Source organism: Nicotiana attenuata, unplaced genomic scaffold (genome assembly GCF_001879085.1).
Source record: "Nicotiana attenuata strain UT unplaced genomic scaffold, NIATTr2, whole genome shotgun sequence".
NCBI lineage: Eukaryota > Viridiplantae > Streptophyta > Magnoliopsida > Solanales > Solanaceae > Nicotiana > Nicotiana attenuata.
In genome coordinates this window covers 206,709-275,719 of record NW_017671311.1, presented here as the reverse complement: position 1 = coordinate 275,719, position 69,011 = coordinate 206,709, and the positions used below count along the sequence as shown (strand labels likewise).

At 37.0% G+C, this 69,011-nt stretch overlaps 5 protein-coding genes across 9 annotated transcripts in view; 1 reads left to right on the top strand and 4 right to left on the bottom strand.

The window, feature by feature from the left end:
• Positions 1-8,379: 8,379 nt before the first annotated feature.
• On the bottom strand, positions 8,380-9,780 carry LOC109207461 (zinc finger protein ZAT5-like). Its single transcript, XM_019370387.1, has one exon. It carries the CDS (start codon positions 9,647-9,649, stop codon positions 8,558-8,560), a length of 1,092 nt encoding a protein of 363 aa, XP_019225932.1. The 5' UTR covers positions 9,650-9,780; the 3' UTR covers positions 8,380-8,557.
• A 36,752-nt stretch (positions 9,781-46,532) lies between these two features.
• LOC109207466 (ABC transporter F family member 4-like) lies at positions 46,533-53,976 on the bottom strand. 4 transcript variants are annotated; one of them, XM_019370393.1, is made up of 11 exons: positions 53,497-53,976; positions 51,493-51,526; positions 50,414-50,493; positions 50,195-50,254; positions 49,916-50,029; positions 49,740-49,820; positions 49,529-49,609; positions 47,564-48,269; positions 47,116-47,213; positions 47,005-47,035; positions 46,533-46,922 (listed from the first exon to the last, which is right to left on the bottom strand). In XM_019370393.1, the coding sequence occupies exons 1-11, from the start codon at positions 53,878-53,880 to the stop codon at positions 46,747-46,749; spliced, it is 1,845 nt and encodes a 614-aa protein (XP_019225938.1). In that variant the 5' UTR covers positions 53,881-53,976; the 3' UTR covers positions 46,533-46,746. The 4 variants fall into 4 exon arrangements, with proteins under 4 accessions (XP_019225938.1, XP_019225940.1, XP_019225939.1 ...); XM_019370395.1 differs by having other exon boundaries at positions 47,564-48,266; XM_019370394.1 differs by having other exon boundaries at positions 49,916-50,026.
• Positions 53,977-59,386: 5,410 nt separating this feature from the next.
• Positions 59,387-59,984, top strand: LOC109207459 (iron-sulfur cluster assembly protein 1-like). The gene is made up of 2 exons (XM_019370384.1): positions 59,387-59,559; positions 59,777-59,984. The coding sequence occupies exons 1-2, from the start codon at positions 59,387-59,389 to the stop codon at positions 59,982-59,984; spliced, it is 381 nt and encodes a 126-aa protein (XP_019225929.1).
• Positions 59,985-60,278: 294 nt separating this feature from the next.
• Positions 60,279-63,323, bottom strand: LOC109207464 (11-beta-hydroxysteroid dehydrogenase 1B-like). The gene is made up of 6 exons (XM_019370392.1): positions 62,976-63,323; positions 62,259-62,451; positions 62,077-62,162; positions 61,540-61,671; positions 61,285-61,449; positions 60,279-60,763 (listed from the first exon to the last, which is right to left on the bottom strand). Exons 1-6 carry the CDS (start codon positions 63,162-63,164, stop codon positions 60,473-60,475), a joined length of 1,056 nt encoding a protein of 351 aa, XP_019225937.1. The 5' UTR covers positions 63,165-63,323; the 3' UTR covers positions 60,279-60,472.
• A 2,014-nt stretch (positions 63,324-65,337) lies between these two features.
• The window catches only part of LOC109207463 (HVA22-like protein e), a 5,866-nt gene continuing 2,192 nt past the window's right edge, over positions 65,338-69,011 (bottom strand). Inside the window, exons 2-6 of one of the 2 annotated variants that reach the window (XM_019370390.1) lie at positions 66,470-66,524; positions 66,350-66,376; positions 66,104-66,226; positions 65,846-66,005; positions 65,338-65,558 (exon numbers count right to left, since the gene is read on the bottom strand). In XM_019370390.1, the coding sequence (XP_019225935.1) occupies positions 65,538-65,558; positions 65,846-66,005; positions 66,104-66,226; positions 66,350-66,376; positions 66,470-66,516 (378 nt within the window). In that variant the 5' untranslated portion in view covers positions 66,517-66,524 and the 3' untranslated portion in view covers positions 65,338-65,537. The remainder of the gene's footprint in view (positions 65,559-65,845; positions 66,006-66,103; positions 66,227-66,349; positions 66,377-66,469; positions 66,525-69,011) is intronic. The other variant, XM_019370391.1, reaches the window with a different exon arrangement.

Below are 69,011 nucleotides of genomic sequence, written 5' to 3'. Positions count from 1 at the left end.
AAAATCCTTATTCTAAAAGGAATAAACTAAATCCTATTTTAAGAAGGAAAGGGTCTTGGCTTCTTGAAATCAATCTTGGGCCTTTTGAACTTGAAGACACGTCCACACACCTATTCGTGGGCATATAAGAACTTGTTTTTGGCGAGCTAAATAACAAAAAGCTAATATAGCTTCNTTGCTATAGATTAGGATATCGTCAAAGTAGACAACAACAAACTTCCCAATGAATGGTCTAAACACATGAGTCATAAGCCTCATGAATGTGCTAGGAGCATTTGACAAACCAAAAGGCATTACCAACCATTCATATAAGCCTTTGACTAGTCTTGAAGGCAGTCTTCCATTCATCACCTTCTCTCATACGAATCTGGTGGTACCCACTCTTCAAATCAATCTTTGAAAAGATCGTAGAGCCATGTAATTGGTCAAATAGATCATCAAAACTTATTGGGAAGCGATATTTGATAGTGATCTTGTTGATTGCTCGACTGTCAACACACATCCTCCAAGTGCCATTTTTCTTAGGAACAAGCAAAGCAGGTACGGCACAGGGACTAAGGATCTCCCTTATTAAACCCCTCTCCAATAATTCTTCGACTTGCCTTTGGAGTTCAGCTTGTTGTGTAGGATTCATCCTATAAGCGGCCTTGTTTGGCAATATGCTCCAGGTATAAGGTCAATTTGATGTTGAATATCGCGCATGGGTGGAAGTTCTAATGGAACATCTTCAGAGATCACATCATCAAACTTAGCAAGTAACTTCTTGGCTCGTGTATCTAACTCATGCTCCTTATCTTGTGAGTCTTCCATGGCTATTGCTATGTACAATGGCTCTCCTTTATTGATGTGCCCAATAATTTGTGATCTGGTCATTAGCGTATCAGACACGGTCTTTGCCTTCTTTGAAAGTTCTTTAGGGTGAAATAGCGTCAAAACGATCTTACGTCCATCAATTATGAATGAATAGGTGTTACGGTATCCATCATGAAGAGCACGCTTATCATATTGCCATGGTCTTCCAAGTAGTAAATGGCAAGCATCCATCTTTACCACATCACACCAAATTTGGTCTTTATAGATCTTACCAATAGAAAAAGGGACCAAGCATCTTTTAGTGACTTTCATACCTCCACCATATTGCAGCCACCCGACTTTGTAAGGTTTGGGGTGTATCTCAGTCTCCAAACCCAATTTAGTCACCATCTCTTCCGAAACAGCATTAGTGCAACTTCACCATCGATAATCACTGAACATACCTTGCCATGTGATGTACACCTCGTGTGGAAAAGGGCCTCTCATTGCAATGATTCTTCATCTTCATGTTCAGCATGTAAGATCCTTTGAATAACAAGCATATCACCTTCATCAGGTTCTACATAGGCATCCTCATCTTCCTCATTAACTTCCTCAATTGGTTGGTTTTCTTCATGATTGGAATCATCTTCTTCGTTAACCAACATAACAGCCTTTCGGTTGGGACAATCTGCTTGCACATGCCCAAAACCTTGGCACTTAAAACATCTTCCCCTAGTCATATCCCCCTGAGGTTTCTTCTCATCACCCTTTGAAGATGAATTAGAAGAATTACGTCTATAATAGGCTTTGGGATTTCCACCACTACCGCTACTAGTACTCCCCTGGTTGGGGTAATTCTTCTTGGAGTATAATTTCTTTGGCTCCTTTTGTTGTTGTTCGATGTTGATGGCAAGCTTTTGTACATCATTGAATGTCCAATAAGGTTGTAGGCGAATAACATCGGTGATGGCACGCCTTAGGCCACCAATATATCTTGCTATAGTCTGTTCCTCAGGTTCTCGGGTATCACACTTAATCATGAGGTATTCAAACTCTCGAGTATAGTCTTCCACGGTCTGGTCTCCTTGGCGAAAGTAATGAAATTTAAGATAATTCTCTTGTTTGTACGTATCAGGAAGAAAACGTCTTCGAAGTTCTCTCTTCATCTTCTCCCAAGTTCGAATCTTACCACGACCTTCTCTTTCTCTTTCTCGCTTCAAACTTTCCCACCAAAGTGAAGCACATCCCTTAAACTTGATAGAAGCGATCTTAACCTTTTTTTCCTCAGAATAATCCTTGAACTCAAAGATTCGTTCTATGGTCAATAACCACTCCATAAACGCATCCCCTTGTGCTTTTCCATCAAAATCAGGAACATCAACCTTCACATCATCCCTTTTCTCCCAAGTATGGTTCTTCCTTCTCCTTGGGCGATCAGAGTCATCGTCTCGTTGTGTCCTAGCAGGATCCTATCTTTCACTAGAGTCATCTCCATCAGCCACATGAAATTGGTTAATATCAGAGTCCCCTTCATCTTCTTCCTTGGGCCTTCTACGCCGTTCTTGCCTTTCGTAGTGTTGGAGTTGCCTCTGTAGCTGTTCTATTGTCCTTCTCATCTCTTCCATCTCCATGTCACAATCAGCTGCTCTTCCTTCACCTTCTTGAACCCAATGACCTTGTCTTGCTTGCATATTAGGTTCACCACCTGCTGCTCTGATACCAAATTGATGTGATTCTTTGAGTTAACAAAGAATCAATCGACCAGGATCAAGATCTTGAAACGAAAACGTCGTTTGTGGGCCGGTTTCAAGAAATAATGTATCTCAAGCTTTAAGACTCGGAATCTGATGATTCAAAAACGAGATAAAAGGTGACGATCTGAACTATAAGAAAGACTATTTACTCGTTCAAAACAAGTAAATATTGATGATGTAACGGTTCAAGGAAAGTTATGATCCTATGATAACAAATAAAAAATGAATTTAGATCAAGAAATGTGTTCTTGAATGATCAAGAACTATAAGATTCCTAAAGTCACCACTTGGAATCAATTAACGTGATAAAGAAATACCACACGCAATTGAAAACAAGATAAAGACTATCACCACTTTGCTTGGAACCAAAAACAAGGATAAAGAAGACAAAATAGAGAAAAACACTCTATTGCAAGTTAGGGTAAAGCTCAAAAACGTGAATTGCATTCTACAAGGCAAGAGAACCCTTTATATAGGCCTAGAGTCTATTCTTTGATGACTACAATTCTTATTCTAATAAGGAAATAAAATAACTAGACAAGGAAAGTAAAATCCCTATTCTATAAGGAAAAGAAACTAGAATCCTACTAAAAGGAAAATCCTTATTCTAAAAGGAATAAACTAAATCCTATTTTAAGAAGGAAAGGGTCTTGGCTTCTTGAAATCAATCTTGGGCCTTTTGAACTTGAAGACACGTCCACACACCTATTCGTGGGCATATAAGAACTTGTTTTTGGCGAGCTAAATAACAAAAAGCTAATATAGCTTCTTGATTTGCATCAGGGGCCCAGTTTACTGCTCATTTTTGGCAATCCTTTCAAGAAGGATTGGGTACAAGTGTCAATTAGAGTACCGTTTTCATCCACAAACTGACGGACAGGCTGAGAGGACTATTCAAACGCTTGAAGATATGTTGTGAGCTTGTGTCCTTGATTTTGGTGGGAATTGGGATGTATACTTACCTTTGATTGAGTTTTCCTACAATAATAGCTATCATACTAGTATCCAGATGGCTCCCTATGAGGCTTTGTATGGACGATGTTGTAGATCACCCATTGGATGGTTTGAGCCGACTGAGGTAGGACTACTTGGCCCCGATCTTGTATATGATGCCTTAGAGAAGGTGACTTTGATTCAACAACGGCTTAAGACCGCTCAGAGCTGACAAAAAAGCTATACCGATGTACATCGACGTAAGTTGGAGTTTAAAGAGGACGATCAAGGGTTCTTAAAGGTATCGCCAATAAAGGGCGTTATGAGATTTGGAAAGAAGGGCAAGCTAAGTCCTAGATTTATTGGTGCATATCGAATCTTGAAAAGGATTGGTGAAGTAGCCTACAAGCTGGAGTTACCTGCATCGCATCGATGACTTTGATTCATCCTGTTTTTCATGTATCGATGCTACGGGGGTATGTTCCCTATCCCGCTCACATCATCTCACCGGAGGTAGTAGAAATAAATGACGGTTTAACTTATGACGAAGAACCGGCTGAGATTCTTGATCGGCATGTCCGTAGGTTGAGGACTAAGGACATAGCTTCACTTAAAGTGTTATGGCGTAATCATGACGTCGAGGAGGCTACTTGGGAGGCCGAGGAAGACATGAAAATCCGATATCCACACTTATTCACGACTTCAGGTATCATTATGTTGAAATTTTGAGTTTAGGGTTTATCATAATTTATTTCTATGGGACAGGTGATTGATTGATTTATCTATTGTACATGGTTGTTAGACTTGTCTTATGGTAATAAATTTTATTAGTGTAATGTCAGGAGAGGCTATGTAATGGTGGTTGGAGATATATGAAGCCATGAAGGCATTTATTGATGTAGTTATGACGAGTAGAGCCATGTAGGGTCTTGTATATTGTACTCTTGTGGATCGCTGTCAGGTTAAAATTTTTGGATAGGCCCATAAATAAAGGAAACTCTGTCGAAATTCTTAGAAATTTAGAGTGTTAGTCAAATTTCGAATCCTTAAAAGTTGAGGAGTAAGGAAAGACATGGAGATTACACTTTTGGGCTTTAATACGACCAAGGATTTACATTCGAGGATGAATTTTTTTTATAAGTAGGAGTGAATGTAAAGCCCCGCAAATTTTTACAATTAATCGGACTAATGTTGAGCTTGGAAATTTTAATCCTTGAAGGATGAATCATGGATTAACCTGCAAACAAAGATGTTAGATTGCAAATGAGTCAAAAAGGGAAGTTAACGTTAATTCCCAAAGCAAAGAATCAAAGTGAAAAGGAAAAGGAGAGGAAGGAAATTTGGTATCAAACGGATTACATTGGCATTGGCAGATCATTGCATCAAGAGGTAGCTACAGGTGATGCTCACCAAGGTTGGTACGACGCATCCCCATAGCGTCCAATTTTTTCTAGCTGCCACAATGTTGGCAGTGAACTCCAGTCATAGCGCCAACCGTGGCATCCGCACAAAATGAAGGAACTGGGACGCACGCTATGAAGCATGCGACGCGTCCCATGCGGCATCCGAGTTCTGAATCCTTGTAAAGGCAATTACGGGAGGAGATTGGTCTTTTATTTTGGGCATTGTCTTTGAAGGCTTAGGAAGAGAAAGGAGTCTCATGCCATTAATGCATCTTCAAGTTAAGAACTAAATGCCTTTCATTTGTAGATTTGGTTCCTTTATTATATCTCTTAACCCTCCAACATCATGGGATTCATAGATTTCTGAAGCAAATCTCAAGAACACTTCAAGAAACTCAAACCTTGAAAATTCTATGGTTTGACAAAGAGGTAATCCCTTCAATCCAAACTTAAGTATTGTACTCCATGGACGTAGTAGAGTGTATTTATGAAGGTAGATTGTATTTAAACATATATTCATGAAACCCTAGAAGAGTTGGTTGGTAGGGATGATTAATAATGTTGGGTCTTGTTTGAACGATGTTATTTTGAGCTTCTAGTGGAACGACTAGATCCCATACTATGTTTAATAAAGGATTTGGAGTTAAAATTCAAAGGTAGACCTTCAAATGATGAAATATGGAGTTTTGCTAATCTTATGAAATTGGATTAAAGTGTTAAACACTCAGTTGGCTTAGTTGGTATTGTTGTGACGCATTATTGAATCATGTGAGTTCGTATACGTAGATTGGATTCGTTGGCATTATTGGAACATTTGGGGTAAGGTTGGAAGTATTTTGAGGTACGTTGAAACTTATTACCCTCGGATCTTTTCTCCAAACTCATATCGAAACACGATTAAATTGAGTTTTTCAAATTTGAGTCCTAGCTTGTGGGGACGAGCGAGTTGGGATTGTACCATTTCTTGCATCATAAAAGATTTAAATGCTATGAATATTGTTTTCTTGAAATGTTAGTCTAATTTTAAACCTAAATAAATGATGAGTAGCACTTGTAGTATTTTTGGAATGGAAATATATGAGTTGTGAAATATCGGGGATTTAACTATTATCAAATAGTTGATTTGGCTATGAATATCGTTATTGATAAATGTAAAGGTTTTGGGAGTTACTTAAGTTCATCGAGATTGACTTTGAATACTTTTCCTCATTAGGTCATGAAACTACACGTGCCGGTGTAGGCGTAGAACCTACCTTATGGTTGGGAACTACGTCAGAGTACTTCCCATTAGGGGGTACTATTGTGCTACTTATTTAGTACGGCTGAGTCAATTCGTGTGACACAACGATGAGACGACCTGAGCAAATAGGGTATATGATACTTGCCGCTCGGTACATAACCTAGTTGACCTTCTTTCATGTCGGTGATGGAATAGTGCTCCTGGTAAATAAAAAATCTAACATGATTTGCAAAGATTAATGCTAAAGGAAGACTTTGAAATATGTTTTACCATATTAATTTATTTTATTTTCTAAATTGTTAATTGATATGAAGACTTCTTTCTTATATCAATTGTTATTGCATATCTTATATCTTCTTAAGTCTTGTCCTATTTTCTTTTGGGGAACACTTCATGATTCGTACTAGGCATGTGGAGCTTAGGCCTTTCGGCCACATTTCTATTTCTGTTTTCAGGGACTGGACCTGAGCAGCTTGGACCGCGTGGATAGGGCAGCTCTACATTTTCTGTTGACACTTTTGGTGAGACTCCACCCTCACACCCGTGGAGGACCTTATTATATTATTATTTTTTTGAGCCACCGGGTTATGCCTTGGTTGGCTACTTCATTCCGTGTCATAGAGATTCCATAGAAAATAGTAGTATTCATTTTTGGGTTGTACCTATGGTTACTCATATGACATGCATGAATGAAACTTTCTTTTATCTTTATGAAGTTTTCTTTCGAAGGAAAATATTTGCTTAAAAATATTTTTCACGTTTTGGTTTATATCTTAAAATAATTGTATTTGAAGAGGCTTTCGCATCCTCCTATATGCATATAGATGAATATGAATCTATGGGATGGTTCACTCGGGTCGGGTGGAATACCGAGTGTCGATCACGTAGTTTTAGGGCGTGATAGGGAAAAATTATTGGAATTCTATGAAAGATCGTCAAACTCTTTCTCGCTATACCCAGCCGATTCTCAAGGACCAATGGTATAGCATTACATTTTAACAGACAGATGAAAGCTAGGTCTCTACTCATTCTTCATGAGGAAGAAAGGCCTTGTTGTCATCTAGATCGACGTAAAGCCTTCACCTTTACTAGGGATCTCAGATTTACTTTACTTTCACCGTTAAACAAGTCTTAGATTCGATTCCTTGGAATAGAAAACATATTGGCAGGGAGCACTTTATCTCTTTAGTGAGCATATTCATTGCAACGATGGATTAGTTGAACCAGTAAATTTCAAATATAAGATAATTTAACGAAAAAAATGGGAGGCATCCCATTGAAATAGGGAAAGCGGAGCCATCATACTAAAACGTGAAAATAATATGGGCTAGCCAGTTTTCGGACTGGTAATTGAAAAATAGTAAGCTTTTGCAAAGTCATTGAAAAATAGCTACTATTTTGCTGAAAGACGGAAAGTTCCAATATTATGGAGCTCCTGCGCGCGTATAAACTTATAGCATATTATGTTGGAACTCCAGCACACAGAAAGTTTAAGCATAATATACAGGATTATGGAGTTCCGTGTATAAACTTCCAGCATATTATGTTGGAACTCCAACACATTATGAAATTCCAGCACATTATTCTGGAATCTCATATGTAAAAAATTCGAACTCCAGCATATTATGCGGGAATTTTCCCAACTTTCAAGGGTATTTTTATTTAGATTTTATCTTTACATGAAAAAATGGCTAATTTTCGATTACTTTCGGAACAGTGACTATTTTTCAATTACATCTTATAGATCTGGCTATATCTGATTTTTATCCTACTAAAAGTTATGTACTCTTTCTTGCTCAGTATAACTACCGAACCATTGGGCTTTTTAACTTCAGTCAATCAGCCTTAATTATGAGGGTTTTTCGTATGACACTCTTAAATCTCTTGCTTAAGATCATTCAGAAAGTTTAGGACTCCGAGGACGACTTCCATACAATTCTTGCAAGAGTCATAGAAGTGTCAATACAATGACATATATAAACAAATCTTAATACAACCACCGAAGCACAGCTCATAATGGCAAAACATGCAAATAATATATTAAATCATTAATCAATTCTCACATATTAATTTCTTACATGTTTATAGTTGTTCCAACCCGTTATTAGCTAAAAGACTATTCATTTGTAAAACTAAAGTACTTCTAGTCAAACTATATTTGTAGTGTAAATAAGTGTACATAACTTAGATCTATAAATATTCTATTTTTCTACTTTAAATGCAACAAATAAAGCTAGCTATTAGACACCATAACTACATTAAATTTTAGTACAACTCTAGTTAGCAATGTATGAAATTGTAAGAGATGAAAGAATGGTGGTGACTATCATATACCTTTTAACAATGTCCATCTATAATCGTGAATGTTCGTGTATAAATTAATATAATTTGGGTTGAGAGAGAGAAGGAAAAAAAAAAGAATTGAACCATTGTCAATAATGACAATCAATTAGTTGTGGGGTGGTGGACAAAACAAGAGCTGTTTGTTCCTGTTGTTGCTGTTGCTGTTGCTTTTGTGTTTGTTCTTGATCTTGTTGTTGCTCTATAGCAACTGGATATTTTGGTGGATACTGAAAATTTCTTGATTGATGATTTTGATCTTCTGGAGCTGGAAGATTTAGATCTAATGACAACCCAACATTTCTTGGTTTCTTCAAATTATTTGGAGATTCTTCAAAGGAAATTGCTTGAGTATTTAATGGACTTAAACACAAAGATGTATTAGCACCCCCTCTATGTCGTCTCATGTGACCACCTAAAGCTTGTCCTGAGTTAAATTCTGCACCACAATATGAACATGTGTGGATTCTAGGAGAAGATTTGTTATTTGGACTTTCCATATTAAAATTGCTGAATTGGGTTGAAAGAGGAGATAATGGTGACAATTTGTTGATGTTGTTGTTATGTTTGTAATTTGTTGGTGGTGAGGGCTCATCTTGGTCTGAAAAATGGAAGAATGTTTTTTTTGGTTCTATGGTTAGTGGTTTTGGTTTTTTATGACTTGCTCTATGTCCACCTAAGGCTTGGAATGATGGGAATGTACGATTACATGTCTTGCATTCGTACACATATGTCCCCGCCTTGGCACCATTTCCAATGTTGGTCGTTTCGACATACCTTTTGCTGTTGAATTTGCTTTGGTACAACCCCATGTCATCATTGAAAAGATTGAACAATTTGCTAGGTGGAGACTCTATAAATCTTTGACGAGAAGAAGGATGACCACCTTGAGACAAGAGGATTAGACACTTGGCCGTTTCTTCTTCCTCCTCGGTGGGGACATCCTCATCAGGGAAGTTTTCAGCTGAAGTGGCAAGAGGCTGACTAATATTATTGTCGTTATTGTTATTGTTGTTAATGATGGTGATCTCTCTACCATCTCCGCCATCATCATCAGTTGATGAATGCGCGGCGATGGTGAAAGGGATGGGAGATTGAGGCCTAAGACGTTTAGTGCGCTTGCCCTTAACAATGTGGGATAGGTCCTTAGAGACCCCTACCACTTCTTCTTGAGGAGTCTCCATCTATCTTCATCCACCACCAATATGTTAAAAACATGAAATTAACAAACAACAACTCCCCCCCAAAAGAAATGGAAGATTAAAAGGGTGGGGGGAGAATGAAAGAACAAAAGAGAAAAGAAAGAGAATAGAGAAATACTAGAGAAAGCGATGAGGACGGAGAGTGGAGGGTTATGAATACTTATATACCAAAATAGTGAAATGAAGGTTTTTAGAAGTCAAAGAAGAGACAGAGACCATTAATTATTAAATATATTTACTGAATTAGAATGATACTAACTGAAAGTGGCCACCTTCCAATCATTTGTGAGAAAGCAAAATGAGTGGGAGAAGAATTATAAGAGGGTGTCAAAACTTAAGTGATGAGAGAAACGTGGAGAAAAGGAGAGAGATTATTTATTACTTATTGCATTTGACTGAATACGAAGTTTAAAAGTTCAAATATTTATGTATACATTATACTTGACACATAATATAAGTAAATGGACAGCTCGGTGCTCGAAACATTCCGCGTTTACGTAGGGTTCAGGGCAGTGTCCACTCCAGGGGTGTGATGTAGGCAGCTTACCCTGATGTAAGCATTAATGGCTGATTCCACGGTTCGAATCCGTAATCTATAGGTCCCATGGAAACAAATTTACCGTTGCTCCAAGGCTCTCGTATGATATATTAATATAAGTATAAGTTAAAAAAAGTTAAGATATATAGATATCAAATTGGATCTCTTAAGAAGCATCTCATTAGTTAGTAATGTGATTAATTACTAAAATGGTAATGATAGGTTTCATGGACTTTAAAACCTCCCATTAATTCATATATTATATACAACTTTTACTCAGCAAGTCACCTCTTAGTTACTAGCTTACATCTCGTGCATGGCCAGCTTGACAATAATTAATATAATAATTTATAGCTGTTACTGAACCAATTATTTTGTTCCGTTGATTGTTTATTTGGATGGAGGACACCTGTATGGATCACACTGAGTTCCATTAGGGGAAATGTTGACATATACTCCTAGTAAGATAAGGTAGTACTATCAAATAATATTATAGTTCCAATAATCACTCTTAACTAGTCTAGCTAGAGTACTTGAATTGCATGGATGAAAAAGAAACTGTTTTTTTTTTTTTTTGGCTTAAGAAAGGAAAATGACAGAAAACTAAAGTATTTCATCAGGTCTATAATTATAGGTTTTTTAGCTACTTGTGGAGAAAAATATTTAAGTCTTAATCATAAGAATATAAAGGTAACTGGAACATAAAGGTAGACTGAAAAAAAAGTAATAAATGATTTCTCGTCTTATAAAATATCAAATATTTCGAAACAAATTTATTTTATCAAAACGACTAATATTGGGTAACAACTAGAAGAATTGAACCCCGGGCTAAAAATACCTTTTTAGCTTCCTTAATTTAATTTTGTTTTAAGAAAGAAACTTGTGGTATAGGATCACTTATAGTTCATGCATTTTCCAATTTTTAAAGCAGCTGGCAGAGGCGGATCTAGAATATTTAGTATATGGGTGCATCATTAAAAAAAAAATGTATTTAGTGGTAATTGATCCTTATACCTCTTAGTAAATAACTCAACCTTCAACCATTTGCACAATTCAACTTTTATGGAGCATGGGTGTCAACAGTTAATATTATACTAATTTTAAAAAATATATACGTAAAATATCTAATTTTACGAAGATAGCATGGGTTCACGTGCCCCGTAATTATACCTATATATCCGACCTTGGCTGGCAGTTCGTGAGTGGATCAATAGTACTATATATAAAATATATTACTATTCTTTTGGTAAGATATAAAGAGAGATAAAGTCAAAGGGCAAAGGAAGGCAAGTTCTTGTCATGAAAGCATTGAATTGTGTGTTTGTGTATTGCACGTAAGGAAAGTAGGTTTGGGAGACAAGCAAAAGATTCAGTTCATGTCCTTAACCCACCCTTCTTGTTATAAGCCACTTCTCCAATACTTTATCCTCGGCAGAGAACATAATCTTGTTATATATCCTTATTCATTGTTTTGGAATCATATCTATAAATTGAAATTGTTGAGTTAGCACTACTACTAGTTTTTCGGCCTGAGAAACCAAAAGTATATTGTTTTAAAAGAAGTGTTTATTTTAGAAAATGCTTGATCAAGCTTTTAGAAAGAAAAAAAATATTTTTTGGAACAATAGCTTAGCCGGTTTTTTCATAAGCTTAAAAAAGTAGTTTTTTCCTGGAAGCTGTTGGGATCAAACACGCATGCAAGTATATGCGATCGACAAATAATAAAGTGATAAAAAAGTATCAATGGACTTATGATTAACTATCATCTAAATTAAACTAGTGACGGGTTATTTGCTAAAGTGGTTGTGAGGAAGATAATTGTGGTTGTTATTGTAACTAAAATCACTATGAAAACTAACAAGCAAGCAAGAGACCAAGAACGCCAATAGAACACACAGACAATTAGGATCAAATTTATTAAGTTGGGCATATTCCGGGTTACGGGATTGATGTCTATCCTATTGAGTTTTTCAGATGATTTCACTATTTGATCTATCTGATTCGCTGATTAACATGGCTTATTTTGCTCTCGAGATTCTTTCGATGCCTTGCTCGTTTATTCAGGCCAAACTAATACTATATGTCTATAGAAATAAAATTAACTAGAACGCATGTGTACCTCCTACAATAATAACCAAGTAAGGCAACTAAAACATGTCTATCATGATAGCTCTACGCACAAGGATAAAGTTTTGGAAGCACCAAGAGCGCCATTCACAAGGTTTTAAGCTAAGGAAAAGTAAGACAATATTGCTGGGCTTCAAGAGAGATTAAGAAGGCGCTAATTGTGGAAGAAGAGCTCAAAACTTGTGGAGGTGTTGGATCACAGGATGTACAGCAGCCCAATCCATTACTAAGGAAGTCGACTAGAGTTGAACTGGCCCAACTAAAGCCTCCCTAACATATTTGTATTGGATTACTGTAACTTAATAAGATGCGGGTCCATTTGTAATTAGTGTGCATTTTTACTCATTTTGTCCAGACGGGGTTTACTATCCAATAAGAAAGAAAATCATTTTCCCCTATTTTTTCTCTTTCTCAAAACGTTAGAACTAGGGTTCGTCATTTACATTTTACCTTGATTCTGCTTCGATCCTTCATGTTTTCATGGTATCAGAGCCATCAATGTCTTCCTTAGATCATGGCCTTTCGAGCGATCCTACCATTGCCACTTGATTTTGCCGATTTCGTTTTCTTTGACGAGGCTGTGACGGTGCATTTTTGCTTCTTTTTTTTGGGTGGAATCTGTTCATTCTCGCTGGTGTTTCTTCCTTGTCCTCTGATTTTGATGTAGAAGGCTCCTGCTTTTCAAGTTTATTTTGAAGAAGTTTGGTAATATCTTCTTCTCCTCTCAATTTTTGTTGAACTGGTGAGCTGTCGTGTGTTGTTTCTCTGTGTGTTTAATGTCTCTTTGGCTTCTGCTCTCTGAAGTCTCTGTTACATGATTTTTATATTTTTGTTTGTGATTGTGATTTGAGACCTTAATTTTGCCCGTGTGTGCTTAAGTATGGGTTCTACTGGTGATTCTTCGACTACACCTACTAATCCGATTCTATCTCATACTTCCACTTCTGTTGAGCCGTCTCATCCATTGTACCTCTATCCCTCTGACTCTCCTAGGACTATACTTGTTTCCAGCACTTTCAATGGGTTGTGATATGGATGTTGGAGAAGAAGCATGTTAATAGGGCTATCCTGTAAGAATAAGTTGGGGTTGATCAATGGATCAGTTGCTAAGCCAAGTGCCGACTCTGTTTTGTACGAATGACTTAGTCACTGCGTGGATACTAAATAGCCTTGATACCGAGATTAGAGAAATCATAATGTACACTGAGTCAGCTCAAAAGTTGTGGAAAGAAATTGAGCAGAGATATGGTAAACCTAATAGGACTAAGGTGTTCCAAATCTTCAAGGACCTATCCTCCATTTCCCAGGGTTCTTCTTCTATTGCATCCTATTTTAATCGTATGAAAAACTGTGGGATAAACTTGCTTTCTCGATTTATTATCCAGAATGTGTATGTGGGTGCAATGAAGCTTTTCAGAAAATAGAAGAAGATCAAAAGGTTCATCAGTTATTAATGGGTTGAATGAGTTATATTCTGGAGTCAGAAGAGACATTCTTTTGTTGAAACCTTGACCTGATATTGATAATGTATATGCAATGCTAATTGAAGATGAGAGTCAGGTTGATATCAAACCCCCGAATTCTCCATTTCGTGCAGAATCTACATCCTTTTCTACTAGTATACGGAAACCCTTTGTATCATTTCCTACTGGCAAAGGCAGATTTATAGGTGTATTTACGGGGCACGTGAACCCGTGGTCTCTTTGTAAAATTAGATATTTTATGTACTTATTTTTTAAAATTGGTATAGTAGTAAATGTTGGCACCCATGCTTTCAGAAGGTTGAATGGTTCACTTGGTTTAAGGTTCAGTTATTTACCAAGAGGTATAGAGATCAATCCCCACTAGATACTTTTTTCCTCCTTTTTATAGGAGTGCACCCATGTATTAGAAATCTTAGATCCGACTCTGCCTATTGGTGCACAGAAAGCTTTCTTTCCTGGTTTTACTCAAAAGGTCAATATGGACAATTCGAAGAGGTCATGGTAATCTGATGGGCAAATACTGCAAAAACCTGGGGCATTCCATAGAAAAGTTTTATAAGCTTCACGGTTATCCTCCTGATTTTGGGTCGAAGTTCAGAAAAAATGCAGCTTGTGTCCAAGCCTCAAAGTCTCAATCTGTACGGGTTATGAGACTTCTTCTAGTGACTCTTCTAAAACCATTCCAGTTGATGTCGGGGGTCACCTGATGACTAAGGAGCAGTATGATCACCTTGTCTCATTGCTTCAACATTCTAGGGTCTCTTCTACTGCTCAGGAGTTCACCAATGGCTCTGCCAACTTCGCAGGTCTGTTAGGTAATTCTGATTTAAACAGTTGTGGGTTGTATGCTTGTAATTTTCTAAGATAGAGGATACTTTATGGATCATAGACTCTGGTGCAACAAATCACATGACTTCTCACAAGTCCTTGCTCACCGACATCAAACCTTTGCATATACCTTATCTTATAATCTTTCCTAATGATTATAAAGTTAAGGTGACCTGCATTGGTTCTCTTTCTCTTTCTTCAACTATCTCTCTTCCTAATGTCTTGCTTGTTCCTTCCTTTCATTACAATCTCATATCTCTGCATCTTTTACTTCTCCGTTTGCAATGCAATGCATTTTTTTACACCTTATGCTTGTGCTTTATTGCATGGCCCTTTTCTGAAGAAGCCACTGGTTCTTGGTAGACTTCAAAAGGCTGTACAGTTTACAAACTAATGAGATATGTTTTTCTGAGTCTTCTGGAAATTCCTTTGTGAATACCACAAAATTTGGGAACATTGAATAAGAGCAGTATTAATTCAAGTTCTTGTGCTTATGTATCTCCTATTGCTTCTAGTCTTCCTACTACTTTTTTTTCTGCATTGTCTTTTGATCATGCTTGGAATTTAAGGGTGGGACATTTACCTTGTGTTAAAATAAAGACTATACATTTTTTGTCTGACAAAGTTCCTAAGAAGTGAACTTTCATTTGCCCTATTTGTCCCATGGCTAGGCAATAAAGACTAACTTTCCCCGAGAGTTCCATTCATTCTCTTTCTCCTTTTCAGTTGATTCATGTTGATTTATGGGGCCCTTATCACACTTAAACTTATAATGAATTCAAATACTTTCTAACTATTGTAGATGACTTCATTAGGGCTATATGGACTCACCTTTTGTCCTCAAAAGCAAATGCTTTTACTGTATTGAAGTTTTTTGTTCTTATGGTTCACACTCAGTTTAATTATTCAGTTAAAACTGTGAGGCCAGATATTGATTTTGAATTGGGAAGTAGTTCTGAAGCTACTTCTTTCCTTTCTTCTCAAGGCATTCTTCGTCAAACCTCTTGTCCACATACACCTAAACAGAATGGTGTTGTGGAGAGGAAGCACAATCACTTGCTTGAAACTGCTCGAGCTCTCCTTTTCCAGTCCAAATTGCATGTTAAGTATTGGGGGGAGTGTCTTTACTGCTACATATCTCATTAATAGGTTTCCCTCCCCTCTACTTCATGGTAAATCCCCATTTGAACTTTTGCATGGTACTACCCCTCCTCTTTCTCATTTAAAAACCTTTGGATGTTGTGTTTTGTTGTTGTGCCTAAACCCTATAGAGATAAATTTAAGTCCAGATATGTATGTTTTGTTTTTATTGGTTATATCCCTAGTAGGAAGGCTTATAAGTTGTTGAATCTCTCAACTTCCAGTATTTTTCATTCTAGAGATTTCATATTCCATGAAAATATTATTCCTTATTCTACTTCTTCTTCACAACATGTATTTCCTCATGTAGTTTCTTCCTTTGATCCCGTTCCTTCCTTCTCATGTGCTTGTTGATCCCACATCTCCCTCTCCTTCTTCCCATGATGAACATTCTTCTTCCTTTTCTTCTGACCCTCCTCTTCCTCTCAGAAAATCATGCAGGACATCTCATCCTCCTGCTTACCTTTCTGATTATGTTTGCACCTCTGTCTTTGGTTCTAAAGTCACAGCATCCTCCACTGAAGATTGCTTGCTAGAGCCCCAATTTTATCATCAGACTGTCTCCAATCCTACTTGGGAGGAGGTAATAATGAAAGAATTTCAAGCTTTAAAGGCTAATAATACATGGGATATTGTTCCTCTTCCTCCGGGAAAGAAGGTTATACCTTGCAAGTGGGTTTATAAGATAAAACAAAGACAGATGGCTCCATTGAGAGGTTTAAATCTAGACTTGTCATTCGTGGTGACAATCAACAAGAGGGGGTAGATTTCACTGAAACTTTCTCACTTGTGGTCAAGTTAACCACAATTAGGTACTTACTTTATGTTGCCATTAAAAGAAATTGGGTTGTCTTTTAGTTGGATGTTAATAACGCATTCTTACATGGGGACTTAGATAAGGAAGTGTATATGAAGGTTCCTCCTGGTCTCTCTGTTTCTTGTGTCTCTTCTGCTTCTACACCTCCTCTTGCTTGCAAACTTAAAAAGTCCCTTTATGGTCTTCGACAAGCTTCTAGACAATGGTATGCTAAACTTTCTTCTGCTCTATAATCTAAAGGTTTCCAGCCTAGTTTAAATGACTATTCTTTATTTAGAAAGTTGGATGGGAGTAGTTTATCTGTGGTGGCTGTGTATGTGGATGATATTCTTATGTGGATGATGTCTCTGAAATCACTGCTCTAAAGCAGTTTCTTGATGACCAATTCAAGATTAAAGATCTAGGGGAAGTTCACTATTTTCTTGGACTTGAAGTGGTCAGACATTCTGATGGGTTCTTGGTCAGTCAGCACAAATTTATTCTGGACCTCTTGTCAGATTTCAAATGTTCAATTGTGAGCTCTGTAGCATCTCCACATGATACGCAAGTTAAGCTTTCTGCTGAGGTTGGTGATCTACTTACTGATCCTTCAATATATAGAAGGCTGGTGGGTAAGTTGAATTTCTTACAACATACCGGGCCTTACATTTCTTTCATGGTTCAGCACTTGAGTCAATTTATATCTGCTCCCAGATTACCACATTTGGAAGCAGCCTATCATGTTCTTATGTACTTATCTGGTACTTCTTCTTTGGGCCTGTTTTTGTCCAATTGTTCTAATTTTGCTCTCAAGGGGTACTGCGATTCTGATTAGGCAAGTTGTGCCAACTCTAGAAAGTCTATTAATGGGTTTGCTCTATTTCTTGGTGGCTGCCCTATGTCCTGGAAGTCTAAAAACCAGCCTATTGTTGCTCTTTCCTCTGCTGAAGCCGAATACAGGCAGTCAGATTGCTTGTAGCAAAGGTGGTTTGGGTCCTTAGGCTCCTTTCTGATCTTGGTGTTATTAACTTGATGCCCGTTGATGTGTTTTGCGACGGCCAATCAACTATACATATAGCAAAGAATACGATTTTCATGAAAGGACTAAACACATTGAAGTTGATTGTCACTTTGTCGGGGATGCTTGTGAAGTCTGGTGTTATCAATCTTGTCTCCATCTCTACCTCTTCTCAACTTGTTGACATTTTCACTAAACCTCTTTTGGGTGTTCTTCAGCAGGATTTTATTTCCAATCTTAGAATGGCCTCCCCTTTTAGCTTGAGGGGTGTGTTGGATCACGGGATGTACAGCAGCCCAATCCACTATTAAGGAAGCCTACTAGAGTTGAACTAGCCCAACTAAAGCCTCCCTAACATATTTGTATTGGAATACTGTAACTTAATAAGACCCGGGTCTGTTGGCCAAGTAAAGGTGAAGTTTTGAAGACTGACAAAGGAACTCAGACATGGACCAGGTCCCTCCTTGTGAAGCACGGTTATGATCAATTCAAACATGTGAGATGCATGTGAAGGAGATAAACCTAACTTATCAGAAGTAATATCTCTTGATCAAGATCGAAAAGGTTGCATATTGGGTAAGGAGAAAGACTCCTTACACAAAGAGAACACAGCTTAAGAAAAGGATAGAGTTAGAGTATGAGATCAACTAGAACTCTTTTACCATGGAAGAGTAGCATCAGAATTCTAGTCAATCCCTAATTACTAACTCCTTAAATATTAGGGTTGTTCTCTTTTACAGGTAACGCACACAAGTAAAAGTTAAACGTGAATTGAGAGCAAAATAGCAAGGAAATTTTGCAAGCAGTTCATGTGTGATTCAAGCGTGCAAACCTGAAGCTACTTGAACCAGATAGAAGAACCAGTTCCAAGTGTCTGTCTTTTATTCTAGTTCAATTGTAGTAGGTGATTTTATATTGTACCTTTCAGCTTATCTAGAAGCAATTGTATTAGGTACTTAGAGTTTTCAAGTTAGAGTTAACTTGAAGTTGTGGCAACAGTTAGGTTGTGTGCTACAACAAGATTAGAGTTAATCCTAGGTTTACAAAAGAGTTTTTGTAAATGCAGTTTTTGGCTCAGTGATTTTAGTGGAGAGTTTGGGAAAATCCTACTGGAAGGTAGGTCGTGGTTTTTTCACCTTTTGAGCCAGGTGTTTTCCACGTAAAATCTCTGTGTTCTTTATTTTCTGTACTTATTATTCCGCAACAGTAGTAGTTGGAACACATAGAAGAACCAGGTCCTTTTACAATCAAGTTAAGCAAAAATTGGGTACCACACAAATCACCCCCCCCCCCTCTTGTGTGGTATTGAAGTATAAAACATCAATTGGTATCAGAGCAGGTTATCCTTGAAGAGGCTAACACCTTAGGAATATATCAAGATGAGCGCACCGCCTGGAAACTGGGAAGGACAATCCACTGCTAGGCCTCCACTCTTTAATTGCCAATACTATTCCTGGTGGAAGAACGGGATGAGAGATCACATCATAGGAGAAGACTATGAACTTTGGGACATTGTTACTGATGGTCCCCTGGCTACTACGAAGAAGAATGCTGAAGGAATGGATGTGCCAAAGAGTAGAGCTTACTGCACTGCTGAAGATTTGAAGAAATGGGAAAAGAATGCTAAGGCTAAGAAATGGCTTGTGTGTGGACTTAGTCCAGACGAGTACAATAGAATTCAAAGTTGTACTACTGCTAAGGAGATTTGGGACACTCTACAAGTGGCCCATGAAGGAACTCCTCAAGTAAAGAGATCAAGAGGAACACTGTTGTATTCTCAATATGAGAATTTCACTATGAAGGAAGGAGAAACCATCCAAGAGATGTATACAAAGTTCACAACACTAACAAATGAACTTAAGTCTCTTGGAAGGATTATCCTTGAAGAAGACAAGGTTGAGAAAATTTTGACAAGGGTTTTGCCAGTAACTTGGGAAAGCAAAATCACTGCTATTCAGGAATCAAAGAACATTGCTACTCTCAAGCTGGATGAGCTGATTGGAAATCTCACTGCCTATAAACTAAGAAGGCAAACCATGAATATGGATGCACCCAAGAAGGAAAGAAGCCTGGCTCTCAGAATAGTTGAAGGTGCAGACTTAGAGGATGATGAAATGGCTATGATCAAAAGGGATTTCAAGAAGTACCTAATGAGAGGAAAGGGTTCTTCAAGAGGTGAAACCTTCAACAAACCAAGGGCCCCTGAAAAACAGACCAACGAGGGCTGCTACAAATGTAGTAAGACTGACAACATGATCAAGAACTGTCCTCAGTAGGAAATTGAATGGAAGAAAGAAAGGGCTGGACGAAGAAACAGGAAGAAGGAACAGGTTCATCTGAAGAAGAACAAAGGATCAATAAAGGCTATGGTCGCTGCTTGGGGAGAAAGCTCAGATGAGGATTCAGAAGATAAATCTGGAGATGAACAAGCACTTATGGCCATTGGAGAATCAGATGATGAACAAGAGGTCCAAGCGAAGGGAAGTAGCCAAATATGGTACATGGATAGTGGCTGCTCAAAGCATATGACTGGAAGTAAGGACCAGTTCCTTTCACTTGAGAACCTAAAAGGAGGTAATGTCTCCTTTGGAAATGATAAGAAAGGTGAGATCATTGGGGTTGGAAAGGTAGGTAAGACAGACTCACATTCCATTGAGAAGATCTACTTGATGGATGGCTTGAAATATAGCCTAATCAGTGTATCACAACTGTGTGACAGAGGTAACTTGGTAGCATTCACCTCTACCAAATGTTTTGTGATAAATCTTACCACTGACAAGATTGTTTTGCAGGGAAAAAGAGTAAACAATATTTACATTGTAGATTTGTCCACTCTTTCAGAAAATGAACTCACTTATTTAAGTGTGTTGGACAATGATCCCCTCCTATGGCACAAAAGACTTGGTCATGCAAGTCTAAATCAACTCAACAAATTAGTCTCCAAGGACTTGGTGATAGGGTTACCTAACATCAAGTTTAAGGAAGACAAAGTTTGTGAGGCTTGTGCAGGGGGGAAGCAGGTAAGATCCTCTTTTAAAAGCAAGAAAGTGGTAAGTACGACCAGGTCGTTGGAACTGGTTCATATGGATCTCTGTGGTCCAATGAGAACATTGAGCAGAGGTGGTAAAAAATATGTGATGGTGCTTGTTGATGACTACTCTAGGTTTACCTGGACGTTATTTTTAACATCTAAGGATGAAGCGTTTGACATGTTTACTGCCTTTGTTAGAAAAACTCAAAAACAGTTAGGTAATCAACTTGCATCAACTAGGTCTGATCATGGAACTGAATTTGAAAAGGCTAAGTTTGCTGAATTTTGTGATGAGGATGGCATAGATCATAATTTTTCTGCCCCTAGGACTCCACAACAAAATGGAGTAGTTGAAATAAAGAATAGGACACTTGAAGATATGGCTAGGACTATGCTTCTTTCTAGTAAACTGCCTCATAGCTTCTGGGCAGAAGTTGTAAACACTGCATGCTACATCATAATAGGTGCATGACTAGACCTCTTGTAGAGAAGACTCCCTATGAGTTACTTAAAGGGAGAAAGCCAAATATATCCCATCTTAGGGCATTTGGATGCAAGTGCTTTGTGCACAATAATGGAAAAGACTCCCTAGGTAAGTTTGATCCCAGAAGTGATGAGGGAGTATTCTTGGGATATTCATCACATAGCAAAGCTTATAAAGTGTACAACAAAAGAACTATGTGTGTAGAAGAAAGTGTACATGTAGTTTTTGATGAAACTAACATTCTTTCTGAGAGACAGGAACATGAAGATGAAGCTATTGGGCTGGTAAAAGAATTGAGTGAAGTCACAGCTCAAGCTGAAGCTGCACCAAAAGAAGGAACAGGTGATGGAACAGGTTCTTCCATCGAAGGCAACTTGACAGGGGGAACTGAACAAAGAAGAAATGAATCTAATTCCCAAATGGAACCTGTCCATGAGCCTGTTCCTCAGCAACAGAACATGGGAGAAACTTCAAACAGAAATCAGTTGGTTGTGAAACCTTACAAGTATCAAAGTTCTCATCCCATTGAGAACATCATTACTGATCCAACTTCTGGAGTTAAAACTATATCTCAATTACAGAATCTGTGTGCTTATGATGCATTCTTATCTCTTATTGAACCTAAAAATGTTGCTGAGGCTTTACAGGATGCAGACTGGGGGAATGCAATGCAAGATGAACTCAATCAGTTTGAAAGGAGTCAAGTGTGGCATCTGGTTACAAGACCCAAGGACAGATCAGTAATCGGCACTAAATGGGTCTTCAAAAACAAACTTGATGAAGATGGAACTGTTACAAGGAACAAGGCAAGGTTGGTGGTCCAAGGTTATATCCAAGAGGAGGGCATAGACTATGATGAGACCTTTGCTCCAGTTGCAAGACTGGAGGTAATAAGACTCCGCATAGCCTTTGTAGCACACATGGAATTTATCCTTCACCAGATGGATGTGAAGAGTGCCTCCTAAATGGCTACTTAAAGGAAGAAGTATTTGTCAAACAACCTCCAGGGTTTGAAAGCAAGGAGTGCCCAGATCATGTATACAAACTGGACAAGGCATTATATGGACTCAAGCAGGCTCCTAGAGCATGGTATGAACGCCTATCCAAATTCCTGCTTGAACATGGATACAAAAGAGGTAAGATTGACAATACTCTATTCTTGATGGAAAAAGGTAAGGATCTACTAGTAGTACAAATATATATTGATGACATAATTTTTGGGGCAACCACTGAAAAACTTAGTAAGGAATTTGCTAAATTAATAGGGAGTGAACTTGAAATGAGCATGATGGGTGAGCTTAACTTCTTCTTAGGCTTACAGATCAAACAAAACCCAAATGAAACCATGATCCATCAGCAGAAATATGCAAAAGAGTTGATTAAGAAATTTAAAATGGATGAATCAAAGGAAATAGACACTCCTATTGCAACATCTACTAAATTAGACATCGATGAACCTGGTTCATCTGTTGATCAGAAGTTGTATAGGGGTATGATTAGTTCACTATTGTATCTTACTGCTAGCAGACCTGACATTATCTTCAGTGTAGGGCTTTGTGCTCGATTTCAAGCAAATCCTAAGGAATCTCACTTGACTGTTGTCAAGAGGATATTAAGATATTTGAAAGGCACTACTGACCTTTGCCTTTGGTATTGTCGCGCCCCCTTTTTTTCCCTCCTCGCGGGGAGAAGTCCGGGTTTCGACATTCATGGGGGAAATAACTCATTTCCTTTTGGGATTTGGGTATTTTGGAAGAGTCGCCACCTAACGGATTATGGTACGTTAGGGCACCTTGAGCAATTAACTCTTAGACTAGTTTGCAATACCAGAGATTTAGGATAAGGGCTCGAAATAACCTTGAGGGGAAGGTGTTAGGCACCCCACTCCGTCCACAACCGTGGGTCCCGGTCAAACTTTTATTCATGTGAATTAGTCAAATAAACAGATAAATAGTTTTACCACGTACTTGCAAGTAAGGCATGTTTACATTCAAGTAATGAAACAAGGAAAAGGGTTTGAACAAATTGCACATATATAAAGAAAAGTAAATTCATTTAAACAACGGGAGTTGGGAAAGGGGGTCCTAGGTTGGTTAGCCTACAGGATCATACCCACACAATGCCCGGTAATCACTCCTCAATGAGGGGCTACACGTGGCATTAGCGCGTAGTCATCATATCCTTACTACCCAATTCCCTCCCCTTGGTCATAGCCTAAAGCGTTCTATTAACCTTAAAAATGTCCTATGCGTGCACTACCCGTCCCTTCCTCATAGCCCCCTGGAGGTATTTTAGGGCCTCTACTTTGGACAGTTCTAGACCTTCCTAAGGTTTTAAAGGATAAAAGTCTAGGCGTCAATCAACAACAATTAGGATTGCATTTAAAGAGAATAAATTACAGGCTCACAGTTACCTCCACAAATATAACAAGTAAGTGCACGTCTTCAAACAACAGTCAGGTATTTAAGAGAGAATCCTAGAACATGATATCTAGGTGAGCAGGGATTATACAATATTGAATTAGGACGAAGTGTAAGAATCCTATTTAGCTTGCCTACTGATTTAGACCTATTAAATTTGAACAGTTTTAAATAGCAAAACACAGCTTCATAATTGCAAAATTTAAATCGCCTAGAGGCTTTCCTAAACGCAGAACAGTGATGTCCTAAGAGCATGATATCTACATTGATGCGGTAAAACAATTAACAGTTTTTAAACGGACACTTGAGATCCTATAGACATGCTTTCTAGCGGTAGCATTGTTTGAAAAACTCATTAAAGAGGCGACAGATTTATTAAGCAAATTCAGAATGAAAAAAACACAAATTAAACTGATTTATTTCAACTAAGCAGATTTTAAGTCCTAGAGGCATGATTTCTATTAGAACTGATTTTAACTCCTATAGGCATGGCATCTAATTATTAAGAGCTGCCTTAGATCCTTGTAGGCATGGTTTCTAATATTGTAAAGCAAACATAGCAAACACATTCGAATTAACATAATCCTATAGGCATGGTATCTACCCAATTTACCCAACATGTATATAATTACCCACCCCTTTTCACTAGTCACCCCAATGTTGTTTACAAATAATTATTACAGACCAGTTGAATAAATTACACAAACAAATAAAGAAAAAGAAGAAGTTAACTATAGGGAGCCTGAAGCAGGCCCAAATGACTTCCCAGCCCCCAATAGCCTCAAATGCCAAAGTTCCATAGACAGTATCATGCCTANCTGAAGTAAATCGCTCGCGTCATGGGTGTTTGATTACAGCTATATAGCCATTTGGAGACAATCCATAATAGAAAATCGTAGTCCTTTAGGTTGGCTTTTAATAAATGGGATGAGCCTCGCCAAACAAAAGATATGTAAATTGCGGGGCCCTCAATAAACGTGTGTGTTAAAATACTTAGATTTTGAGATAGGCTGTTTAGCGAATTTCACGGCCTTCTCAAAAGATAATAACGCGATAGTCTCTTTAGGCACGCAGTTTAAATAAGTTTACCTTCCTAAATACGGGTGCACATTTATGTGACCCAAATCCAAATCCCAACGAAGTCGAAATGTGTCAAAAATCGCGGGTGCATTTATGTGACGCGGTTCGAAACACATTTTCACGACGTTGCAATTCTCGTTAAGAGTAATAATAAAACGGTTCAAGGTTTAAAAGCGCATAAGTTAAAACGTGTATTAAAATCAGATTTTAGCCAAATATAGCAGTTGAGTGACCGTGCTAGAACCACGGAACTCGGGAATGCCTAACCCCTTCTCCCGGGTTAACAGAATTTCTTACTCGAATTTCTGGTCCGCGACTGTAATACAGAGTCAAACCCTTTTCTCGATTCGGGATTCAAACCGATGACTTGGGACACCATAAATCTCCCAAGTGGCGACTCTGAATCTCTTAATAAACGAATCCCGTTTCGATTGTCCTTTAATTGGAAAAACTCCTTTACGCCCTTTCCCGGGTGTAGTGAAAAGGGAGGTGTGACAGTCATTTAATAAGTAAGCGGTCTAAGCACACATTTGCAAATAAAGGTAGATGGTCTAAGCACACGTAAATTAAGGAGGTTTGAGTATTCCAAGCATAAACCAAGAAAGTTTAGGCAGTCTAAGTACACATATGTGAATTGGGGAAAGGGAAGTCCTAATTGATTAGCCTATAGGATCAATCTGTGCAATGCCTGGTAATCCTCCTCAACTAGAGGGGCTACACGTGACATTAGCGCGCAGGTCATCATATCCTTTTACTACCCATTACCCTCCCCTTAGTGGTTATATAAGCGAGCTTAATTAACGAACCCTAAGCGTGCTTTACCCGCCCCTTCCTTGTGGTCCCGGAGGCGTTTAGGACCTCTATACTTGGGCAGTTCTAGACACTCCTAAGGTATTTAAAAGGTAAAATCTAAGCGACAACAAAGAACACATAGGACTGTCAAATAGGGAAGCAATTAAGGGCTCACGTTTGCCTCCGCACATAAACAGATACATAGCATATCTCAAACAACTGATTTTGAAGAAATTCAGAAAGCCTTAGAACATGATATCTAGATGAACATCACAGATATAGAATATGCAGCATTTGTTTAAGAGCGAAGTGGCAGAACTCCAATTAGTTTGCCTATTGATTTTATAGCCTGTTAAACCTGGAAAATTTCACACAAAAACAGAACATGATTTCTCATTTATTTAATTGCCTAGGCGTGGGTCTGTATGCAGTCATAATCTGGGAACTAATTAAACAACTTGAAGTTATTTAGTCCTATAGGCATGCTGATCTAAGTGATTAATATTACAAAACAGATTTTATGCATTTTTGCACTAGGACATGATATCTATGTGTGGGATTGTCTTAAACCTTTTTATAAACAGTTATTTATTCAAAACGACGTAGACATGGTTTAGAGCCAATGCAAACAAAGTCCTAAATCAGGATTTTTAAATGCACGTAAAGATGATCATTTTTTATTAAGCATGATTACAGCAGCAGTTTAATGACATGATTTCCAGATGATAATAACTTATGTAGAGTCAGAGAAAGAAGTTATGAACTTGTAACATGTTTCTAATATGGAAAATATAAACGTGAGTGTACTAAGGCAGGTTTTCTAATGCAAATATTATAGACTTAGGACATGTTTTGATGCAGGTAACATAGCATATGGGCCTAGAGCATGATTTCTATCATAACATGCACTCAAAGCAGGATTTCTGTTGCAAATATGTATATAAACTAAGAGCATGANCATTGATGCGGTAAAACAGTTAACAGTTTTTAAACGGACACTTGAGATCCTATAGACATGCTTTCTAGCGGTAGCATTGTTTGAAAAACTCATTAAAGAGGCGACAGATTAATTAAGAAAAATCAGAATGAAAAAAACACAAATTAAACTGATTTATTTCAACTAAGCTGATTTTAAGTCCTAGAGCCATGATTTCTGTTAGAACTGATTTTAACTCCTATAGGCATGGCATCTAATTATTAAGAGCTGCCTTAGATCCTTGTAGGCATGGTTTCTAATATTGTAAAGCAAACATAGCAAACACATTCGAATTAACATAATCCTATAGGCATGGTATCTACCCAATTTACCCAACATGTATATAATTACCCACCCCTTTTCACTAGTCACCCCAATGTTGTTTACAAATAATTATTACAGACCAGTTGAATAAATTACACAAACAAATAAAGAAAAAGAAGAAGTTAACTATAGGGAGCCTGAAGCAGGCCCAAATGACTTCCCAGCCCCCAATAGCCTCAAATGCCAAAGTTCCATAGACAGTATCATGCCTAGGTGTGTCAGAGTTCCCTAAGGACCTGAAGGATCTCGGGCAGTGTTCACACCTAGACCTTTTCCCAAACAATAACTGATTTAAGTGCAGTGTGGAAAGGCCAGCTCTGACATGCCAGAGTTCAGAGAGATTTCAAGGATCTCAAGGCAGTACACATGCCAGAGGGGCAGAACCTAATATTCTACGAGTAATGTGAGAGTGTAGGATAACTTTGAAAGAGTTTGGTAAGTAGTAGAAAGAAGGTTTAGCAGTTAGAAGGAACTTCGTGAAAGTCAAAACATGGTTAGAGTAGCAATAGTTGGAGAAAACATGAAGAACATCTTTTAAAAAATCAGAGAGCAAGTCATAGAACACATAGACTTCATCCAAGGGAAAGGGTAGGGAGAACACCTAGAACGTATTAATGTAACAACAAGAGCACAGAAGTTCACACAGTTATAGTACAGATATAGAACAAACAGTTGAGAACGTAGTTATACTAGGCAGAGTTGAACATAGAGTCAGAAATACTTAGGGGGTAATAAATAACCTAGCAGAGTAAATTATTACTAGAAACAGGGTAAGCAAACAGACAGACAATCAAACATACATATATGGAGCAAAGTTCAGATTGAGACATGCTAGAGAAAGCAACAGACAAGTCATCAGACATGCTAATCATAAGTTGAATGGGTAGAATTCACATATGCTAAGTGAAACCAGGATTTAAGCATGCTAGTTACATATCGAAAAGCCAAGTGATAGACAAGAATAAGACTGGAAATCAGTAAACTAATGCAACAAGAGAACACATAGAGTTTTGAACTTGTAATTAAACCAGGACATACCAGTTAAGGAGAGCAGACACAGAGTATAGAACAGTGTAGTGCAATAACTAGCCTTGGCTTACAGCCGGCTAGTTCAATGGAAGTAGCAAGTAACAGAAAGGAGCAGGAAGCTTTAAGTATAAGAGAGAGTTTTTTAACTAGTGTTCGTTGTGTCTTTGAACTTAAAAGAAGAGGAGGTTTATATAGTAATCAAAAGCCTGACACATAAGGTAAGAGATCAATCACATGTAAATCAGCAAGATCTTCCCTTAATCAAGGGACAGTTCAATTAACGGTAAAACATAATAAGTATTTAAGTAAAGGAGTAAAGTAAAGTTTAGGTATAGAATAGGTAATTAGGGGTAAATGCACGTCAGTTTAATTAAGGAAAGGAATCAATAATAATCAGCGGAATACAAACAAGGCAAGGAAAAACAATTAAGGCATGAAAATTCAATCAAATCGAGTAAGGGGTAAGAATCAAAAGCTAAATGGAAAGGGTTCAAATTAAACCAGAAAATAAGGGATTCAGAGTAATCAAGGTTTCAGAAAGTCATGAAAGAGGCAGCATGCTTAGCATATAAAAATGGGGTAGATCATGAGTAGTCAGGAATCGACATATAATTTTAACAAAACAAAAGTTAAACAACACTTATTCAAGGAGAAGTATATAAGTCTTGCATGAATGGTCATTATGAACACAAGTACATAATATCAGTGAAAGCTCGAACTAGGAAAATTCAGTAGAAGCGTATTAGGACAAGAAAATCACGAGAAGTCACAAAAACCCAAGACAAGAACACAATTAGATGTACCAATATCCAGAAATCAAACGAAGAACCCCAAAAATTAGGGTTTTCAGTACAAATGGGCTAGGGTTGTAATAGGTTCGTAAAATTAATCAAAAATGTATTAGAGTCAGAAGTTTAAACACAAGGAATCATCAAACACATTTTAAAAAGAAATTCCGAAAACCCTAATTTTAGAAAAAGATGAAAATCACTTGAAATCACACGATTATTATAAAGAAACTCAAGGATGTTGTAAAACTCACAGGAAACAAACTCAAATCACCTTAATCCCCAATCTCACTGACCCCCATCTATGGCTATATCCGACGACCTCTCGCCACCTCTCAGGCCTCCAATGGTCTCTCTCATGTCATTCTTGCCATCTCTAAGGCCCTCAAGGGGCCAAGGCTATGTCGACTTGCATCTAGGGTTCATCTCTCGCCTGTTCCAGGCCATTCCGGTGTGATTTTGAGTGAGATCGTCCTATATTAGCTATGATCTATGGTTTTCTAAACAGGTTTCTTCATCTCTGTATGGTTCTCTTCGACACCCTAATTTTCTTTCTAAAACCTCTTAGATTCAGAGTGAGAGCGTTTGAGAGCAAAGAGGATCTTAGGGCGACGGTGTAAGGTGGGAAATGGTTAGGGTTTGGGGGGTATAGGTTAGTTTATTTTAGGAAGGGGGAACCTGGACCGTTGATCAAAATGATCAACGGCCAAGATTTAGCCGGGTATTGGGTTGATTTGGTTAGGGTCAGACTGTCACACCTCCTTTTTCACTACACCCCCGGAAAGGGTATAATAAAGGGAGTTATTTCCAACTTGAAGTGACAATCGAAACGAGATTATTTAATTAAAAATCAGAGTCGCCACTTGGGAGATTTATGGTGTCCCAAGTCACCGGTTTAAATCCCGAATCGAGGAAAAGAATGACTCTGTTATTACAGTCTGCGAATCAGAAATCCGGGTAAGGAATTCTGTTAACCCGGGAGAAGGTGTTAGGCACTCCCGAGTTCCGCGGTTCTAGCATGGTCGCTTTGATCATACTTGGCTTATTAAATTGTTTAATTACTCATTTTAGAACCTATGTGCTTTTGCCTCTTTTATCGCTTTTAATTAAGAAAATTATCTTAAAACGGGTTACGCGTACGTATACCCGCTTGTTTGGCGCGTCAAAAATCATGTCACACGAACGTGTCCACAATTAATAACGCTTTATTATTATTAAGAAAATTTGGGCCAAAGTTGCGCGAACGCATACTCCGATTTTGTTTTTAGAAGCGTAATTGTGTTACGCGGACGTATACACAATCACACTAGTATTTTAAAATGGCCCTAAAGGATATTCTACGAAATATTTAGTCATTTTTACATCTAGGTTACGAAATTAATACGAGGGCTGTAAAAACTAATTAATAGCCCATGAAAACCTATTTTTATTATTAAGAAAAGTTTGATCGAAGTTGCGCGAACGCATACTCCAAATTGGTTTTAGAATTGTGATCATGTTACGCGAACGTATACGCAATCACAATCGTGCTTTAATCGGCCCTAAAGGCTTACTCTACGAATATTATGTTTGTTGCACCTACGCTAGGAAATAAGGCGAGACTACCTTCGAGTTGCCCATTATAATTGGCTCAACGGGTAATGACTGGGCTCCAAGTGAAGCCCAGCCTAGCAATCCAATCACGAGGAACAAACTGCGCCTGAGGTCAACCCAGCGAATTGGGCTTCACAGTTGAATACCATACAGGNTTAGCACAAGTACCAAAGAAAGAAGAGAGAGTTTGAATGTATGTGTGTGTATTCTGAACAGTGTGTTCGTGTGTTGAATGGAGCAGAATGATAGTGCTTATATAGCAGTTCATAGTAGAGCAAAAATAAGGTAAAGGAATCAACATTTAGCCAATTAAGGAAATCATAGGATCACAAAATCCAATCACATAAAGGAGTTCAGATTAGACTCCTTAATTAGGGGTAATTGATCAAACGGTAATAATAGGGGTCTAATTAAGGAAAGAATCCCAATCATACCATATAAAGGAATCTGTAAGAATCCCTGAACCATTCAGATAGTTTACTAAGGCAAGGCAGGCTACTATTGTGAATAAGGTAAAGGAAGTAACCAAATAATCAATCAATGCTTGATTGGGGATAGGAAATTAGGGAATTATACCATAAATAACTCTAATTGAATCATCAAATAAGCCAAGAAGTAGGTTTAACAGTCAGTTAGGGTTAGAGCCCATAAATCAAGCAATCAATCACACAAATAAGGCAATCATAGATAATTAAAGACCAATCAAAGGTCAGTTAAACCATAAATAAACAAGAGATGTAAATTAAGAGCCTCAGGATTAAGGGAGACAAACAGAAATCAGTAAGCTACTCAGTAAACAAATGAAAATCAAGATAATTAGGCTAATTAGTTTAATTATTCCAACAATACGGACAAGAGGTTGAAATCAAACAATGAATAGTTAGTCAATTGAACCAGAAACATAATCATGCGAGAAAGATTAAACAACACATAAAGATCTCAGAAAACCTTTTGCAAAAAACAGAAGAAGTAGAAAAACCCTAATTTTAAAACACTTGAGGTTGATTGACAATATAGAAATCAAAAGACCCTTAAATAAGATAGCTCAGAATTCTGCTTCTGCACTTGCACTCTCTCTTAGTCCTTAAGTTCTGGCCCCCTCTTGTGAGCCTTGCCTTGGGACCTTGAGTTCCCTCTGAACTTGGACACCTGAGGGCTGGCCTTTCCACACTGTACTATGTCTTAATCTGGTGATACGTTTGGGTGTAAGCACTGCCCGGAGTTCATATGAGACTCTTAGGGAACTCTGACACACCGCAAATGAGNCTAATTGCCCCAATATCTGTTTACAAATAATATTATTACAGACCAGGATCAAATGAATTACATAAGTAAATGAAACTATGCTATAGTGCTGAAAATCGATTAAAAATAAGAGAACCTTAAAAAAAATTAGTGATGAACTCAGAGTCGCTCCAGATCTTCAAAGATCTGAACCGATTCAAGTCCAAACATTAGGTTTTGAAGAAAAAGAAAGGATAAAGGTAAATTTGGTCTTGAACCAGAGATTTGAACCGTAAAACATCGATAAAAAAGCACTCACAGACCATCGACGGACTCTCAGAGGGTCTTGCACAACATCTGGACTATATCTCTTCGAGATCTTTCCATGAAATCACAAAAACGAACAACCAGGAGACGTAGGAGATAAGTATAAGTCTCAAACAGCCATGATCCACGGATTGAGTGGGAATCGGAGGGATTAGGGCTGGTTTTGGGTGGCGGCGGCTAGGGTTAAGTTTAGGTCTTAGAGAGAGAATTGAAGAGAAGAGGGAACGAGGGCGGCGGAGTGTGGTGAGAATGAGCTAGGTTAGAGGGGGGTCGTTTGGAATTAAAAAGGTAAGAAGTGATAATAGTCGTTGATCTCTGTGATCAACGGCCAGAATTTAGAGAATTTGGGGCCGGGTTTAATTTGATTTGGGCCTGGGGTGAATTAGGTTGGTATTATTAAGGAGTCTGGGCTGGTATTAAAAGGGTTAGGTCCGAAAAATTACAGAAATTAAAAGGCTATTTGTTAAATACCCAAGTAATTGAATAAAAATTATTTTATAAAATAATTAACAATAAGAAAAAATAATTTTCATGCATAGAAGTGCTTTAAAATAATTATTCAATATTTTAAAAAATATAATGGACCAATTTCTGGTAAAATAATGCAATGATGTATACGTGGGCTATAATTGCAAAATTAGTGCAATTGTAACCAAAAGGTGTAAATCTGGCCATTTGTGAAATAAATTGAACTTAATATAACCATGAATAGCAATATTAAGTCATGAAATACTATAAAGCCATTTGTGATGCAATTTGTAATTATTTATGTAAATAAAATACTAGGATAAAATTAATTTAAAAATATAGAAATTATGGAAAAGTACCAATTGATGCTAATGCATAGTTTTGAAAGTATATATGTACTTTAAAATATTATAGGGAAAAATCGGGTATCAACAATGACTACTCTAGATTTACCTGGACATTGTTTTTAACATCTAAGGATGAAGCATTTGACATGTTTACTACCTTTGTTAGAAAAACTCAAAAACAGCTAGGTAATCAACTTGCATCAATTAGGTCTGATCATGGAACTGAATTTGAAAATGCTAAGTTTGCTGAATTTTGTGATGAGCATGGCATAGATCATAATTTTTCTTCCCCTAGGACTCCACAACAAAATGGAGTAGTTGAAAGGAAGAATATGACACTTGAAGATATGGCTAGGACTATGCTTCTTTCTAGTAAAATGCCTCATAGCTTCTAGGCAGAAGCTGTAAACACTGCATGCTACATCATTAATAGATGCATGACTAGACCTCTTGTAGAGAAGACTCCCTATGAGTTACTTAAAGGGAGAAAGTCAAATATATCCCATCTTAGGGCATTTGGATGCAAGTGCTTTGTGCACAATAATGGAAAGGACTCCCTAGGTAAGTTTGATCCCGGAAGTGATGAGGGAGTATTCTTGGGATATTCTTCACATAGCAAAGCTTATAAAGTGTACAACAAAAGAACTATGTGTGTAGAAGAAAGTGTACATGTAGTTTTTGATGAAACTAACATTCTTTCTGAGAGACAGGAACATGAAGATGAAGTTGTTGGGCTGGTAAAAGAATTGAGTGAAGTCACAGCTCAAGCTAATGTTGCACCAAAAGAAGGAACAGGTGATGGAACAGGTTCTTCCATCCATGGCAACTTGACAGGAGGAACTGAACAAAGAAGAAATAAATCTAATTCCCAAATGGAACCTGTCCATGAGCCTGTTCCTCAGCAACAGAACATGGGAGAAACTTCAAACAGAAATCAGTTGGTTGTGAAACCTTACAAGTATCAAAGTTCTCATCCCATTGAGAACATCATTATTGATCCAACTTCTGGAGTTAAAACTAGATCTCAATTAAAGAATCTGTGTGCTTTTGATGCATTCTTATCTCTTATTGAACCTAAAAATGTTGCTGAGGCTTTGCAGGATGCAGACTGGGTAAATGCAATGCAAGATGAACTCAATCAATTTGAAAGGAGTCAAGTGTGGCATCTGGTTACAAGACCCAAGGATAGATCAGTAATTGGCACTAAATGGGTCTTCAGAAACAAACTTGATGAAGATGGATTGTTACAAGGAACAAGGCAAGGTTGGTGGTCCAAGGTTATAGCCAAGAGGAGGTCATAGACTATGATGAGACATTTGCTCCAGTTGCAAGACTGGAGGCAATAAGACTCCTCATAGCCTTTGCAACACACATGGAGTTTATCCTTCACCATATGGATGTGAAGAGTGCCTTCCTAAATGGCTACTTAAAGGAAGAAGTATTTGTCAAACAACCTCCAGGGTTTGAAAGCAAGGAGTGTCCAGATCATGTATACAAACTGGACAAGGCACTATATGGACTCAAGCAGGGTCCTAGAGCATGGTATGAACGCCTATCCAAATTCCTGCTTGAACATGGATACAAAAGAGGTAAGATTGACAGTACTCTATTCTTGTGGAAAAAGGTAAGGATCTACTAGTAGTACAAATATATGTTGATGACATCATTTTTGGGGCAACCACTGAAAAACTTAGTAAGGAATTTGCTAAATTAATGGGGAGTGAATTTGAAATGAGAATGATGGGTGAGCTTAACTTCTTCTTAGGCTTACAGATCAAACAAAACCCAAATGGAACCATGATCCATCAGCAGAAATATGCAAAAGAGTTGATTAAGAAGTTTAAAATGGATGAATCAAAGGAAATAGACACTCCTATTGCAACAGCTACTAAATTAGACATAGATGAACCTGGTTCATCTGTTGATCAAAAATTGTATAGGGGTACGATTGGTTCACTTTTGTATCTTACTGCTAGCAGACCTGACATTGTCTTTAGTGTAGGGCTTTGTGCTCGATTTCGAGCAAATCCTAAGGAATCCCACTTGACTGCTGTCAAGAGGATATTGAGATATTTGAAAGGCACTACTGACCTTTGCCTTTGGTATCCTAAAGGTAGTAACTTTAATCTAGTAGGATATGTTGATGCTGACTATGCAGGTTTCCTTGTGGATAGGAAGAGCACCTCAGGTATGGCTCATTTTCTTGGTTCATGTCTGGTATCATGGGCTACTAAAAAGCAGAATTCAGTGGCCTTATCCACTGCTGAGGCTGAGTATATTGATGTTGCTTCTTGTTGTGCCCAACTGTTGTGGATCAAACAGCAGATGATGGATTTTGGTATTGAAGTTGGTTGCATCCCTATTTGTTGTGATAACATTAGTGCTATTAGTATGACTACGAACCCAGTCCATCATAAGAGAACTAAGCACATAGATGTTAGACATCATTTCTTAAGGACAACTATGAGAAAGGATTGATCACAATAGAATTTTGTGTTACTGATAAGCAGATTGCTGACATCTTTACTAAAGCACTGAGTAGAGAAAGCTTTGAAAGGAACAGGTTAGAGTTAGGGATGATTAAGATCACCTAATGGGACAAGTTCAGAATGCACAATGAAAAAAAAATGAGAAAATTGAAAAACAAAATTGGCTATAAAATCTGGAACTTGTGTAAATATCTAGATTAATTTTTACTCAATTTTATGCTGTAAATAGTATACTCCTGTGACATGTGTTGATATAACTCACTGATCTCTAACAAATTTCTCTACTTTGGAAAATAGAGGCATGATCAAGAGAATTCTAAGTGAAGAACCTGGTTCATCAGTATTGGTTCATCTGAATAACGAGGTATGTTTTCTATACTCTGCACAATTAGAAATATTAATATTTAAATCATGAGCAGAGTCCTACCTATGATCAAAAACATCAGAAAGTCCTATCCGTTTAATTTTTGAACCAGTTCCGTCTCTATTAGAATTCGCACCACATAAATTGCATAAAATCTAGGGAACCTTAACCGCTTATTCTGAAATTTCAGGTTGATTGGAGTTCTAATTGACTGCAAAAAGCTACCATTAGTCATTAATTAAGCCTTTCTCTTTAAAAACCATCATCACCATCTGCCACCTTCATTATTCCAAAACCGTCAATACTTTTTCTTCTCTCAATTGTTCTCTCTTCCAAAAGCCAAACTCACAAATTCTCTTATGAAATTAGCCACAATGTCGAATCCTCATGATAACCCAGGCACTCCTCCACAACCTACCCCTTCTGATTCTTCCACACCTCCTCAACTCAGTACAACCCCCCAACCTAGGAGGAGACGTGTTAAAATTCTCGCTCGTAAAACTGTGGAGGTGCACTGTCAAAAAGATTGAACGCACAATTGAAGGCTAGCCAAGCCCAAGAATCTGAACTCTCGATGATTCCTTCAAATCTACAAGTGAGGGGGAAGGAACTGGGTCTTCTGATTTTGAGAAGATTCAAAATTCCCCTTCTGAGGTACGTTCTGTTTTGGTTGAAAGTCTAGAGAATAGGTTTGCTCTAGTTGGGTCTGTTAGGACTGTGGAAATACCTGAGTCAAGAAGGAGAGGAGGTAAAAATAATAGTGAAAAAGAAAAAGAGAGTGAGGGTGCAAGCAGTGATGTGAGGGGAAGAGGGATAGAAGTGGTTGATTCGTCACCCACCTCTGAGATGGTTAGACCAGCAATTTGTGGCTGAGGTTGAAGTTGTAGGAGAAAGTGGCAAGAAAACAGGGGGAAGTAGATCAGGGGAGGCTTCTGAGGGTTTGGTCAATTTAAGTTCCCATGTGGATGAACCCGGTTCATCTATTGAAGAAACCCTAACAGACCTTCTAAAGAAAGTAGGTGCTAGTTACAACCCTAAGAAAAGGAGAATCCTAACACCTAAGGTTCCCAACACTACAAAGAATACCAAGAAAAGAAAGGATAATTCTCCAATTACTGCAGAGATTCCCCTGCCAAAGGGAAGAGCCACAAGAAGTATGGTAAAACAGAGTGAGAGTGAATTACAAAAGGCTATGGCTGAAAGTAAGAAGAAGAGGATGGATAAAGGAAAAGCTAAGGTTGCAGAGTCTTCTAAGGCTGTTGATGTGGAGGAGATGGAACAGGTCCATCAAGAGGAACACACAACTGTGGAGGTTCATACCCCCAAGCCTAAAAAGATCAAGACTTCTTCCAAGAAGTCTTCATCAGTGTCTAAGGCTGTTGAACCTTCATAGGCCAAGAGGACAAGGTCAACAAGTTAGAATTGCTGAGGAGGAAAAATGGAGTGGTGAAGAAGAAAGTGAGTCTGATGGTGAACAAGACAAGCTGGCCAAGTTTGGCAAAAGGAAAATCTTGAAGGGTAGACTGCCGAAAGATTTGGTGGAACCAGGGATGGTTCGATTGGTTGATGCACTAGCTGCTCAGGGCTGGAAGGACATGGTCCTTCAGATGGATGGAAGGCTAGCAAGGAATGAAATCATTGAATTCATGGCAAATGCAGAGGTCAAGGATGGCAAAGTTACCAGCCAAGTGAAAGGGGTTCAAGTGACCTTCGATGCAAAGAAGTTGGGTGAGATTCTTGACATCCCTGCTGAAGGATATGATGACTACACAAGGCAAAGATAGCCAAGTCTGGATTCCCTTCCTTCTGCCCTTGAAATCACTAGGAGATAATGTGATGTTGAAGAAGTGAATGAGGCCAAGGTTGTGCATAAGAGTGAGATGAAGCCTTGCCACAAAGTCTTGTTTGAATTTGTCAACAAGTGCCTACTACCCAGGCAGGAAAGAAGGCACATTGATAACTATATGGACTTGGTTTTGATGGAGTGTCTCGAAAGTGGAAGGCAAATCAACTGGCGTGCATTCATCATCAAGCTACTGGACAGGGTTATCAATGGCTCCAAGGCCCATGCCACCCCATATGGATTTATTCTGACTACTGTTCTGGATCGTTGCAAGGTGCCTCTGAAGAAGTGGGAGATGGCTACAAGAAAAGACCATTTTGGCATAAATACTTTGATTGCTTGTGACTATGCAGTCAATGTCATTCCCAATGAACCTGGTTCATCCAAGAAGACACCTATCAATAGTAAAGTCAGGGTTCTAGTGCAGGAGAGTGGGGCCAAGGATGCTGAGATAGCTAGGTTGAAGGCCGCTTAGCAGAGGTTGAATCTGAGAGGGATGCTCTCAGAATTGAGCTCACCAAGGAAAAGGAGAAGAATGATGGCATTTTTCAAAATATGTTGAACCTTCTCCAAGCCCAAACCCAACCCTCCAGCTCTCCCAAGCCTTAGGACTTCTAGCCTTCATTCCTGAACCTGTCTAGTACCATCAGTGACCCAGATTAGGGATTTTTTCCTTCTTTTGCTCATGTTTTGACTATGTTTATTTCTTTTTTGTGGATTGTGATAGCAGCATATCTCCTATCAATGAAATTTACTGTTCTTGCTCTTGTTGATTGTTAATATTTCCTTGATAGTTTGAATATGTTTGCTTGATTACTGATGATTAATCCATGATTGCACTTGCAGTTGCCCCAGTGACCATGAGTAATTGTTAAAATTCTGGGAATTACACAGTGTTTATGCAACTTTTCGATGATGCCAAAAGGGGGAAGAGATATTGTGCTTTATATATTCTGAATAAGTGATTTTTATAACCTAATGAACCTGGTCCTTGATGATAAGTAAATTTTTCTAACTTTGTATTGATGAATAAGCTGAGTTCTGACAGGGCCTAAGTGAGTGAAAAGCGCAGAGTTTGTCATCATCAAAAAGGGGGAATTTATTGGCCAAGTAAAGATGAAGTTTTAAAGATTGACAAAGGAACTCAGACATGGACCAGGTCCATCCTTGTGAAGCACAGTTATGATCAACTCAAACATGTGAGATGCACGTGAATGAGATAAACCTAACTTATCAGAAGTGATATCTCCTGATCATGATCGAAAAGGTTGCATATTGGATAAGAAGAAAGACTTCTTACACAAAGAGAACACGGCTTAAGAAAAGGATAGAGTTAGATTATGAGATCAACTAGAACTCTTCCACCATGGAAGAGTAGCATCAGAATTCTAGTCAATCTCTAATTACTAACTCCTTAAATATAAGTGTTGTTCTCTTTTACAGGTAACGCACACAAGTAGAAGTTAAACGTGAATTGAGAGCAAAATAGCGAGGCAATTTTGCAAGCAGTTTGTGTGTGATTCAAACGTGCAAACCTGAACCTACTTGAACCAGATAGAAGAACCAGTTCCAAGTGTCTGTCTTTTATTCTAGTTTAATTGTAGTAGGTAATTTTATATTGTATCTTTCAGCTTATCTAGAAGCAATTGTATTAGGTACTTAGAGTTTTCAAGTTAGAGTTAACTTGAAGTTGTCGCAACAGTTGAGGTTGTGTGCTACAATGGGATTAGAGTTAATCCTAGGTTTACAAAAGAGTTTTTGTAAATGCAGTTTTTGGCTCAGTGATTTTAGTGGAGAGTTTGGGAAAATCCTACTGGAAGGTAGGTCGTGGTTTTTTCACCTTTTGAGCCAGGTGTTTTCCACGTAAAATCTCTGTGTTCTTGATTTTCTGTACTTATTATTCCGCAACAGTAGTAGTTGGAACACATAGAAGAACCAGGTCCTTCTATAATCAAGTTAAGCGAAAATTGGATACCACACAAATCACCCCCCCCCCCCTTCCCCCTCTTGTGTGGTATTGAAGTATAAAACATCAGCAACGTCACAACTTATAAGAGGCAGGAAAATAGCAGCATGCACCAAGGAAGAGATCGAGATAAATTAAATAAAAAAGTCCATGATTGGTTTGGTAATCATAACAAGCAACATTGTGTATAAACAGGAAAACACAATATATATGCACATTTATTTGTACTTGTGATTCATGAAATTCCAAAATATTAGACCATTATTTACCCTTTGTTTTTGCTCTACACAAGTCACACTTAAATGATTGGAATCTGCAGAAATCAGAATCCTTATCACTTCAGTTCAATCTATCAATTGTATTTATCATTGGATCAATTAGTAATCTAAAGCTTTGTTCTACATTCTTGATAGAAAAACTCAATTTGCTACATTACCTAAAATACCTCAACATAATACTCCCAACTCTTTAGAAGGTTTACCTTCATGCCTTCATTAAAAAAATCCTTCTCTAAATTTTAAACGAATAAAAAATACTCTATAGCGGGAGCTTAGTGCACAGAGCCTATCTAACAACTCTACTGTTCACATTTTTCTTCTCTAAGGACTCAAACTGATATACATTAAGCTTACATTATATTCATTCAGTTGTTAGTTTTTTTTTAATCTAACCACTCTCCTTATTGAGATTTTAGACCATTATTTAACCACTTATTTCGTAATTTAATATAAAATCTATCACTTCCTTCTCTTAATCACTATCCTAGTCATAAGAGGGAAGTTTTACATGTTTGGAGATTGATATAAAAAAAATGCATAGTAAACCCTATCTCACCATTCAACAAACATGCAGTTAAGAATTTAGAAGCCAACTATTCACTCAACCAAAAATTACAAAAAAGAACACAGTTATCAACAACAAAAAATACTAAAAAAAATAGACGTTAGCATTAACTAGCAGTACAAGAATTCTGATTAGAAGAAAATTTATTTAGGCACACCGATATCAGAGAAGCGGCATTGCACTTCATTACAGAGTGTTCAAAAAACAGACAAAAATATGCCAAGATATAAAGAAGTACATCTTAGACAGAAAACTTATTGTTGGTTGTGGTTGTGGAAGTCTTGCTATAATCTCCATTCCCTGTTCATTACCAAATATTCAAAAATAAATTTTGGAGAGATTGTTCGAGAACATTTTGGAAAAGCAAACCAATGTAAGAATGAATCAATACCTTCGGCTCAGAATTATTCCCACAAAGCTTGTTGGAGTTACTACATTCGCAGAAGTTAGATTGAGAGAGAGGATGGCCGTAGATTTTTGCTTATTTAATCGGTAAAATCCGCCACAGTTGCAAACATCAGTTGCCTTGAGAAGAAACTTAATGTTCTTTCTTGTTCTCCTTCACAGATCATCCATGTTAGAAACAAGTGTTTTTTGCAAAACAGACTTATGAAGCATTGGCTTCTTTTGCCAGGCGTTAGGTTTTTGTTTTTTAAGGCATATATATATGAAGCGTTACCTTCTTTTCCTAGGCGTTAAGTCTTTTTTTCAATTAAACAGGATAGGCATATATATGAATTGTTGCCTTTTTTCAATGCCAGAAGCAAGAAGTGTTGCCTTCTTTTCCTATGGGTTATTAAATAAAATACTTGGATTAATAGGAGGGACATTTAGGTAATATAACTTTGAACTTTTGGGGTTCTCATTTTTATTGATTAACTAGTTACTCGGCACGTGCGTTGTACGTGAGTATTTGAAAATTATATATTATTTGTGAGCAGTTTATACTATTAACTTGATTGTTAATTAAGGTAAATATTTCTCAAACTACTCATCAAAGTATTTTTCTCCGTATGAAACTATCCAATATTGGAAGATTAAACACTTCAAAGTTGAGAATATACTCCGTTCGTTCACTTTTACTTGTCCACTATACTAAAAATATATCTCCACTTTTATTTGTCCACCATACTAAATCAAGAGAAAGACAATCTTTTTGTTCATGTTTTACCCTTATCATTAACTACTCATTCCCCAATTACTTTCCAAGACTTTTGAAAATGCTATCATTATTATGGGTAAGATTATAAGATACATACTTCATTTATTTTTTGTTAAAGAGAATGTAAAGTCAAAAGTGGACAACTAAAAGTGAACGGAAAGAGTACTACCTAACAAATATCTAAAAAGTCAGAAGTAGGCAGTATCGCACGCACCAAAAAATTTAACTTACTAAAACGTTTGGAGTACCCAAGTAATCATCTTTCAACATTCACATAAAAGAGCAGATTCCATTCAAGATTATTTCTTCTAAAATGATGATAAGTCCTTGCTTCCCATTACTTTCATAATCTTTCACATGATAAATATTCAATAGAATATCTAACAACATTTAATGAGTAGGGAGATGCTCAAAGAAACTATACATTTCCTTCAGAAGACTCCCCCCACAAGATTGTATCTCATTTCCGAAATGTTTAAGGCTAAATGAATTTTTTTTATTTATTGCAATCAACTTTTTATAGTTACTTCTCTAGTCTTCTCAACCTCTTGGGATATGGAAAAATGCTCCACATTGGCTTGCTTTGTTGCCATTCTCCATTTATAGTCATTGACATAGTGATTTTCATGACTACACAAGGAGATACATTCTCCTTGTGTTAGTGGCGTTTTTTAATGGTATCACTCTAGAAGAATGAATTAATTTTCTCATAATTTCATGCATGTAACATATATATGTCAACTATTATATTAAAATTAATTTGGCATGAGAATAACTAATGGTAACTGAAACGTAATTTCCAAATGTATGCATAATAGATATTAACTTATTACAGTAATAAATATTTATCCTTACAATTATAAATATAAGTTTCACAAATACATAGAGTAAATATACATAAGTAATAAATAAGTTGGATTAATAAAATATAACCTGAATTTTGTGATTTTAATTTCTTTTCGAGCCCTCACTTTGAACTCCACTAATCATAGGTTATTTTGGTTATATTTGGGCCACACAACTGAGTCATTCTCTAGCTTGGTATTGTACAAAAAAACAAGTGACTGATGTTCCATCCAAAGCCATGGTATAACTCACAAGAAAGCCAAAAGAAATAGGATTCTATATCAGCTTTCTTTGTTCCCAAAAGCTGCCTCACTTTCAACATTTTTAATTAGGCATATTTCATTCTATAAGAAAAACGTTATCCTCTATCTAGTTTCTCAAGAATAAATCACAAGACAATGAAAATAGACACTTATCAATCCATTTGTGCTTGTATAGTTTCATATTTCTTGTCCACGCAAATTATCTGCTTCATCATCTAGAACTAATTGTTAGGACCGAAAAAATCAGGTGTCATGCGAAAGCTAGCAAGCAACCCTTGAACGACGATAAATCTAACAACAAAAGAGAAATCTACCAAAAAAGACACAAACATATAACGTGGTTCGGTCAACTGACCTACGTCCACAGCGGAGATGAGCAATCCACTATATAAAAAGAGAGTACAAAATATCGAGAGAACAACCTCACGAAGAGGCAAACACAAGTGGCACACTAACACTTGTCCCGTAAAGTTCTCCCCCTAAACACGACTCTCAAACCCCATGTGGCTACATTGTGGATGCTACTGAATGAGAAGGAAGGATCCTCAATTTATAGAAGTCCAAACCTTTTCCTACAAGAAAAAGGACTAGCCAAATATAGGAGAATTATAATTTCCTTCTACAAAAAGGAAAATTCCAATTATGGTAAATATGTTTTCCTTTCCTTCATGAAATAGGAAAACCAATTATGGTTCTGGAGCTACCTCACATGTCACACCAAGAAAAGATTTTTTCTCATCTTATACTGCTGTTGATTCTGGAGTGTTAAAGATGGGCAATGCCAATAAAGTTAAGGTGTTTAGTGTTGGCACAGTTTGTTTGAAAACTAATAATGGTTCAACGTTAATTCTTCAAGATGTCAAGCGTGCTCCAGACTTTCCTTTCAATTTGATCTCCGCAGGAAGATTAGACGATGAAGCTTACCATAATGCCCTCTTTAATGGCCAATGGAAGCTCACTAAGGGCTCGTAAGTAGTGGCTCGCGGAGTCAAGTCTGGTTATTTATATGTGACACAGGGCTCTATTCTTAATGACTCAATAAATATGGTGGAAGGTGATACTTTATCAGAATTGTGGCACAAAAGATTGAGTCATATGATCGATAGGGGGATTACGTGTTTGGCTAAGAAAAGTTTGCTTTCTGGATTGAAACAAGCAAAGCTGAAAAGGTGTATCCATTGTTTAGCTGGCAAACAGAAAAGGGTTTCCTTTCATAGTCATCCTCCCTCAAGAAAGCCCGATTTATTGGAGCTAGTACACTTTGATTTGTGTGGTCCTTTTAAAGTAAAGTCAAAAGGTGGTGCACTTTACTTTGTGACCTTCATTGATGATCATTCTCGTAAGCTCTGGGTGTATTCTTTGAAATCTAAAGATCAAGCACTTGGCGTGTTTAAGGAATTTCAGGCCTTAGCTGAGAGACAGATGGGGAAGAAATTAAAATATATTCGCACTGACAATGGTGGTGAATATTGTGGTCCCTTTGATAACTATTGCAAGGAACAAGGAATTCGTCATCAGAAAACTCCGCCCAAGACGCCTCAATTAAACGGTTTGGCAGAGAGGATGAATAGAACTCTAGTTGAGAGAGTTAGATGCTTACTTTCAGAGGCTAAACTTCGAAATACATTTTGGGCGGAAGCACTTAATACTGTTGCCTATGTTATTAATTTGTCTCCTACTGTTGCTTTGGATGGTAATGTCCCAGGCGGAGTTTGGTTTGCCAAAGATGTTTCTTATGATCACCTGAGAGTTTTGGGTATAAAGCTTGTGTGCATATTCCTAAAGATGAGAGATCAAAACTGGATGTCAAAACTAAGCAGTGCATCTTTATCGGTTATGGTCAAGATGAGTTTGGGTATCGTTTTTATGATCCAGTTGACAATAAACTTATTAGAAATCGTGATGCAATATTCTTTGAAGACCAAACTATTGAAGATATTGACAAAGCTGAGAAGATAGATTCTCAGAGTAATGAGAGCTTAGTTGATATTAATCCAGTTTCAATTGCTAAGGCACTTATTGCACATGAAGGAACCCAAGACAATGATGGAGATAGTGATCAAGATCAAAATGATCATCATGGTATAGATGTTATGGATGCTCCAGTTGATGAAATTGTGGTTGATCAGCAACTGCACAGGTAACTACTACGAATGCTCCTGAAACCTCTCTTAGAAGATCTACAAGGAGAAGCAAAAATCCATGCGCTATCCTCCTGATGAGTATGTACTTTTAACTGACATGGGAGAACCTGAGAATTATGATGAAGCCATGCAAGATAATCACAAAGATCATTGGATCGAAGTGATGGAAGATGAGATGAAGTCACTCCATGAGAATGGCACATATGAGTTAGTGAAATTGCCGAAAGGTAAGAGAGCTTTATCTAACACTAATAACCATCAAAAAAGCCTAACTAATTTGCATGTTACCAAAGGAATAATAAAAGTATAAAACCTTTAAACAGATGTTATTAATAATCATAATATGTTACACAATGTGATATATTTTTCATATCATCAGATAATGGACATTCACCCGTATATTTTCTAAAATTTAAATTTCATAAATCATACAAGGTAGAATATTAAGAATGAGTTGAAGAAAGTGGAACCAAGTTTGCACTTTGCAGCCACTTTTTTTTTTATATAAAGGATGTAGAGGGCGATTTGCGGCACCTTCTCCGTATTTTTCAAGTAGTCACCAGTAACTTTTTATTTTCTATATTTTTTTTTCGTCAACTGGCATATTAACAGCCAGAGAAGGGTCAACTATCATGCTCCATGTTATGACGCTAAAATGCATTTTTCGAAAGCTTTGGAGAATATAAAAATTCATAAGAACCGATAATACAAGTTTTCTTGGTGTTTTTGGATAAATGAGGAGATATTTTATTTCTCCTATCATCACCAAATTTCAATTTCATGTGTTGTGTAGAAAAATCATGATTTCTGGAAGCATATAACCATTACTCTTGTCCCAAATAATTGGGTGGTTTGATCGGTGTTTTCCGGTTAAAAGGAAAACGATGATGCTAAACTGCTAATGTGCGTATTTCTCAAAGTTGCTGATTATTGCCCATCTGAGGTTGAATGTTGTGGTTTTTCCTTTCCCGTCGCATCTCACTGGCTAATTAAGAGCCCGTTTGGATTGGCTTAAAAAAAGTAGCTTTTCAACAGAAATAGCTTTTAAGCCAAAAAGCAGTAAGTTGGGATTGCCAGCTTATTGTTTTTGGCTTGTTTTAAGCAGTTTTTAACTTATTTTAAGCACTTTTTGACTTTGCCAAACACTGAAAAAAGCTAAAAAGAGCTTAAAAGCTGATTTGACCAGCTTAAAAGCCAATCCAAACACCCTCTAAGTAAAATTGATATTGACTTTTCAAGCTTCAGAACCTTTATAAGTTGCCAAAATTGCACGATATAGCCAGTTTTCGGACTGGTCAATCAAAAATAGCCAGCGGTTACCAAGTCAACGAAAAATAGCCACAGTTGTGGTGCAATAGAGACCGGTCCAGCATAATATACTGGAGTTCGGTGCACTTGTGTATGAACTCCAGCATATTATGCTGGACCGGTATACTTTGCTGGCTCCAGTATAATATACTGGAGACTGGAGCACTGGTGCTCTCCAAACTCCAGTATATTATACTGGACCATTATACTTGCTGGAACTCCAATATATTATGCTGGAGTTCTAGTGTATTTATGCTGGAACTCCATCATATTATACTGGAGTTCCAGCATACTATCCTGGAACTCCAGTATAATATGCTGGAGTTCAAGTATACTTATGCTGAAACTCCAACATAATATACTGGAGTATTTTTCGGGTTCTAAACAGTGTCTACGCTCAGATTTATCTTTACATAAAAAGTGGCTAAATTTCAATTACTTTTGAAATTAGGCTATTTTGAACGACCAGTTGTAAAGCTGGCTATTTTTAAAAATATCCCTTATAAGTTCCAACGCTAAAGGATTCCAATTTGTGGAAGCATGCTCTGATTTCGGGCTTCATCAGTAATATAAGAGTTAAGGATTGTGAATGAATAGTTGCGACGGTTAGTGAATGAGTATGAAGCTTAGTATAGCGGCTGTTAGTAGGCGTAGATTTTTTTTATTTATAAAAATAGGGTATTTAGTAAATAATAAGGGTAATATAGTAATTTAACTTTTAAATTAAGGGGTTCCCATTTTTAATATAATATAGATATAGATATAGATAGATAATATTATTATAGTATAGATAGATAGATATAAGTCTAGATATAGACAGATATAAATAAATATAAATAGAATAAATTGACAACTATTTCAATAACAGAAGGAGCAAGATTTGCTTTAAAAGAAATGCTAAGGTTAACTCTAAAGAATAAGCAAAAACAAACAAATGCTTACAGACCAACCCATTGGGATCACCATCTTATAACCAACTAAAATTATAAATTAAAACAACTGTATGGTACCATATATCCTTCTACTTGACTCATAAATTAAGCATCACTATCATCACCTTCATTTTTTTCTTCATCACCTTCATTTTTTTCTTCATCATCCCCAGCCTCAGGGTCATCCCCTTCTTCCTCATCACTCATGTTATTTATTACATCAGTGATTATAGCCTTCACCTCTGCCTTTTTATGCATCAAATCTACACCGAAATGGCTACCTGAAATGAACCCCAGTTATGTGATCACCAAATAAAAGAGCACAACCATTAGTGTTAGAAACGAGTGTTTCCTAAGACATACCTAGTTTCCGGATGATATCAGATAAGGTTGCCTGCATTTTGAAGAGAGCAACAAGTCTGATTAGTAAGAAAAGTTAATGCGTATTTAATGCAATGGCAAGATATCACTTACAGAATTAAAGTCCACTTCTTTCAGAATATGTACTGCTGCTGCATGAATTTCTTCGTTGTTGGGGTCTGTTTTGGCCTTCTTGACACTTTTTCCTTTTCCTATTCCAGAAGATTTTGAAACAACAGTCAAAAACATGTACATTTTCCTACTCAGAATTGTTCCTTTTCCTGTTCAGAATTGTTCTGTGATAATTTACGTGTACATTTATCCCTGAATCCTAAACATTATAGGAGAACATAAGATCTTGGATGATCACCGACATATTAAAAGAAGTTCAATAGAATGGCATATCACAGGTAGTTGAGTGAAGATACTGAAGGGCCACTGCATATTGTATGATGAAATGCCATTCCTCAAACCAATATCTCAAAAATGAAGGCCAAAAATATTGATTTTTTTTTATAAAAGCACATATATATCACCAACAAATAAACAGAAAGTTACTCACCCTCCTTTTCAGAAACCTTAGCGAGAGACTTGGTTGATTGTTTCTTGTTTGAAGCATTTTCCTTCACAAAATCATCTTCTTCTTTTTGACTTTTCTTTTCGACTTTTTGTTTCTTAGATTCAGCTAGTGAATCAGCACCAGAAGCACCTCTTTTGGAAGCTTTATTTGAAGACACTTTGGAAGAATTTTTTGAGCTTTTGGGGGATTTAGCAGGGGTGTCCTTTTTCTCAGCCTTGGATTTCTCTGTAGCTTTTTTTCTTGAATCCTTCTTTAAGGAAATCATCCCGTTAGATTTCTTTTTCTGTGGTTTCTCTTCCTCTTCCTCTTCCTCTTCCTCATTCTCTGAACCACTCTCTTCTTGATCACTTCCTACTTTATGAGCCTCCTCATCGTCATCGTCACTTCCTACTTCTTTAGCAGGGTTATCCTTTTTCACGGCCTTGGGTTTCTCTGTAGCTTTGCTTCCAGAATCCTCCTTTAAAGAAATCTTCCCATTAGACTTCTTTGGCTCCTCTTCCCCTTCTTTCACTTCTTCCTCTTCGCCTTTCTCTAAACCACTCTCTTCTTCATCACTTCCTACTTCATGAGCTTCTTCATCATCATTGTCATCCCCCGATTCATCTCTGGTATTTGACGGTTCATCAGCTTCTTCTTCTTCCTCCATTTCTGCTGACTGCTTCCGCTTCTTCCCAACTTCAGACTTCTGCTGCAAACAATAGAGAAGAATCACACTTTCAGCAAGATAAGGCAGGAAAAACATCGCCTAAATGAAAAGGAAGAGATAGAGAGGCATTCAAGTTTTGCTAGCCACGAGCAGCCATAGTCCATTTACATAAAAGTTAAACTACAGCACAATTTGTCATGTGATACCAGCACTGAACTCCAAGTTTATCCCTTTGCAAATATTGGATCCATCACAAATTTAACTAGGCAAATGCCATAGTTTCTGTTTCTAACATAGTTAAAAGGAAGCTATAAAACACTCTTTCACTCATTGTATGTGTAAATAAGCTTCCTCAACTCAATAGACTCAACACTAATTTGATAAAGAAGTATGAATGTAAGCTCGCTGAAACCCTACCACAAATAATTACTTTTTGGGATAAAAATGATGGCAAATAATTAAGAACATGATGCGATTGAGTAAGAGCCCAAATTTTTTAAGCAAGTTATAGTTGAGTAGGCTCCAAGTGCCAGGAGTTAGAATTGACAAATTGATCAACACATAACAATTATTCCACCATACATGCATTTAGTTTTTCAAATATTGACGCAAAGCACTTATTGCTGCTTACAGAACGTGTGAATTCAAGCAACCAATAAAGCTTGTATTAGCAAATAAGGCAGATCTCAATATTAAGCCAAGTAGCTACATTCTTGTCTTATTGCTTTTACATATTTTACATCTTGCAGTTCTATTATGTCGCAGTAGCTGAGACAATTGCAAAACATGGGTCCATAGGTCACCCCAGAACCAAGAAAAGAAACATTTGTAAGTTTGAATAAGGTAATGCCGTCCATAGAGTCACCCCAGAACCAAGGGAACAAAACATTTGTAAGTTCGAATAAGGTAATGTCATGATCACAATTGAGGCTATAATGCCATGATGAACAGCCTTAACCTAGCCTAGCCTTGCAATAAAGAGGAAAGGCAATTTTGGAAAAAAAAAATCATTTCCCGATGGACAAGCTCAGTAATCACACTAGTAATGCGAATAAAATAGAGATAACAGACAACATTGAGAAACCAATTGGTGCAGAGAGAAAAGACTCCCCTAATTGTGGCATTGTGTAAATGCAGCCAGATCCCTTAACACATCAAGACAGGAGTATAAACATAAAGAGAATGATATAACCCATTACTTATTTGAAGTTCAAGTAATAATATTGCAGAACCAATAACTATTGCAGTATCAGGCTGTCATTTTCTTTGAAGAGAAAAGAACAGATTAAAAAAAAGTTAACCTTTGCTGATTTTCCTGTAGCTTTATCCAATGAACCTTTGCTTTTGGAAGTTGTGCCCTTCCTTTTTAGCTTCTTACTTTTCTGAGATCAAAATGAAACATAATAATGAGAATAGCTACATAAGATAAACTATTAGCAAAAAGATACCAAAGTCAAAACAAAAGGCAACACTATTGAGTAAGAGGAAGCAGAAAATGCAGGATCGGATTACCTGTTCCTTCTCAGCAAGCAACGAGTCAGTCGTACTATGAGGAGATTCCAGGAAGTCTACTAACTTCACAGAGAGTTCATCCTGCAAATTGAAACATGCAACAACAATGATTAGCAAAACATATATTTGCTGTAGGGAATCACACAGCAAACAGTGAAGCCATTGATAATACATGCCTTCTTTGCTGCAGATCTACTGACAGGGATATTGAGTATATCACAAAAAACCAGTAGCTTTTCTTTGACACACTTGTCAAGCTTCTCTTTCAATTTTGACCTATGTTTTTCCTGCTTGAGAAAGAAGCAGAAAATACTCAAGATGCATATGTCATTCACAGATCATGAAATCACTGGATAATGATGTTAACACTTGTGTGTATCCCATGCCCATATGTCACATTATGAAGAAGAACAATGATGCAATCACAAGATTTAGAAAGGGGAGAGACTAACTACCTCATTTTCAACCCAAACATATCCAGAAAACTGCCCTATGTTTTTCTTCAGATTGTGTGCCTGCAAAGGCAAGGACTTTGTTTAAGACTTACAAGGTTAAGAAGCAAAAACCAATTGCCAAGCACATTATCATAACCCAAAAAATACATGATTGTGAATTGAAGAGAGACGGAAAGTGTGTTTAGGGATTAAAAGATTTTAGTGTGAGGAAGACTTTACCTTTGTTCTCTTGCCATAAAGAATACTGTGAAGTATTTGCAGGTTGTCATCTGGTTTTCTCTTGGACAACTTATATGCCACTGAAATATTTCAAAACATCATAACTGTCAATGGAATTATTTTCACACAATGTAGGTTCTACAAATTTACTCAACCAAAAGAAAGGCAAAGGAAGATAAAACGTATATAAAGTAACCACAAAATAAATTCCATGAGCACAACTCAAAGACAGAATACTTCAAAGTTGCTAGTACATAATACAGATAAGCAGACTACAAGGGAGGAGTAAACCTAAATCATTTAGCAGCTCTAACCACTCCTTTCCCACTTGGTTTAATAGATCCTTTTGTATTTGTAGGTTATATTGACGAATCCTTTTCTAGAACCAAGTGCCAGGAAAGGGCAAAGGCATAAAAAGAAGACTAAAGATAATGATAGTATGAGACGACAGATTATGAAGAATGTTGGATATCAAGTATGACAATTATGCAGTTACCAGTCAGTCAATCTGAGCATTAGCTGATAACCAAGCTGTATGCAGTATGAGGTGACAGATACGCAAATATAAATTCTTTATAAGATCATACCTCATTATTTTTTGATAACCAAGATCATACCTAGTTAATTGAAAAAGGGGAAAAAAACTGCTGTACTTGAGCTAGGTTATTCATCATTCCAGTGAGTCAAGTGGAATTTGTTAAGCAAATCTAACTTTTCTGCAAAATATGCTTACTGTCCTTTGCTCTTAGGGAGATTATAAACAGTAAAGGTACAACAAATGCATTTAAATACTTAACAGGCTCATCAGTTCCTTTCCTCCTTAAAAGAAATGGTCTTGTCAGGGATAAATAAAACAAAGCACCGGTAACCTAGCAGAGTTCATTACTGATCAAAGTTTTTAGAAAACAAAAACAAACAAACAAACAAAAAAAAAAAAAAAAAAAAAAAAAAAAAAAAAAAAAAAAAAAGCAGACAACTGCTGCAAAATCTAATTAGCCACCTGTATAACATAAAAGCAAACTAAGAAAAGTCTGAATCCAATAAGGGGAGAAAGTGATTCAGCAAAAGAAAAAAAGTACCATTTGGGATATCCTTCAGTTGAGTACCTCTACCCTGCATTTAACACCAAAATAATAAGAGGGATTCCAGAAAATGACAAAAGCTGGCATTAATGGTAAAAATCAAAATAAGACATTTCAGTAGCATTTATTCACTACTCGGAAATAAGAAACTTGGAAAAGAAAAAAGGGCAACCCAGTGCACTAAACTCCCGCTATGCACAGGGTCCGGAGAAGGGTCGGAACACAAGAGTATATTGTACGCAGCTATTTACACAGCTTGAACCCTTGATAGTGCCAAATAAATTTTCTAGTCCCATTTGTCCAATTTCTTAGTTGAAGCAATACAAAGAAGGGATAGGAGACCAACCCTCAACAAATTGAAAAGGTATAGGGATAGTGGCAATGATATCAGAAATGAATGTTATGAGGAACTTGGTCAGTTTTTCCTTTTCTCTTTCTATGCCCAAATTACCTTACACATCAAGATGGAAGATAAATTGATGTAACAACCTCTGGACCCTAGGCAGTTAGAGCATAAAAGGGAGTTCATTGTGGAACTTGCCTTAGGCGTTGGAAGGGGAAAGTTAGGAACCATATGAGGGAGAGTTTGGGGTTTGACAAAGAAGGCACCTTTAAACCCAAAGAGGCAAAACTGTGAGACCCAAAACCTTTGAGGTGGCTCAGAGGGGCCAGGTTAAAGCAAACAATACCTTAGGAATTGGGCGTCAACCATGACAGGTGGTATCAAAGCCGATACATCCCTGATATGATTGTGAGTCAAACCCAATATGAAGACCTGAGTCCCTAAGAGAGATGAGTGCAACAACACAAAGACTGCTGGCAGTTGAACTTGAAAGTAGTTCGTTGTGGAACTTGCCATAGGCAAATTGAACAACAAAATGAGAGGGAATGTTCGAGACCATATAAGGGTTATTCAGGATTTAACTGTTGATGCGGTTTTTAGGTCAAAGCCCACGGGGACAAAACTATGAGGTCGAAAGGCCTGAGAACATTAAAAAAAAAGTCAAACAATTGGGCTTGGGTTGTAACAAGTTATATAAAACCATGAGGCGCAAAAAACCTTGCAGTGGGCCAATGGGGTAGAGCGAAAGCAATCAATACCTAGGCAGTAGGACTTAACCATGACAGGTGGTATCAAAGCCTGATTCTGCGACATGATAGTGGGACAAACTTCAACAAGAACGCTAAGTCTCTAAATAGGGGTTTATGTGACACCCATGACGTAGGCAAGCTGACAAGGACAAGTCAAAGAGAAAGACTAACAAACTTCTAGCCTAATAAGCTTCCAATGAATGGGGGTGCATATGACACCTTAGTCAAATTTTAAACCAAAAAGGGAGAGAAAAGCAAAGTACACATAGCATATGACACCTTAAGACAAATCCCAAACTAAAAAGAGAAATGTGAAGTATTATACAAGAAAAATGTGCACATAGTACACACACTTTTGGGCTCGATGACTACATAGCCCAAGGAATAAATCTGTGAGGTCTCTCCGGCCAACACATGACATGGCATTTCATAAGTTAGATAACTATTTGAGAAATTTGAAAGTTTAGTGAATGACATGGCATGCCATGTCTTATTTCCAGTATTGAAAGTTGATTTTCTGGCTGAAATGATTTTCTGAGAGGGTTGGGTTAACCTGGATAATTCACAGTGACCAAAGAAGTGATTTTACTCTGTTCTTGGCTTAGGCTAAATGACCAATTGAGAAATTAACTCTAGTTAGAACTTAATGTACCACCTTTTCCATCTTCCTCAACAAATCAACAAAAACCAAACTTGACAAGGAAAAAGTAAATGAATCAACATAACCCGAAAGAGAACAGAGGCAGACATTCAACTGGTCACGAATATAAACAATGCTCATATTTCTAGCTAGCTTGACTCTTGGATTTGGCAACCATAGGTCACAGGTAGTTTCAGATTGAAGTATAATTGATTGAATAAAAGCATAAATGAAATGAATTTCTAAAAGGAAATATTTTTGAATTATACCTTCTCAATAGACAAGGGCTTAGTTGCAGAAACTCTAGCACCCAAAGACTCAGAATACCTCTCCACTGTTTTCCTTTCCCTCGATGGCCTTGAACCTGGTGTTGTGGGCGAATCCATATTATCCCTCTTCCCTTCCTCCTCTTTAACTGCACCTCTATCTTTTCCTTTCTTCACAACTTTTTCCTTTTCCTCTTCCTCCTCAGATTCTTCCTCTTCCTCTTGTTTGTCTACTTCCATTTCCCCTGCACCCTCTCTGTCTTCTCCTGTTTCATCCATATCATCATCAGTTTTTCTTTCTTCACTGTTCTGTTTAACCTTTTCTTCTTGCTCGTTTGTTTCTTTTTGTTGTTTCTTCTCTTCTAGGGTTTGTTTCTCGGAAGCCATGGTAGTGATCTGTAGGTTTTGTCAGTGTGTTGAAGAGAGAAAATTGTTTTGAAGGAAAAGTGTTGCAAATGAGTGAATTGGACCATATTTGTCAGATCCGGAATTGAATACTAGTAAAGATGGCGGGAATTTTCTTTTGGAAAGCGCGGGTATATTTGGAGCTAAAAAAGTTGGGGAAATTTTCGATTGGGTTTCAAAATATTGTGCTAATGAGAATTTGCGGATCCGGATTCGGAAACATCAATTTTCCCGCCATGCCTCTTGTCAGCTCTATTGGCCTGTCCGTTCACGTCTACTCCATTACCAATAACAAAAGGGTTTACGAATATAAATTTTTTTTTTTGTTTAACATTTTGTATTAACTTTTACTTGGTTAAGTATAAAAATATTATATGACTAAAATAACTTATATAATTTATTATAAAATTTAATCTCTCAAATTAACCTTAAATGAAGGAGTTGGTTCACCAAACTAATTCAATCTAGCCATAAATATGGACGCGAGGTGAGCTGAACTGAGTCTGGTGAGTTAAACTAAACCTATTCTAGTGCCATTTGAGCTTGAATCTAATCAAGTTTCTTACAATATTGAGTTAGAGTCGAGTCCAACTGACTTTTACCATAATTTAATAGCCAACTTGGATAGTTCTTCTCTAATTGTTTCCACATAACGGGAAACACTCCTAGGGGTTTTCATTTATTGATACAGCAATTCAATAATAAATAATGAAATTAGAAGACAGTTTCTTCAAATTAGTACTAACTGACAATAGGTTTGACTTCCCAAGAAAACTATACTTTGCTAGAAGGACCAAAGAAAAAAAGAAAAAAAAGGATGCACCTCCGTAAGTGTCATATTGCTAAGGTTACGTTTCTATTGTCTACAGACATCCTGATAAGTGGTAACATCCCTTATGCTGATTCATAAAAAGGCCAAATACATAAACGTCCTCGTTAAGTTGTCAACAATTATCTGATGTGATCTTCGAGTTAACAAAGAACCAACCGATCAGGATCAAGATCTTGAAACGAAAACGTGGTTTGTGGGTTGATTTCAAGAAACAATGAATCTCAAGTTTTAGGACTCGGAATCTGATAGTTCAAAAACGAGGTAAAAGATGACGATTTGAACTATAAGAAAAAATTATTGACTCGTTCAAAACAAGTAAATATTGATGCTGCACCAGTTCAATGAAAGTTATGATTCTATGATATCAAAAGAACGAATTTAGATCAAGAAACATGTTCTTGAAAGATCAAGAACTAAACAAGTTCGTAAAGTCACCACTTGGAATCAAATAACGTGATAAAGAAACACCGCACGCAATTGAAAACAAGATAAAACTATCACCACCTTGCTTGGAACCAAAAATAAGGATAAAGAAGATAAAATAAAGAAAAGCACTCTAACTAGGCAAACCTTAAAAACGTGATTTTTACTCTACAAGGCAAGAGAGCCCTTTGTACAGGCCTAGAGTCTCTTCTTTGATGACTACAATTCATATTCTAATAAGGAAATACAATAACTAAAGACAAGGAAAGCAAACCCCTATTCTACAATGAATAAACTAGAATCCTACTAAAAGGAAAATCCTTATTCTAAAAGGAATAAAATAAATCCTATTGTAAGAAGGAAAGAATCTTGGTTTCTTGAAATTAATCTGAGCTTCTTGGACTTCTTGCGCTTCTTGAAAATAAGTCCATGTGTTTGGACTTGAGCTCTAAAATATTATCTTGTCCAAAATTAATAAAATTTTACATAGACCCTTCTTTTACATCATTCTCCCCTGGTTGAGAAAGACTCGTCCTCGAGTCTAAAGGCTCCACAAAAGGCACAAGATTAGCAACTTCCATGATTTGGTTGAACACATCTTCACCAGGCTCTAAGTTGCATTTTTTTTTAACTTGTCAAAGAGCTTCATCGTGTTGTAACAAAGCTTAGCATGTGGCCGAACTAAAGCACACTTTCTCAATTGTAACTTTGTACCAATATTTCTGCAATAAATCCTCCTAAATAGATTTTCAAACCCTAATCCATAATCATAAGTTATTTTATTTTTATCTTCAGGAATCTTAAACTTCTCCATGTCAATGTGGTGCTTATGGGATATGCCCAAAAAAGTCAGACTTAGTACCACAAAAATCTTCAAAAGAATCAAATTCAAGTACCTTTGGATCAAGCTTAGAAATCGAAGTATTTCTTTTTTAGAATTCATCAACAACAATGCTCTCATATTTAACTAGATCATAACCATTGATGTAATTTGTGTTGATATCTCCTGTTCCTACATATTCTTGAAAAGAAAATGTGGTTCGTGGGTTGATTTCAAGAAACAACGTATCTCAAGTTTTAGGACTCGGAATCTGATGATTCAAAAATAAGGTGAAAGATGACGATTTGAACTATAAGAAAGATTATTTACTCGTTCAAAACAAGTAAAAATTGATGTTGCACCAGTTCAATGAAAGTTACGATTCTTTGATATCAAAAGAACTAATTTAGATCAAGAAACGTGTTCTTGAAAGATCAAAAACTAAACAAGTACCTAAAGTCATCAATTGGAATCAATTAACGTGATAAAGAAACACCACACGCAATTGAAAACAAAATAAAGACTATCACCACCTTGCTTGAAACCAAACACAAGAATAAAGAAGACAAAATAGAAAAAAAATAATCTATTGTAAAACTAGGCAAATTTTAAAAACGTGAATTTTACTCTACAAAACTAGAAAACCCTTTATATATGCCTATAGTCTCTTCTTTGATGACAATAATTCTTATTATAATAAGGAAATACAATAACTAAAGACGAGGAAAGTATAATCCCTATTCTACAAGGAAAAGAAACTAGAATACTACTAAAAGGAAAATCTTTATTCCAAAAGGAACAAAATAAATTATATTTTAAGAAGGAAAGAATCTTGGCTTCTTGAAATCAATCTTGAACTTCTTGGACTTCTTGCGCTACTTCAAAACAAGTCCATATGTTTGGACTTGAGATCTAAAATATTATCTTGGACAAAATTAATAAAATTTAGCATAGAATATTCTTTACACCACTATCAAATAAACATCTCAATTGACCTTACACTACAAGAAAAACTCAAATTACATGAGAATTTTACCTGAGATATTTTTCCGCAGATAATTGCTGCGAATTTTCTTGCGAGAATCTCAGAGTTCCTAAATTTTGGAATATTTACCTGCAGACACGATTTCCCCAAGTAAATCCGCAAGTAAAATTGGTGCCTTTTAGCGCCAATATATTACCTAGGGATTTATTTAGGAAAATAATTCCCAAGTATCATTTTCGTAGGTAATTTCGTTGGTAAACAATAAAAAAATAAAAAATTTAATTCCTTTATGAATTCGTAAAAAATTTCCCAGGTAACAATACTTGCGGATTTAGTTAAGGATTATTTTCCGAAAATTTACCTGAGGATATTGTTACTCAGAGAATTACCTGGGGATTTTGTTATTACGATATTAGCTGGGAATTATTTCTTGGCGATTTACCTGGAGATTTATAGGGAATTACCTGAAAATTTTATTTCTATGATTTTATTCGGGGATTAGTTCTTGAGAATTTATCTGGGGATGTGATTGCCTAAGGAATCACTTGGGAATTTTGTTGATGCGATATTAATTGGGAATTATTTCTAGGGAATTTACCTAAAAATTTTATTACCTAGGGAATCACCTGGTAGTTTTATTGTTGCAATTTAGCTGAAGGTTTTTTTTTCTAGGGATTTACTTGAAAGTCTTATTACATAGAAAAATACTTGAGAATTTTGTTGTTGCAATTTTAACTTGGGATTATTTCTTGAAAATTTGCCCGGGAAGTTTATTATTTGAAGTTTTATTATTGTATGTCTAGATGAAAAGATATTTTCTTGGGATTTATCTGGGCATATGTTGCGATTGTGAATTTCCAACATTATATCTTTTTAAAAATTACAAAAACTAATGATTTGTAAAAAAAAAAATATTATTCACTATTGATGTTGTCTATTATATATTTTGTCAATTTATATAAATATATTAAAATGGTGATCCTATGAAATCTAATGATATGATAAAACTTAAGTTACATGTACAAACATAACTAGTTTATTTAACGTTATATCTCCTACATATATTATTTTTTCACATTTATTTAACATGATGAAACTAAATTATAGTATTTAAGCAATATTAGTTTGTATATTTTAGTTTTAAAAGTTAATTAGGTATCAAGCGATTTTATGATTTTACCTGCAAACATCATCTCTTAATTAACTTAATATTATTGAAGTAACTTAATCTTGTATATATTGCCAGAATTAGCGTAACAATTTTTTTCCAATTACGTAATCATATATGATGTGTTTATTTCTTGTTAGTTTATGTATTTTTTATATAAGAAAAAAATCTAATGTGCTATTCCACTGTATATAAACAAAAATTTTGGAAATATAACAAACAATATTTTTAATTAAAAGTAATATACTCGTAATTTTGTTCACTTACTTTTACTTGAAAAGAACTTTCATTTACTTTTTGGTATCATCATTTAATACAACCTTCTTAAAAAATAAAATAAAAAAATAAGAGGAAAATAATAGTACTCCCAGTAAAAAGAAAACTGAGAGGAAACCACTGTGGCTAATTGTAGTTGCCTTTCAAGATCGTGTGCTTTCTTTGTAATTTAATAAAATTAAAAGTAGATCAGATAATTATGGTTTAGATAGGTTTAAAGCAGGTAAGTAATTGTTGTTCATTTAGAAACATTAAAGTTAAAAATAAATATTAAAGTTACGTCTAGTTAGTGGGTGGTTGTATATATTCCTACATGATATATGTATAATGAAAATATGAAAAATTATATGTATGGAGGTTTGCCATAAAAGTACTACGGTAATAAATTCGATAATAGAAACATAATAACCAACAATTTTAATTTTTTGTCTAGAAGTTCATGCATATTTTACTTGAGAATTTTCATGGGGAATTACTGGCAGATATTTCCTATGAAGATTCGCAAGAAAAATTCCCCTTTTCATGATTTTTTATCGAAAATTTCATGCGAATTTTTAGAATTCTTACGAAAAAATCCCCAAGTAATGTATATGCAAATTCAAAATCCCGAGGTAATTTACCTGGGAATTTTAAGTTTCGCAGGTAATAACTACTCATGAAGCTTTTTTCATCGGATTTTTGTTTGAAGAAAAATCCGCAAGAAACTAAATTACCTGGGAATTTTCTTATATAACCGTTAGGAAAATCCCCATATAATTTGTGATTTTCTTATAGTGTTATTACAATTAAGACATTTTTTTCTCAACAGAAATGTGACATCGTGAACCTCTCACGCTGACATGGCAAAGTGCGTGCTTTTTATTCATATTTGAGCGCGTGAAACCCTCAAAATTAATCTTTTCCACCTTTTTTTTCATTTCTTAATTCACCTTATTTTGTTCAAACGGAGCAGTCTTGGTGGATGATGGAGTCGCTGCCGGCAAAATGAGTGTGCTGCAGAGTATATTGGCGAAGTGGACGATCTCCTTTTTAGGAGATGCAGACGTTATCACTTCAATTCGCAAATTCAATCAATTAGAGCAAATCACAAAGATGTTGCGGCAAGTCGGAAATCGAATTTTCGGGCTAGGGCAACGTTCATCCGTGAGTCGAGACATGTTAGCCGCGACTATAGCATGAAAAAGTGGTGGACCATTACAATAATCCACAAAATATTGGATCTCACCATCGGTACGGGTCTTGTCGGAGCTCCAGCTCCGCTTCTCCTACTGCTGCTCCCGGCCCCGTCCCCGTCCCGCAGCCGACCGATCTGCTGCCTTAACTTTAGAAAGATCGATGATAAAACAGAAAAATACGGATGCTTGTTTCCTTTAGAGGTTGTGGCTCTGCTATTGCTCCTACTCTAGCAACTAATTGGTTAGATGGAGAGAAATCCGTAAAGAATACGAAAAAACCGAAGCATATCTTCCTTCCACCTGTTAAACTGCACTCCAGTATGTTTGTTGAGGATGCAATTAAGGCGGCTGTGAAGGATTATGAGCGAAAGAAGGCAAAGTTCAATGACAAGGCAGAGAGTGCGTGAATGGTAAAAGATGCTTGCTATACTATGAAGAAATAAAAGGCTCCTCACAACGAAGGAACTTTCATAGATGTAAATCGGCTCTACAACTGTTTGGATAAGAAGAAGGAAGTAAGAAGGGGAAGAATTGCATCAATGGCTTTGGGGAAAGTTGGGAAGAAGACACAAGCTATTTTCTTATTTTTTTTCTTTTCAAATACACGTGTTATCGTCAGCGTGATTTTGCGATTGTATTTCACACTTCTAATCTGTTAGACTAGGGCATCCACGATCCACGAGGTCACATTTCACATCGTCTTAGACAACTTAAAAAGACCCGTCTATATACTTCGCCTATAAAAAACAAACCAATCTTCGCAACAAACTGAAACATCCTTTTTATTTATACCTACACTACAGCTACCACAGATCCAAAAAGCCCCGAAAAACAGATGTACAACACACACTTCACAGCCCATGAACCTAATACAAGCATTTGTATGAACTAAGGATTAGTCCGTCTTTATATCTGCATTTCTGATAGTCTCTGGATACAAGACATTTTGTGCACCAGTATAATCCGCTACTTTCTTGCTAAGTGCATCCTTCGGTGAAGTTTCCGACCCAGTCAGATACATTAACCTGTACATCCACTCCAACACCTCCGGGCAAAACACCTTCCACAAGTAGCTAACTCTAAACCAAGCAGGTATAGTCACGTATCTTTCCCCTCGGCAAGCACTATTCACAATTGTCTTAGCACATGATTCGACCTTGGCCACCGGAGTCGCGCTTATTAGTACCTATAGGTTCAAACATTCACTTTCTTGTCAACACATCGCTGAAAAGGAGTAAAACGTAACTCTTTGCAAAGGCAAATGATGGAACATTAATCTTTACCAAATAAGTTATTAAACCAATACATAACTAAAGAAACATGCTCCCTGCTCTGCCTTTTTTCTGTGACTGCTTTAGCTACTACTATCATTTAGTCTAATTCATATTTAAAATGGATTTGACAAATTATCATCATCCACTCTACTATCATTGCTTGCTGCAAAAAGGAAAACTTAAATAAATAAATACACTCGTAATAGACCTGTCTTTTAGAAGGTGTAATTAACTAATTACATGTATTAATCACCATGTAAATAATTTTTACACCGTCAACATTTCATAGATGCATGGCCGACTAAGACGGTCCTTTACCACCTTTGTCTAGTTCACCAAATAAGATTTACTACTCCCGGTAAAGCTACTTAATAACCATCGCACGTTAAAATGTACAAACTAGGCAAAAAAGGTAACAAAGAGGAAAACTTACATCCCTCATTCCTTGATCAACCTCTACATCGCCACTCTTACCAATGTATTTGCCTTGCGTGAGTTCAGATTCAACAAAGCCAGGTGTTACCAGAGTAATCTTGATGTCCTGCCCCAACTCAATCCTTAATGTCTCAAAGAATTGAGATATTGCTGCTTTGCTTGCCTATATTTGGTGTGGGGTGGTCACCGGTCGGTATCAACTATTACCATTCCCATAAAGGAAACAATAAAAGCAGATAGAGTTGGTACTTACATTGTAAAAGCTTGATCTTGGAGCAGGCAGCCAAGAAGCAGATGAAGAAAGCACAATAATCCTACCTCCACTATATCTAAGATAAGGGATCGCAAATCGGGTCATATAAACAGAACCCCAGAAGTTGATGTCCTGCAAAATACCATGACAAGTACACAGTTTTGAGTTTAATTTCTACACACCGAAACAACAAAATTTATCATAATATCGGGTAATGGAAATCAGTATCTCAAAAATAAGGCAACTAACCGACCCTTCACGTATTTATTATACTATCAGTGCATATAAGAGAGATCCCCATTTATTAGGCACGACAAACTAGCAACTAGATCTATCATCACGCTTAACGCAAGCTGACTAGAAAAGTTTCAAGTTTGAATTTGGTCCTGATCCAAAGCTCTTGTTCTAGTCCAGCTTATGAAATTAAATACCCGTAAAAAGAATTTTAATCATAACAGAATTTCTAAAATGGAAGTTCTTATTTACACCATCTGTGGTTTAAAATTGTAATATCATAGTCATGAGTTTCTACTTTACCATGACAGATCTAAAATCAGTGACATCTTCTGTATCTTCAAATAGAGTAATTGCGTGCACTCCAGCATTGTTAACCAGGTGGTCCACTGCAAACACAAAACGCAACGAACAAAATCTCTAATTAGTACATGCTCAAATCTCTAATTAATTACAATTAAGTACGGGAATTAATCAAATCTTACACCGGCCAAAGTGAGTCATGGTTTGATCAACAATCCTTCTGCAGTCATCAACTTTTGAAACATCAGCGTGAACTGTTATAACATCTGGAGAGCCTAGTTCATGTGCCGTTTCGGCCACTTCATTCAAACTCCCCTCTCTTCTGGCTGCAAGAGTTAAACATGCTCCTCTCTTGGCATACTCATAGGCCAGATACTGCAAAATGACAAAAAGGTAATCTTCCTATGAAATTATTAGCTATTTATATATACATCATTCGATTTATGTATAAAATAAACTGGATAACTAATATTCGTTTAGCTTATAATACATTGTTCGGTTTCTGCGGATATCAAACTCATATTACCAGAAATAATTTATGCGAAAATCTATAAATTATGTTACTAATACCTTTTTTTTTTTTTTTTTTTTTTTTAATATTACAGTAGAATGTGAAAAGAAGTAGAGAGAGAAAATAGATACATTAGCAATATGTGAACAAGAAAGAGTATGTAATTAACATACTAAAATACTCAGGCTATTAACGATCCAAGTAGTATTATTTAGGCATCTTAATTACGCATATTCATCCAATAAACAATTTTCCTGCCCTGTGTCAATTAACATAATAGGAGTACTAAATAGACCGCGAACTAAATGACATACATAATTTACTAAAAATTAATGTTTTGGTAGTAGAAATATAATGAATATTCAGCACTAAAATGCTTGAAAATAACCTCGCCTATGCCGGAGGAAGCGCCGGTGATGATGACGACCTTTCCAGCGACATCTTCGCTAAATAGGGTTCCCAAAATTGAGAGGAAGAACTTGAAGAATTGGAAAGGTGGCAAGAAAAGCAACAGGCTGAAGAAGGTAAACGGAGGAGCTACTAAGTTGAGAAATTTGTGAATTAGACCCAGCAACATGGCTTATGGCTTATGGCTTTAGCACTAGCGTTGCTCAGACACAAGTGAAACTATATATGTGGACTCAAACCTTTAATTTACTACAGGACATACAATGGTAAGAAGAACAAGGACAGAAAGATATAGATGAGCTATCCTTTCCTTCATAATAAAACAAAAAGTTTGGACTTTGGATGGAGATAGAAATGAAGGGGAAGCGGTGTTGTATTTAGATCGGTGTCACCACTGCATGGAAGCAACACGACACGTATTCCAAGTCAAAACGGTCGTGATGTAAGACTCGAGACACCTAAAAATAATTTTTGACTTTTGCAGACATATTGAAGTATACACGCATAGCTACACGTTAGATTGATTCACTATTAATTTACCGTGCAAGTTGGGAAAAATATAGATAGCCCTCTATAGTATGGCAAGTCCAAATTTTAGCGATGAAGTGAAAATATTTGTAGTGTATGTTTTTTCTATATTCTATATATACCTTAGTCCATTGACGATAACTTTTTTCAAGTACTACAAAACTATATGTACATGATTCAAATGGTTATTTCTTAGATTACTAGTTTACCTACTTGATGTAATACCTACAAAAAATGTAGTATCCGCTTTAAGCGCATAGCATAACGTACATAACGATGTCCAACCTAGTGACATGCTCAACTTTGTTTGGGACTAGTCTAGAAAATGAATCCATTGGAATATAAAACATGTAAACTTTCTAAATGGTTGAAACAAAATAGCTTCTGTTCAGTAAAATTCGAGTAACAATTAAATTTATATTATAATTTTAAAAATATGTAATTTAATCCAATACCAATTGATAAACAAGGAATTAAATAGATAATTAGAGAATAAAATAGATCAAATTGGTATGCAAACCAATCTCGACCTCGACTTGTGATAGCCTCGAGGTGTGATAATAAGAATAGCAAATGAATAAACAACTCTGATGAATAAACAACTCTGATGAACAGTAAGCAAAAATAGCAAAAAAGCGATGAAAGTATATGTCCTTCTCAGTGAAATAGTGATGGTTACAAATGAGTGGGATCCCCCTTTATATAGTAGGGGAGTCCTAAATAAGGTACACTTCTAATTATAGTAGAAAATCATATTGAAGCGCTATAGACCGATCAGTTCCGAGATTCATGCCACGATCTTCGATCCGTAACAGATATCTCGCTCTTTCCGTTACTGCCTTATACCGCCATGAGTTCGAAGCATGCCTCTTCTGACCTCGATTAACGATGTCGACCTCGATCTTGAAAAAACCTCGATCCCGGACTCGACGTCGACCTTTCGACGTGGTATCTTTTTCTCCATCGAAGGACGAAATCGGATAGCCCAATTTCGATCGTATACAGCTTCAGCCCTTAAATCAAATTATACCCACCTAAAGTTCCTTTTGTGACATTATACAAACGGAAAATCTAAGGTTTCCCTCTTCTCCGTCTCTCGTACTATGTTGTGTATTTACGGTCTCCCCGCTGTGGGCTTTCTTCAAAGGTTTTTTTCTTCTTTGTTCTCTCCTTCTTGTAGTTATAATAATCCTTTTTCCCCTCCCTCATTTTTAGTGTTAAAACTTGCCGCTTGTAATCTTTTTCACTGAAACAGATGAGAAAGCTTAAATTAATTCTCTTGGCATGCTTCTGCTCATGAATCATGAACATTGCATGTTCTCTACATTCAAAGGCGAATCACGAGCCGTAAAAAGCAAATTCAGAATTTTCATTTAACTAAATAATTTCAATCTTCAGCACTAAGTTCATTGAAAGTTTAATTAGTTCATCACTCTTACATATATTTTTGCATACATGTTATGCTTCGCAATAGTAAATCTGAATAGCTTGCCCTGACAGTATTTCACTCTAAAAAGGCATGGAAGAGCAGATCTTAGGCATGTTTTGATTCGTTTTACAGAAGAAGGCTTCAATCAACTGTTCCTTTGCGTCTTTGGAGGTTTTCTAATTCTCCAATAAGAATATTCCTCTCTATTGGAGATTTACAACACAAAGGAAAAAAGCTTTTTAGCTCTAACATAAGTCGGTTTTTCTGGCGTAATCGCATCCGCTTTTCATATGCAGTATGCACTCATTTTGTGACATATACAATTACTCCGTTCTAATGAGAACGGATTTCAAGCTTCCAGACATGCATCTCTCTGACCAAATAATTGGAAGAAATGGGGACTTCCGTTAACAAGCAAACAGATTGTATATATTAAAGTGATGATAAACATTCACGACATCCACATAATCAGCACCAATGCTCATGTGATCTACAGCACTAAAATACAGTGTAATCCTTCGCTGATTAGAAAACGAAAGAGGAAAGCTTTCACATCTGTAGATTAATCCTACACCTCCTCGATCCTCACTGGGTTTCACGCTCCACCTGTCCCAGAAACCAATTAAAAAAAGAAGATAAATTAGAATCAACTTACTGACTTGGTATCAGAAATATTCATGGGTATATTATTCTATCTCAAAAAGATTGCTATGAAAATACGGTACAATATTGTATTTTTTGTGAAATGCAATAAATGAACGCGCAAGTGAACTGTAATAATTTAGTTTAATATACTAAAGGTAATACCTTTAACTACCACAATTAAAAGATAAACGAAACTATATATATAACCTATTTATGAGAAACAAAGGGGAAAAAAAAAGGACAATCACCTTGGCTGGAGAGGGAGACTTGTCTCTGAAATATGAAGCTCCATATTTGTTGACGAGCTTTTCCCTAACAAACTTCTCATAGATAAAAGCAGCTCCTCTGAACTGTGGAAGTACCAACCATGCCACTACCGCCAACTTCACATCATACCAAATTGGTATCCTACAACATAAATATTCAACCCACGTTTACAAAAGAATTTACATTGTTCTTTTTCTTTGCTTGGGGTGGGGGAGGTTAAGAATTAAGACGTTGCAAACCATTGAAGCACGGGCTGAAGGACCATCTCCATGAGAGTGAGAAAAGAATAGAGAATCCAATAAGCAAGCCATTGCTCATCATCCAGCTTCGATGTGCTCTCTATTGCCACCACAGATGCATATCTTCATACGAAACAAAAATGTTTAACTGATCGATCACTCTTAAGAACAAGGAAAAGTGAAACAAAAGCATTAATTATACAGAGAGTGCTCATTTAGACCATTAAAGAAAGGATCAATACTTACAGAGGATAGAGCAACATCACCACTGGCCTGCATGGAGTTCGTTTCAAAATTAAAATCAGAACGAAGTTAAAGCTTCACATGAAAGGGAAAGAACAAAATGAAAATGAGAAGGAAAATTACCCAGCAAGAGTATGAAGTTGAGTCATTACAGTCAAGAATTTACCCATGATTTCTGCTGCAGACAAAAGAAACTTTAGTAAGAAAGGGCAACTAGGCTAGAGAACAGCACAAAGAAGTCTTCTGATAGATCTTATAAGTTTGTGTTGTCTGCGCAACCAGCGAGAAGTGATTGAATGAGGACAAAAGAATAGTAGTAGCAGTTTCTTAACTTGTTAGCAAGCAACAGAGATGTTGACAGCACAAAGTTATAAGACGATAGCGGCAAGATACGTGGCGGTCGCTCAAGTTTGCAACTAGGCATCTCATTCTCTCGCGACGTGAGTCTTACCACTTGCCCACACCACTTTGCATATTGACACGTACATTATTTTCAAAAAAAGAAAAAGGGAAGGGAAGAAAAAAAAAAGGGATCAGATTCTTCTTTTAGATAAAAGAAAAGGCTATTACTGAAACGGAAAAGATATATGTTCAACAGATTACACAACATTAATAATCCAGTTTGAAAATGTATGTTCCTAACAAACCTCATGCGGAAGAAAACCACTATGAGCGGTCAAACTAAAAGATCTAACTAATACTAATAATATTAGATGTCACAGTCACACCCCCATAAAGTAGAAAAAGATTTGTTAGGCACCCCTTCAAATGTTAGACACCCCTCAATGTGTTAGATGAACAACAATAACCGCCACCCAGTAAAATTATACAAGTGGGATCTGGGAAGGGTTTGTGTACGCAGATCTTATTCCTATCCTAAAGGATAGAGAGGCTGTTTCCGATAGATCCTCGACTCAAGCAGACAAAAAAGACAATAAATCAGTACCGACAATAGAAAACATAGAAATACTAACAGAACCGTAAGTACCAGAAAATAGATGAAAAACGATAACGATAACAGTAACACGTAAGAAAGGCTCAGTACTATGAAAACTGAAAGATAAGTGTGGATACAATAATAACCACTACCACTCTAGGACACAACCCTGTCAGACTAGCCTCTCACCCGATACGGAGTAGCAAAGAGCTCCGCTACCCCCTATCCTACAACCCTAGTGCTAGACCTCCACACATTCCTATCAAGGGCCATGTCCTCAGAAATCTGAAGCCTCGCCATGTCCTGCCTGATCACCTCTCCCCAACTAGGGCCGCCCTCTACCCCTTATCATACTTGTCAAAGCCAATCGCTCACATCTCCTTACTGGGGCGTTTGGACTTCTCCTCCGCACGTGCCCGAACCATCTGAGCATAGCTTCCCGGATCTTGTCATCCATCAGGATCATGCCCACCTTCTCCCAGATATCTTCATTCCTAATCTTATCCATCCTAGTGTGCCCGCACATCCACCTCAACATCCTTATTTCTGCTACTTTCATCTTCTAGATATGCGAGTTCTTACCTGGCCAACACTCTGCCCCACACAACATGGCTGGTCTAACCACCGCTATAGAACTTACCTTTGAGCCTCATCGACACCTTCTTGTCACATAGGACTCCAGATCCTAACCTCCACTTCATCCACCCCACCCCTATACGGTGCGCGATATCTTCGTCGATCTCCCCATCCCCTTGTATAACCAGCCCAAGGTACTTGAAACTGCTTCTCTTGAGGATGACCTATGAGTCAAGCGTCACGTCCACGCCCACTTCCCTCGACTCGGCACTGAACTTGCACTCTAGGTATTCTGTCTCAGTCCCGCTAACCTTGAAACCCTTAGACTCAAGGGTCTGTCTCCAAACCTCCAGCCTCTCGTTAACGCCGCCTCGCGTCTCATCAATCAGAACTATGTCGTCAGCGAATAACATACACCATGGCACCTCCCCTTGAATATGGTGCGTCAGTGCGTCCATCACTAGGGCAAATAAAAATGGGCTAAGTGCAGATACTTGGTGCAGCCCCATAAACCGAAAAATGCTCCGAATCGCCTCCCAACGTCCTAACCCGCACCTTAGCTCTATCATACATGTCTTTAATCGCCCTAATGTAAGCAACCGACACACCTTTCGCCTCCAGGCATCTCCACAGAACCTCCCTAGGTACCTTGTCATACGCTTCTTCAGGTCAATAAATACCATGATCATATACTTCTTTCTATCCCTGTACTGTTTCACCAACCTCCTAATAAGGTGGATAGCTTCCACCTTAGGAGGAACATTAAACAAATTCACGAAAATAACTTGATTGAAACCAAAAACTAGAATGCATGTGCACGTTAGGTTCAAAATTGTTATTATAACCCAAATGAAAATAAAGGAAAAGAATCTTGATCTATCACATACTATGATATTGTCCATGAATGGCCGCTTTTATTAAGATATATATACTTGGGACATTTTCGAAAATGAATACATGAAATTTCGAAAGCAAGTAAAAACACAAACAATCAAATGGACCTAAAGTTTGCCTATAAACCCCGATGATATTCCAAGTTGGGGCTTTTGTATCAATACCCGATTTTTAGGATTAGAATTGAAGCTATACCTATTTTGCAAAAAATTTGCAAGCCTATACCCACTTTACGATCAACTTTAGACTTATCGGGTT

What these genes read in the sequence shown, in the direction of transcription:
- LOC109207461 (XM_019370387.1), bottom strand. Translation starts at nt 9,649, where the DNA reads ATGGAGACTCCTCAAGAAGAAGTGGTAGGGGTCTCTAAGGACCTATCC.
- LOC109207464 (XM_019370392.1), bottom strand. Translation starts at nt 63,164, where the DNA reads ATGTTGCTGGGTCTAATTCACAAATTTCTCAACTTAGTAGCTCCTCCG. An exon ending in CTGATTTTAGATCTGTCATG is followed by an intron (nt 61,672 to 62,076) that starts GTAAAGTAGAAA and finishes GGTATTTTGCAG; the next exon opens with GACATCAACTTCTGGGGTTC. An exon ending in TTGATCAAGGAATGAGGGAT is followed by an intron (nt 60,764 to 61,284) that starts GTAAGTTTTCCT and finishes TTGAACCTATAG; the next exon opens with GTACTAATAAGCGCGACTCC.
- LOC109207466 (XM_019370393.1), bottom strand. Translation starts at nt 53,880, where the DNA reads ATGGCTTCCGAGAAACAAACCCTAGAAGAGAAGAAACAACAAAAAGAA. An exon ending in AGCCCTTGTCTATTGAGAAG is followed by an intron (nt 51,527 to 53,496) that starts GTATAATTCAAA and finishes TGTTAAATGCAG; the next exon opens with GGTAGAGGTACTCAACTGAA. An exon ending in CTACAGGAAAATCAGCAAAG is followed by an intron (nt 48,270 to 49,528) that starts GTTAACTTTTTT and finishes TATTGTTTGCAG; the next exon opens with CAGAAGTCTGAAGTTGGGAA.
- LOC109207459 (XM_019370384.1), top strand. Translation starts at nt 59,387, where the DNA reads ATGAGTGTGCTGCAGAGTATATTGGCGAAGTGGACGATCTCCTTTTTA. An exon ending in TCATCCGTGAGTCGAGACAT is followed by an intron (nt 59,560 to 59,776) that starts GTTAGCCGCGAC and finishes TGTTTCCTTTAG; the next exon opens with AGGTTGTGGCTCTGCTATTG.